The sequence below is a fragment of the Gossypium arboreum genome, chromosome 12, assembly GCF_025698485.1.
Source record: "Gossypium arboreum isolate Shixiya-1 chromosome 12, ASM2569848v2, whole genome shotgun sequence".
NCBI lineage: Eukaryota > Viridiplantae > Streptophyta > Magnoliopsida > Malvales > Malvaceae > Gossypium > Gossypium arboreum.
The window spans coordinates 3541036-3613124 of NC_069081.1; the positions used below are offsets into that span (position 1 = coordinate 3541036).

Here is a 72089-nt window from a genome sequence, read left to right on the forward strand (position 1 = left end):
GACTTTCAATATAAAAAAGTATACGAGTCACGCACACATAATTCGTCACTTTCTCAAGATTGAGGTAAGTCACACTATAAATGTCGCAAGCGAATAAATTTATAAATGAATCTAGGATTTATTCTATTTGGATTTTGTTCGATATATTGTCATTCTAAACAATCACATCTATGTTTTTATCTTCTGGAAGTCATCTGCTCTGATACTCAAAACAAGGTAGCTCCCACTTAGACTTGATAAACAACATAATAATTTTTAATTAATTTTCTCAATTTTGATTAGACTAAGGACCATTTAGATTAACTACTAATATAACTTATCTTCTCGCACTATGATCTGACCACAAAGGTAATTGTTTGTATTTAAAGACAAGTGGTATCACGTGACGGTAGCTTGAAGCTATGTGCGACTGGGGAATGGTGCTAGGCTAGGTCGGTGGTGCACAAGGGTGGTGTAAAATCACAAGCCTAAGGTCGCATGTTAGCAGAGTTAAAGCTTGGCATGGGACACTAGCTTGTGACTGAGTGTTTTGATTAGGTGTAGGGGCAATTGAGCTAGGCTAATGCGCTAAGGGTTGTGCAATAAGGGTGGTGGCATGCCACAAGGCTGGTACCAGGCTTGGTGGCCTAGGTTGTTGCTCGTTAGGCATCTAATGCAAGATTCAAGTTTATATTTGGGCCTCCAAGTCCATTTAAATAAGAATTAAATTAACCTGTGACTTAAAATGAATATTTAATCATACTTGAAATGATTTCAGAATAAACTAAATATCATACAAACTTGAACCAATTTTAGATGTATAAGATAAAAAAAAATGATCAAATATCAAAATCTTGAAAATTGTGGATTATAAGTATGGACAAAAGTAGGTTACTACAATAGAAATATATAAAACCTATGTAGTTTCAACTTGAGAAATAACTCTTGGTTTTTATTTTATTTTTGTTAAAGCAAGCATGGTTAAGGTAAGCCTAAATATAGTGATATGATCATTTGATTTTGAAGTGGGTGTGTGTATCTAATTAAAACCACTGACGATCTTAAAAGTATTGATCATCGTAAAACTAATCTAAAATCAACTCATCTTGAAGTAAGAAAAAAGAAACAGCAAAAAGAAGTGAGAAAGTTTAGTACTACACGTTCAAAAGCAAGATTTCCTGCAACTGAAAATTAGAATTGGTTCCAATTGAATCATCATCCAAAAGCAATATTCCTTGGGCATTGTAAGTTATGTTAAGCTCTAAGTTTTGGTTAGAACACGACGGAGCTCAATGAGAGCATTGATTCAACCGTTGTTTCTGTAACCAACAACCTTCATCTTACTTGGCTAGACAATGGTAACCTTCACGCCTCTTCTCTCTCTACTGACTTCCTAATAGCCAGAGAGATTAAGTGAGTAAACTAGTAACCATTATATTGTGAAAGGTAGTAAAGATGGTCGAATTCGACCTAGGCCAAATTATCTTTGATGAGATTGTGAAAAATGCTGAGAAGGTTCACCCTCGGTACCTACCGCCATTCTCTTCCCTTATATTTCAAGTGCTACACACTAAGAATCCCAGAATTGTTCGAGCAACAAAACAATTTGAGAAGCTTGTGCCAGAATTGAGGTTTTCCCACAAGTGGTTGAAGGGAAACACACTATGAATGATCCAACCAACGAAGCTTTAGATTCTGAGTCTGATGATGCAAAGGAGGAGGAAGATGCTTAATCTCAGGATGTTCCCACTACTGCAGGCACCACATCCATCCTCTCGGGCATTAAGCAAAGGATTATTGTTGAGTTGAACTCTAACATTGAGTTCAATCAGAGACATGTAGATAGGTTATGTGTAGAGGCCAAGGCTATAAAGAAGGTAATTGATAGACAAAAGGCCTTGCAATATGATCTTCTTGCCCTCCCTAATGATGAATACATTGACAAGTTTGTTGACCAAAAAGGTGGAACGATGATGTAGTGGGGAGCTAACATTGAGAGGGAGTGTTGCTACTACTGTTGCTGCAATTGAAGGGGAGATGTTTATTTATTTATTTTTTTGAATTTTTATTTTGGATTACTGTAATCCTTAATTTTGCCCACTCAATGATATACTAGTACTAAACTTTATTCATTTGTTAATGGATGGATAATTCTGTTGATGCATTATTTCCTTGTTTCTTTAACTTGGTTATAATTATGGTTAGTTGATTATTGGTGCAAAACTCAACTTAGCATTGGGTTTGCCTCATTGCTGCAAAGCCCTAACCAATGATCAATGATTCAAAATTTTGAAGTGATGGCATATTAGCATACGATTCATTTTTTTTCTTTTCTTTTTCTAGGAAGAAAAAATTGACATAACCCTGATTGGTTTACAATTTTTTGTTTGGTTTAATACCTCTTTTAGCTTCTATACTGTAATTAAATTTTTACTTTAGTATTTATATTATTTTTTATCAGTTGTGCCCTTGGACTTTTCTTTTTTTTATCAATCTAGTTCATGTACTTTCATTCTGTAATATTCATTACTCAAATCCAAACTTCTGTTTAGAAAATGTCCAAGCCAATCAATAGCACGCTGCCATATATCAAGAAAAGTTAAAAATAATTTAAAATTTTAGAAAATATAAAAAATTTAAAATTCATTAGAAACCCCAAAAATAAAAACCCGACTAAATATTAACACATAGAAAATTATAAAAAAATTCATAATCTATTTTTGAAAATTATAAACTTTAAAAGAATATTATAAGTATGTGAAACTTCAAATTTTTTAACAATTCATAGATCTTTTTTTTAATTGTTTGGAATTTTCGTTTTCTTTTGGAAATTTTAGAATTGTCTGAATCTTTTAAGAATTTTATGGTTTTTTAATAAATTTTTAAGTTTTTCTTTTGCATTTTCAAGTATATTTGAATTTTTATATGTGGCAACATTTGATTGGATTGGGAGGTTTTTTAACGAAAATTATAGATGGGATGACGGGGATATACATAATAAAAGTACAAGGGTCAAACTGATAAGAAAATAGCATATGTACTAAACTGATAATTTAGCTATATGACAGGGGCTATATGTATTCATCTTTTGATTCTTAAATGGTATAAGACATAAAACCGACACATCAACATCACATAAACTTTAATTTTATGTAATTTTATATACAGAAATTTGATTTGATTCATTTTTATAAATCGTCGATATTATTATCGATATAACCCAATTTTATATTTATATGTTACATACATAAATAATTATATTTATTTAATGTAAAAATAAGTTGAGATATTTATTTTTAAAAATATATATAATTAAATTAAAATTAAAATTTAAAACATACATTTGAATCACAATTAAAATTTCATGTATAATTATATCAAATCAAAGTTGATATTTTCTAGTAAAATTACCTTTGAATAAGATTATTATTGGAGATGCAAATTTTGATTTATATGATAAACTTTAAAAATAAAATTATTTTAGAAACATAACAATAAAAAAGAAAGAACTAAGAAGAGCAGGCATAATCAGATATCTTCGTTTATAAAATCAACCATTTTGTTCTTCAAGACCTCAGTGTTGTGATTGTCGATGACGACATGGAAGCAATGACCCTCTCCTTTCGTCTCGAAAAATTCCACCTTTCCTCGCCACCCACTCTTCGTCAATGTTTCATAGTAAGCCTCTCCTCTGTTTCTAAACCCATCTTCCTCTGCTACCAAAACAATCACCCTTTCACATGCCATTTCCTTCAATTTCGGATCCGCTACCGGGTTCACAATCGGGTCATTGTCGAATTCGGTACTCGTTGGACAAACGTACTTGTCCAACTCATTATTGTTTGGTTCTCTGGTTCCGAAATACGGATGTACTAGAAGCATCCCTCTGATTTTTAAACCCACCAATTTGGTTGCACCAGCTAGGACTGCCACGAAGTGGGCAATATTGGCTCCGGCGCTTTCACCTGCCAAGAAAACTCGGCTGGGATCCGCATTGTCATTGAGCCATGGTTCGGGCCCTTGTCCGTTTGCGTGAGAAGCGACCCATTGTAGCCCTACCCATGAATCATCGTGCGCAATCGGTAGAGGATGCTCGGGGGCTAGCCTGTAATCAATCGACACCACAACGATATTGGCTTGTTTTACAAGTGGGGCAACCACTTTATAGGTGACGGTGTCGAAGGCTGATCCAATGGAAAAGCCACCGCCATGGTAGTGAACAAGCAGGGGAAGCTTCTGACCTGGGGTTGTACTTTGTGGCATGAAAATCCTGGCCTTGACAGCCGGTGAAATCACCACATCTTTAGTCTGGACGCTGGCCGTCCGGTCCAGCCCCGCCGGAACCGGTTGTGTGACAAAGTATCTCTCAACTCGGCCATCTTTGTAGACTTTAAAGAACGGGGGACAATCACGGATTACGTCATTAGTGCTTGAACCCATTTGGCAGAAACCAATTTGATAAGTGGATTTTGATTCCAACCTTACAAGGGTAAGGATGTGTTTTAAAGACAGCCAAGCGTCATGCGGTTGGTGGAATTTATTTTTCATTTTATAACTCAACATTGGCTTCTGACATCTAATTTTGGTGCTTCTAGAAAGATTATTACGCTATATTTAAGTATTTTTATTTTAAATTATGCAACACAATTAATTTTTTTTAAATCATTTATTACATATTGCATGCAACATAATTAAATCACAGCTTATAGCGTAAATATTCTATGCAATTACTTTTTACTTTTTATTAAATTGGTGTCGTTCATCAATTCAGTTCTAATTCAGTTAGAAAATTATTAAAAATTTATTTTATTTGTTAATTAAGTTATATGATTATGTGAGTATTTTTATTTTTATATTTTATAAATTAATAAAATTTATCTATAATGAGATATGAACCTAGAACACAACGCATATATTTTTATTTACTATTTGAACTAAAATAATTTTTTGTTTTTACATGAAACTTTAATAAATATATTTGTTATATACATTTTTATATATGGTTCAAGTAGAGACATAGATAGCATACTGTCATAAAACTCGCAAAATTTGACATTTTAGACTCTTGAGTATCAAACTCAGGATACTAACAAGGAATATTCAGCACTGAAAGATTTTCAAGGATCGTGTGCCCTTTAGTATAGTAATTGGGAAATGTGGTAGGAATGTTCGCCATTGAAGGGGACTCTGGCATTATAGATCCCTAAGTAATGTAATCAAGAAATGGATATGAACCGTCTAACATTGATGGAATATATGGATGATATGTAGGCTTCAGGATAGTCTAAGCTTGCATAATTTGAAATCTTGTACCCAATATCGAGCATATCTTTACCTCCGCGGCAACATCTCGTTTCATGGTGCCTAAACACCATTGTCCCAACATCTTCAGAATTGTTGAGATCCATTGTGATGTATTTACACCTCCTATTGGACCTTCTAAATGTATATATTTCATTTTGGGTATTAACTTAGTACTTACAATGTAATACCCCTATATCTGTCTCGACTGTTGAGTAAAGATATGGGAATGCTACATTTGTTGCTAGAACAACCATGGCTATATTCTAATAAGCTGGGTTTCTTGTAGTAAATATTTTAGTATTTTCAACGTAATATTCCCATATGAAGTCGATATTAAATAAAATATTATAAAATTATTGGGTAAAATTTGTTTCATAATTTTTTTCCATACAAAGCAAGGCTCAAGTATCGATACTGAATATAAGGTATGGTACCCTAGCCAAGGTATTGATACCAATTTAAGCTTCGAAGTTTAAAAAATTAAAAAAAAAATCCAACATGTATCGATATCTATATCGAAGTATCGATACTTTTCCTATAGTATCAATACTTTGACTAAAGTATTGATACCTTCCTTAAGGTATCAGTATTTTACCCCTAGTATCGATGCTAAATTTTGATTTCACGTTTGGAAATAAGAGAAATTCATTAAGGAACAATTTACACTTTTATTCCTTAACTTCTCTAAGTCATTTCAAATTACTCAATATGTCCAAAATATGCGGTTTATCATCCAAGATCATTATCCAACAACCCATTTCTTAAAATATATATATATATATATATATGGTATTTTCTTAACTAATAAACTCTATGTGCATACCTTTTGTACCAAAATTTATAGAGTTAACACAATTATTGAAGTTTTACAAATAAGTCCTTTAATTAGAGGACTTGTACGGCAAAAATAGTTTAAATTTTCCACATACCATCACTATTGCCAAAATTTACTAGTCAATTCATCAATTAAGGCTTCCTTAGTTCATTTAAAAACATTCACTCACTTGATACTTCAACAGTAAACTTGAAGTTATTCTACGTGTTAGCAAATCTATCATTTACAATAATTTCTTAACATTATAACTCTCTTATTATTTTTCCTCCTCTTCATCTCTATTTTACATCGCTATGTACGTGTACTTATATAAAAATCTTTTACCTTTAGTATGACACACTTATATGTAACTTTAACTAAATTATTTATATCTTGACCTACCGAATTCAAAATTAGGATCCTCTTTTTTTTTTTTTGAAACTAGACTCAATGAAATTTTACCATAAAAATTTCAGAATTTCTATGTAAGCCAATTAATACATTTTTTTTCTTCAAATCTTCCCCTATTCTGCTGCTAGGTAGCTCTGACACTTTTTCACTAAAAATTAAATATCTTTCAGTACAAATCTCATCTTAAGTTACCATTTGTTTTCCTTGAAAATAGACTCATTATGAATTTATTCATATAAATTTTATCTCCTAAATATTTTTGTACAATTTATAATGAATTTTCAAAGTTAGAATAGGGGATCCCAAAATCATTTTGACCCTGTCTCACGAAAATTATTATATCTCATAATTTATAATTCCATTTCTTTCTTCGTTTCTTCTATACAAAACTAAACTCAATAAGTTATAATTACAGCTCGGCTAAGTGGTGTTGTTCTTGGGCTTTGAATTTTCCCAAGAGGAGTCTTTGGCTTTCAGCAAACTGTTCTCTTCCTCCACTTGCTCGCACTTAGTTTGTGTATCATTATACTTGGCCTTCTAAGCTAAGATATAGGAGTTGAGATTGTAACACCCTTTACCTGAGTCCGAGGCCGGGACTGAGCACGAGGCATTACCATACTTAACCACATGCATACATTCATTTCCGAGTCACCAAGGCTTGATTAAATTTAAAACTCTTTCGGACTCTGTGTAGACTCCTTAAAGTGGGCTTACGAGGTCACAAACTTTCCTTGGAGACCAACTCGGGTCCTTAAAAAACTAAATAAAAATGACTCTTGAAACAGACACACGCCGGTGTGGAAGGGCAACACGCCCATGTGGTCATTATAACATGACCATGCTGATGACCCATGTGACACACAGGGCCTAAGCATCTAGGGACACGCCCGCGTCCCATACCCGTGCGAATTAAATTTTAAATTTGAACCTACAGGAGTTTTCACACGGCCTGTCACACGCTTGTATCTATGGCCCGTATCCCTCACACGGCCATGACACGCCCTTGTCCTAGCCCGTGTTTAAAAATCCTTGACATTCTATTTCTGATGTCAGCATCCAATTTAGGGCACACGGCCAAGGCACACGCCCGTATACTAGCCCGTGTCCTTCACATGGCTGAGACATACGGCCGTGTCTCTACCCGTGTGTTTACTACCATGTATACTGACTTGCAAAATTTACGTGCAGGGGACACACGGCCGGACACCACTCCCATGGGGCTGGCCATGTGTCTACCTATGTGGACAATATTAGGATATTTACCAAGCCTTATGCCACCCTGAAACAAAATTGAATACCAACCAACATGTCAAAATCAACTTTAATATGAGTTCTCAACCAACAACCATAGCTAAGGCCTATAAACATTTCACATTCGTAAAAGACTATCTTGTATTCATATAACGACTTACAATATTAGCCATTTTCCCGGCCTTATACAAAATGAGTCAAATGCTAAAACAAGCCAACATCTTTGGCCCCAAAACAATGTGACACAAAAATAAAATCAAAGGTTCCTATACATGCCATAATCAAAAAGATAAAACTAGCTATACCAAGTACTTCAAGGATAGTGTGACTGGCTTCAACGACGCAGGCGACGATTCTCGAACTACTTTGGCGACACTATAAGAAAAGAGAAAGGAAATAGGGTAAGCATGAGAGCTTAGTAAGCATATATATGCAAATAAGTGTAATTAAAAACACATTCATCAAGCAATAGCTTATCACGCTTAAATGATATATCATTTTAACCTCACTATCTTGCTCTTCCTTCTTTTACGCATAGCTACTACATCTCATCACATACTAATTTTTTCATTCGAGATTTTAGTATACATACTTGTAATTACCCTTAAAATAACTCAAGTTCATTCTCTCTATTGACATACCTCATTGGAAGTATCGTCAATCTATTCATCGAGTTACCCCTTTGAACACTTGGAAATTCCAATGAATACATGGATATTTCACTCTTAAGTACTATACCAGTAGCCAAAGCTACCTCGTACTTTGTAATACTTGCATATTTGAGCTACTCACGGGCTTTTTCACCAAGTCAGTGCCCGGACCCCATAGCTCTATCATGTAATGCCTGCTCATTGAGCTACTCACGGGTCTGCACACAAAGTCAGTACCCAGACCCACGTTACATAATTCACTTATCTCATGAACTCAGACTCAACTCATGAGTTCAGACCACTCAGTTTCTCATGACTTATATGTAACACCCTAACTCGTATCCGACACTGGAATAGGGTTACGGAGCATTACCAAAAATTTCAGAACATTTTTAGATAATTCTTGATATTTACTGTTCATAGAGAAACTGTCTACTTGAGTCATAGTCACTAAATTATTTATATCTTGAGCTACAGAACTCTAAATTAAGTTCTGCTAATTTTCCCTGAAACTAGACTCACATATTTTCTTACCTTAAAATTTTCAGAATTTTTGGATTAGCCAATAAATACAGTTTATTCTTCAAAGTTACCCTCGTTCTGCTGTTTAATAGCTTTGACCTTTCTTTACTAAAAATTAATTATCTCCTTATACGGAATTCGGATGATGTTTCCATTTGTTTCTTTTGAAAATAGACTCATTAAGGATTTTAAGCATATAAATTTAAGCCCCTAATTATTTATTCAATTTATTGTGATTTTCCAAATTCAGAACAGGGGAACCCGAAATCATTCTGACCTTGTCTCACAAAAATTCAAATATCTCATAATATGAAATTCTTTTGATTACACCATTTCTTCTATGTAAAACTAGACTCAATAGGATTTAATTTAATATTTTATTCAATCTCTAAGTCGATTTTCACAATTTTTGATGATTTTTCAAATTTGGACTACTGCTGCTGTCCAAAACTGTTTTAGTGAAAAATGTTGATAACTAAGTTTATAACACATTCACTTCCTTTCAATTAAACCCTATACATGCCATATAAACCTTAAAATGCATAATAAAATTTACCGAAGTAATCTGAATAGTGTGCCCTGATGTGTTGATCCGATCCACCGATTTCACATCAATCTACAAAGAACATTTAACACACAAGAGTAAGCTTATGAAAGCTTAGTAAGTTCATGGGCATAGAAAATAATTCTTACCGAAAATCTTATAACAATTATACAATATCTAAATTCACTAACTCCTCCTGTCAATCACAAAATTAGTGATAAGTTCACTTGCTTGAATTCAATGTCACTTATTAACCAACTTTTAATCTCTTGGGCCCCTTTATCATTTACCTTTCTTAATCAAATTAGGGAACGATTACGGAATTAGGTACTTCGTTATCACAATACCATAGTAAAACTATGGTCTTGCACATAGTCACATATCACACACCGAAGCCATAGCCCAGCCATGGTCTTACACGGATCACAGATCACACTGATGCCATATCCCAGATATGGTCTTACACAGAAGCACATATCACACCGATGCCATATCCCAGATATGGTCTTATACGGAAGCTCATATCACACCGATGTCATATCCCAGATATGGTCTTATACGGAAGCTCATATCACACTGATGCCATAGCCCAACTATGGTCTTATACGGAAATCACATATCACATGTTGCCATAGTCCAACCATGGTCTTTTCCGTCAATTTGTCCTAGCCACTGAACGAAAGTACTCAAATGCATCGTTCTAACTAATTTGTACTTTTACATAATCATTATTTTACAATTATCAAAATTTTATAATGTTCATATACAATAATATACCATAATATTCATGAAATTTTCATAACAAAACATTGAATTTAGCCATATGAACTTACCTGGGCAAATTCGCAAAAGTCATACAAGTTCAGGGACTAATTGACTACTTCCTCTTTTCCACAATTCACTTCGGGTTCTTGATATATGTCAAAATATGAAAAGCCAGCAACTTCTAGACCTCCCATGGCGTTTTTGCTGAAGAAAAATGATGATATCTCTAGATTTTTCAATTTTGTCTTTATTTCATATGTTTAATTTACAAAATTTCCAATTTTGCCCTTATTTGTCCAGCCCATATAATTGGGGTCTAATTACCTTTTAAATCCCTCCTTATTAGTCACTTAAGCTATTTAATCACTTTACCAAAATTTGCACTATTTTCAATTTAGTCCTTTTTAATTAATTAACTAACCAAACGTTAAAATTTTCTAACGAAACTTTAATACTAACTTAATAACACTCCATAAATATTTATAAAAATATTTATGGCTCGGTTTATGAATTCGAGATCTCGATACCTCATTTTCAACCCGATTTTACCTAATTAATTCTTTTAAATCATAAAATTCACTAATTAAAAAAATACTTCTATAATCACACTTAAATCATAGGTATTAATTTATTAAATTTTCAACTCACTTGTCGGATTTAGTGATCCCCAAATCACTATTTTCGACACAACTGAAAATTGGGTTGTTACATTATATTTTATATCCAATACTATTTTCGAGGTTCGACGGGATCTCGAGTCTAACCTGATGTTGTCGCACTTGTTCATACTGTGGATTACTCTTATTTCGCACTATTTATACTTTCATGGTATCGAGTAAGATTATGATACATAAAAGAAATAAGACATTTAAAAGTAAGCTACAATAACACATTATTTACATATGTACTTACCTCGGCACTAAATGATGGGAACAAGCCTAATCCTCGTAAATTTTGTTCTTCCCTCGATCAAGACCCGAATCACGTTTCTCTTGATCTAAAATGTCACAAATTAGCTTATTTAATACAAAAATTCATTCAATTCAACTTAAGACTCATACTTTGGTAAAATGACCGTTTTGCCCTTGAACTTTGCAAAAAATACTATTTTACCCCTAAGCCCGAAAATTGATTTTTATCGAATTTTCTTATTAGCCAAGCCTAATCGAATTCATTTTATAGCTATAGCATCCCACAATTCTCATTATTTCACACATTTATCACCTATTTAATAGCTTATGCAAAAATGGTCCTTAGTTAGGGTTTCCATGAAATCTACTTTACAAAAGTTGTTTATTTCACAACCATAATTCATTTTCTTCCATAAAATTTCAAAAAAGAATATGAATACACTCATGGAAAAACCCTAGATTTCCAACCATTTTGCAAAATAGTCCCCTTGTTAGAAAGCTCATGCTATAAGGGGTTCAAAAGTACAAAAATCACTAAGAATAACCTTTTAAATGACTTACTTGCAAGAGGTACAAATGCCTAATATTTTGAGCTTTCTAAACCTCCCCTTCTGTTGCTGAAAAATTGGTAGAGAAGTTGACATTATAACTTCTCTTTCTTTTATTTTTATTTTAGTCAAATAAGTTACCAAAAGCTCACCTAACCTAGTCAACATGCCTCAATTTATCCCCAATGGTTGGCCAAGATTCTTTTAAGGGTAAAGACCCTCAATTATGGTTCTCTAGCTATTTGACACCCTTAGCTATCAAAATAGGACTTTTGCACTTTATGCGATTTAGTCCTTTTTTGCGATTAAGCTCACAAACGCTAAAATTAATTCACCAAAATTTTCATTCACCTTTATAAACATGCTGTCACACATAAATAATATTAAAATAATTTATCCAACTTCGAAATAGTGGTTTTGAAACCACTGTTCTGACTAGGCCCAAAATCGGGTTGTTACAGAGATCCTCGATCTGCCTTACATCTCCTTGATGAGTTTGGCGTAATTGAGCTAAATACTATTCAACAAATTTTACCGCTTCCTCCAAGCTCACCAATTTAGCATTTTTTTGTTGACAAGCTTCTTGAAAGGCCTAACTCATAAACCCGTATTCCACCTCTAAGGCTTGGAAAGACCTCGCTAGAATTGAAATAGGAGATAATTAAGAATTTGAATAAAGGAACGAGAAGATAGCCTCTTTCACCTACTAAGGCATAAGGTTGTTTTGCTGTTGGTAGATGGTGCCTAGCGAAAATGGAGATGACCCTGACCTCAACAAATTCCACCAAGGGAAAAGTTCATCTGCTTTGTTAGTGGAAGCATCGTGAGGTAGAGAACTGGAAAGAGCCACTGCCTGGGTTGTGCATATTGCCTCTATTGGAATCTCAACCAAATGAGGGTCAGTGGCGTGAACTTCAGAGTCTGCAGAATGGGCGGACCTTACTGGCGGGGTTGGTACAAGAGGAAGGGCAGAAACTGGAGAAGTTTTAACTCTCGAAGGAACAAGCCCTTTTCTGAGTCTACGTTGTGCCAACTTTGGGCAATCACTATCCTAATTATCTTGGGTGTTGCTCTCCACCCTTGGTCTCTTCTTAGTTTTCTTAACCATCGTTTTTCTCGGTGGAGCAGCAATAGCACATTCATTTACACGAGCCTCATCTAAAATGGCCAAGACATCCATATTATTTGTTGGAACGGGCGTAGTGGTATGAAAATTTGAAGACCCTGCATCATCAACATGAGAGTTAGCTCGATTAGGAGAAGAAGTAGAAGATGTACCATGACTTATAATATTCCAATGGCGTGGGCGAATCCCACAAGAGTCATAGAAAAAGAAAGGAGGTTTCCTTATCCTCCCCACTAGAATTCATGCCAGATCTTCATTAGAGTTATGGGGCCAAGCCTTTTTAGCAGTTAGGATGTTCCGAGAATCCGTCTATAATAGGAAATCATTAGTTTGATGACCATTGGGGCTTAATCCTTACAGACAATATTTGAAGACATGTCTGATAGTAACAACCTCCCCTAATTTTAGTACACACGATACCCTTAACCGTTTATTAGAACTAATATTTTCACATTACATTGTATGTGAATATGCACATTTAATTATTTTTATTTAAAAAACATTTTATATAATTTATGTATTAAAAGATAAGTAAAATCTTTTATCATATTTATTTGAAAAAAACATGAAAGTAAAAATTTGCATAAACAAATAAGTTAATTTTGTTATTATTATAAAATAACTTATAATCTTTTTAATATGTATATATCATTTATCTAAAGAAGTTTTATTTTTAAAATTTATTCAATTATATTCAATAAATTAATGTTTAATAATTTTTTTGTTACTATCTAATTAGTAATATATCAATAAATTATTATTTTAATATCAATTTAATAATATAATGAATAAAAAATATTCTCGTCGATTTAAAATTTTTTTAAACTTGTACCTTTATATATATTATAGATATAAATTATGGATTTTATAATTTGAGATTATACTTTTTTATATATATTTCTTAAATTAGTATAAATAAAATCAATTTGTTATTTGGGGGGTTTTGAGACAAAATAAAATATATACCATGTGAATTGACAACACATCTTCCTTACCAAATTCATTTTCCAATAGATTAATTTTGGAAATGTATTGAAGTTGAAACTCCACACCTACACGGCAATAGACCGCCATAAATATGATGGTATTTTACCCTTAAATATATATATATATATATATTTAGAATAAGATATATTAAGATCTTAAATATAAATATAATAATATATGTATTATACATATTATATTTATTGTATTTAAACATATTAGTCTTTTATTTAAATAATACGAGAAAATTATTTATGAAATTAGGTAAAAGAAATATAGTAAAAGACGGTGTCATCAATTTATTAGACAATATCACCTATAAAAATAATATTTTAATTTAAGGGTTGTCATTAAGTAGGGCGACACTTTTTTTTACTGTTCCTTTCTTTAATATATATTTTTAAACAATTTTTATATTTTTAATTTTATATTTATATTTTATAGTTTTATAATTTTATTCTATTTAACAAAAAATATTAAATTATTTTCATAAATTTTAATATTTAGAATAATGATCAAGTTGATAAATTTTTAGTAAATTTGACATTAAAAATATTAAAGTAAACTACCTAAATAATCACTTAAGTTTTTAGCAAAGTTTTATTTTAATCACCGATTTTTTTTGTTAATTTTGTCACTTCTATTAACAACCTAAAATATATACGGTTAGATCATTATTCTAAATATTAAAAAATTATAATTATAAAATATTAAAATGGAAATTATAAACTTATAAAAATAAAACAACACAACCATTTTAATGAAATAAAATTAAAAAAATTAAGAGTGGAGTTGAAAAAGGGTACCTAACATGTTGGTCACAACCCTTTTAAATTAAAATGTTGTTTTATTTATTTTTAAAAATATTATTTTTATAGGGAATGTTAAGCGAATTACTTTTTACAACTTATTTTCATAAATAATGTTTTTATTTTAATTTAAATATTTTTTGGGTATTATTTAAATAAAAACCCAAACTTCTCTTTCTTTTATGAAATAAACACATGTTATTTTTTTTGAGCAAATATTATTATAAATATAATACAATAATTAAGAAGGCGAGGATGTTGAGGATGAGGCAAATCATTGATTCGATTTGGACGTACAACTTGCAACCTTATGAAGTAATAATTGTGGTCCTACAATTTCAGATTACAGTTGTCCGTTTCAAACCATCTTATTCTTTTCACAAGGATAAACAAATTGAAATTTAATAAATTTTTGGATTAAAATAAAGTTTTTCTCCATTTAATTTTACCATTTATCTTAATATTTTATATTATATTTATATATTTAATAAATAAATTTAAATTAAAAATTGTTAAAAGCCTATTTTAGACCCTGTAATGAACTTATCACTTGAAATGAAATCTAGAGGTGTATTATAACAATTAAGTATAAAGTTATAACAATACAAGGTTGGTTATACCGTAAATCGTATGAATTTAGGGGTTGGTAGACTCAATCTCTCTAAAATAAATTTTTTAAAATTTTAAATTAATAAAGGTAAAATTATACTTTACCCTTTCTAAAATGATAAAATTTTAATTTAATTTTTTAAAAATTATATTTTTATTATAGTAAAAGTTACAATTTAATACCAGCTCAGCTAAAAAAAATTCTAGCTTTACTCTTACTACAAATTGTGCAAAAAGCCACCTGAATGGTGGTTTGGAGTTATTGATATCACATCTATTTATAGGAAGAATGTTTATATGGGAATTAGGGCTTGGAGTAGGTCTTTATGAATTAGATGAATAATCATATTAATCTTAGAACTTTAGTATTAATCTGATTATTAATTATACATAAAGAAAGACTAAAAATAATAGTTGATGGGAGTCTAAACAAAAAAAACTTGAATTCCTACTAAAAATATAAATTTTATATATAGTAGTGAATAGGGTTGTAAATTATCTTATTTCTTTAGTAAAAACAAGTAATATAAAATACAAGAGAAGGAGGGTTTGAAATTAAAACGAAAATTAAATCTAAAATTTAAAAAATCAATACGATGAAAATCTAGTTAAATGTAAAATCTCAATTTTGATTTATGAGTTTGATCATCGATGTAAAGATAAATTTCAATATTCTATGCTAAATTGATTATAGTTACTAATAAATGCCTAGTAATCAAGTTCTTCTTATCTAGAGGTGAACAAAACTTGATTTCCACGAATTAATAAAAACATAAACAATATTGTTGCTTTGAGTTTTTATGGTGCTTGATGTATAAACGACCAAGATAGTTAATATATTGTGGTGTTTTTGTAAAGAATTGTTGCTTCTTCTCCACATTACTGCCGCAATAAGTTCATGCAAAATTAAAATGTTCTGCATAATTGCTATAGGAAATGCATGCCATGGAATCATGCAACTTATCCCGGCGAAACACCGCTGTATGTTAAGTTTAAATGGACGTCCTGCAAATCAAAAATTACTATACGATGATATTTAAGTTTACAAATGTTGTTGAATATAAAAGATGGCTAGAAAATGCCACCAAACCACCAATTTGTTGTACTAGTAGAGAGAGAGAGAGTGAGAGAGAGAAGTTGTGCCTTCCCATATATATTGACATGTAGAAGGGGCTTTTTTTTTTTCAATTTGGCTGGAGAAGAAATGAAAACATTTATTTGTATTTTTAAAATATTATATATTTATTTGTATTATTTTATAATTAACTTATCATAAATTTAATACACATAAAAAATATTAAAGAATTATCATAAATTTACAACTTAAAACATAAAATAAAATTATTTATAATTAACTTTTATTCATTAATAAAACAAATTAATAAATTCCTTGGCGGGTATATATAAAAAGGCAAATAAGAATGTGTTTAAAATATACCCTCCATTTATTATCAACTGTGATAATGAAATTTACATCTCATCCTCAATATTGGATTAAGTTGTCTAGAGTTTCTATTAAATAGTATATTATATTTATATTTTATATTTTATATAATTTAAATCATATAAAGGATAAATTTATAATATTGAAATAATTTTAAATTATCCATAATTCAATAGTTTACAACTTTATTAAAAGAAAAATAAATTATTAAAGATTAAATAAAATAAAAATTATAAATGTGTAATTCTTTTTAATATTTACAATCTTTTTGTCGATACTCATATCCAACCGCAGTAACTAATCATTTCATCATAGGTGCTCTTCAAAGAAATAAACATCTGGTCATGAAATGTCCTCCATTCACAATATATATTTACGATTCTTTAAGTACGTGAAAACAATACAAATAGAAACATAATAGAAACAGATCGTGTTTTGGATTAACTAGTGAAATAAGCAGATTTTGCATAGGCTGATTAAATTTGGGATGTTGGATTGAGACATGGAAAAATCGAGATGAATCTAATTATTTATGTATTTCAATTATCTTGGGAAACTTGAGCATAACTTTTCAATAAAACTCTTTTAACAAGAAGTATTTTTTTAAAACTATTTGTGCAATCGTGTTTGACCTTTTCCAATATTTTCCAATATGTTTTATATTTGGTAGTAGAAGCTTCTTGTGAAATGAATCCCGAATATAATTTTTCAAAGAACACTCTAATAGGAAGCATTTTTAAAAAAAAATTGTATAATCATATCCGATCTTTTCCAACATTTCCAAGTTTCATATCCGATGGTAGAGGCTTCCTACAAAATGGAGATGATGTAGAGAGATTTTTTGGAGTTAAGATAGCCTTTGTGGAGAAAATTTGCATGTCGAGGAGAAGAGTGTAGATGTTAACAATATTAAGTTATTTTTCTTCATTTTTTTTGAATAAAGTTCGTAGTTGTTGCAATATAATTTGGATACTCACTGTAGTAGATTAATTTGTTTTAAGTATATAATTACATGTTGTTACTCTATTTATGATATTTTATTCAAAAATTTGAGCTAAATGACGACACAGATGTTAAGTTAATGATTAATGCACATTACTCAACTGGGAATGTTGTAGTAGAGTTACATACTTAGTTTGAGGATGTACACGCATTTGCTCTAAGTTCGTTAACATTTCCTATTAATATGTATTCCACTTTTAGTTAAGAAGAGGAAGCAAAAAGTACAACAATTCGATTGTGTGGTGGTTTTTTAGCGTTATTGGGAAGCTCATATCTGAAAATGTCATAATCATCAACACGAAAACATTCATCTATTGGATTTTTAGATTGCAACTTTGATATTTGACATTTTTAAAATCTGCAAAGTTTTTAAAATTAAATATAATAATATACAAACAATTTATTTAACAAAGCAATGAATTTATAATTTACAATATTATTAGAATATCAATATAGTTAACATAAAAATTACTTATCTTTCTAAAATATCAATAATATAATAATAGGTACAAGCAACTAAAACCTACTATTCAAAAATTTTAACACTTAAAACAAAAGGAATTACCTTATATTTCTTAAGGAATTTGAGACCATAAAAATCGATTAAAGGCACAAAATTACTAATTTTTGGTAATTAAGAGAAAAAAAAACATTTAGGGATTGAGATTGATAATCGAGGGCAAAAGGAATTTGAGAATGAAATTTAGAGAAATGGTTTGATTAAATTGATTGAGAATTGGATGAAAGTGGGTTAGGGGAGGAGCAAACAATAATATTATCGCTTATTTATTTTTACTTAAATTTTTTACCATTGATTTCAGCGTTAAAAAAAATGGATGGTCTTGATTTTTCTAACTGTTGAGACCCAAAAACTTTTGGACGGCAGATATTTGAGGACCATTAAACGATCGATATCATCACTAATTGTCTTGGCTAGGCAATCTGCCACTTTGTTATTGGTTTTCCAAATGTTCCTGAATTTTACTTTCTAATCTCTAGAATACAAGTTGTTAATCATCTGAATTTCAACAACATTGTTAATCTTTCCAAGTCCGGTTTGAAGAACCTCAATAAGTAAAGTATTGTCACTCTCCAATTCGACTTGTCTAAAACCTTTATCCCAAGCTAGTCTCAACCCTTCAAGAATTGCTCTGGCTTCAATTTGGGAAATATCTGTTATTTGCCATCTGGAAACCAAAAAACCAACCACGGCTTGGTCCCCTAGCCATATCGTCGATTGCTACTCCTAAACCGCTCCTTGATAACAACCCGTCAACATTAATTTTGATCCATCTGAAGGTCAAAATTTGCCAACTATTCATCGTAATTAGCATGCCCATCTTTCAATTACCCCTCCTACTTGCAATGATTTAGTCCATGTTGTTGACGAAATAATATATCTGTCGTTCTTGTTCGCCCGATTAAAGATGATATAATTTCTTCTTTTCCAAATGAACTAACAAACAATCCCCAAAAAAACCTCCCATTGACCAAATACACAATTACCTTTATTCTTTAAGTTCCACGCGTCCTATTTTTCAAAAGGGAAATTGAAAAAACATATCCAATATTTCATAGGGACAACTGCTTTCCAAACTGATTGTGCAAAAGAACAATCCCTAACAACATGCAATGTAGATTCCAAAATGGCACCACATTGCTCGCAAAATGGAACCTGAGTCATACCTCGTCTAGCACGCTCTTCGTTTGTCAGTAACCGATCACAAATAAGCAACCACTAAAACATCCTAACTCGTTCAAGGGCCGTAATCTTCCATATTAGCTTGTTACCCTTAAAATGTCCTAAATCATCTGTAAAAAAAAAGTTTGTAAGACTCAGCGATAGAGAACTTCCCCGTCGAGTCCATTTCCAGGAAACAAAGTCCGTATTGGCTCCACTAGTAGGCGCTTAATATGCAAGAATATGTGTTAAAATTCCTCTAGGTAGAACTGACAATAACCACGGTATATTCCAGATTCCATCCAAGAGAGCCACCTTACGTACTAAAATCGTGTCATTCAGCTCCCTGGGTCTAAGATAGAATTGTTGTAGAGGACAAATCTCTAGCACCCAATCATCGTTCCAGAAATTGACTAGGTGACCATCCCGAATAATCCAAATAATACCATTTTTGACTTCATCCCAAATGTGCATCATAGACCCCCATAAGTAATATGGGTTACTACACCAAATATAATCAGGTACCAAATTATGGATACTATATTTATTTCTTAAAATTCTAACCTAAAATGCATCAAGATTAGCAAGCAAATTGAAGCCAAGCTTCATAAGGAACAACTTGTTTTGAACTTGCAAACTTCAGATTCCCAAACCACTATTATCTTTAGACCGACAACAGATATTCTAGTTGACTAGAGATGGTTTCTGAATAGAAGTGGAAGACCCCCACAAAAAAAAAAAAAAAGCATGAGCCAATTTTTCAATTTCATTACAAATAGTGACAGGAATTCTTGTAGTTGACATGAAATAATTAGAAATCGACAGCAAAACAGACTTTACCAATGTTTGATGACCTGCTAATGATGGCTTGCACATATCCTACCCAAAAAGTCAAGCTATAACTTTGTCTAGTATGAATTGAAACGTATTAACCCCCACTCTATCGTGAAAGAAAGGCATTCTGAGGTATCTCCTCAAATCACTGACCATTGTAAAGCCAAGTTTAGGGCATACACTTTTAGCTTCCTCGTCCCTAACATTAGATAAGAAGAAACCTGAGTCTTTTGCTTGTTAACACGGTGACCAGTGAAATGACAAGAGGAGTCTAAGACATGCTTTAGACAAACGACTTCTGAATCATTAACTCTACAGAACAACACTAAATCATTTGCAAAAAAAAAGGTGTGACACACCTAGCCCTCAATGAGAAAGCATTATTGGTTCCCATAGCTTCTGATCAATTGTCGCTTCAATTAAATGGCCTAACAATTCCATATACAAAACAAAAAGATATGGCGACAGAGGATCACCTTGCCGAACACCATTTGTTGGAATGAACGAATCATAAATAGAACTATTCAAAAAAAGTTGCATTGAGGCAAACAAGACACATAGCATAATCGCCTGTCGTAAGCTTTTTCAAGATCAACCTTTACAACCATCTAACCCTTTTTACTCTTGCTTTGCTTCATCATATGGATTACCTCCTTAGCTATGATGATATTATTCGAAATGTTTTCTGAGGCAATAAAGCTCGACTAATTTTGTCGAACTAGATCTTATGCAATTCTTCAGAGATGGATTACAATTGTTTTTGTAATTATTTTGTAATTATTTCTTTTTTTTTCAAAACAATATTTTTGGCTAATTTTGCCACAAATAACTTGATTAATTTAATTATCAATATATATTTATGGCTAATTAACTCTTAATATCACTAGTCTAGTTGATTAGTGATGACACTCATCAATCGAGTTCTAACTCATGGGAAATTATAAAAAAAATATTCCTTTTATAAAATAAATTATATTGATTTTATAAATCTAATAAGATTTAAACCGAAAATATTATGCATATAAAATTTTTAACTTTACCATTATAATCAAAACATTATTACCAAAGCTCTATTTTGTTTTAATTTTATCATAAATCTAGTATTTTATTCTTTTAACCATTTGCTTAAAATGACATGATTAACTTAATAAATTTTAAATAACCCATTGCTTTGTTCAAGGATAATATTGTTTTTTATACAAATTTTCCCTTTTTCAATTCAAGTTTTTCATTCATGATTATATATTATTGACTCCCACCATAATTTAATAAATACGTCGCAGTTGTGTAAAAAATTAATATATTTAATAATTTTATTATAATTAATAAAAAGTAATGCATGAGAAATTGAGGATCTAAACCAAATACAAATCTGATCAAAATATTGTTAAAGAGAAAACAAAGGAATGGAAAGGTATGTGAGACTCTATAATTTATTACAAGGTTGGTAAAATGTTTTTTTTCTTTTTTTTCTTTTTAATAAAAAAGCTTGCTTTTGTAATGAAAAATAATTAAAGTAACATTTTTTAAACAAATAGTTCTTTTATAAAGTAAGATTAGCAAAAGCATAAGTCCGTTACCAAAAAGTCATCATCACATAATTAAAACGGAACCTGTCCACAAAACGCCATCGTTTTCTGCTTGCTCCGTACTCGCAGCTACGATTATTAAAAAAGGGTTATGTGACTGTAAATGATGTGCAGAAAGCAAAGCAGTGTGAGCGTTGCTTCAGAAACGGGCTTCAGGAACAAGCAAACAGCCTTTAATCATTTTGTTCTAATCTCCACCATAATTAATCTCATTCCTTTTATATTTTCATTTAAAAACAAAATAAAGAATTCCAATTTTGTTTGCAAGATAAGAAAGATCAAAGCTATTAGCTTCTTCCCTTTTTATCATTTGAGTGAATAACACAAACCCATTGATAAAGGAGTTGCCAATGCCATTTGATTGCTTTACTTTTTGAGCTCTCATAGTCATGGCCGACGATCTCTGTTTCTTCACCAAGGTCAGTTTTTTTTTTCCCTTTTGTAGGAGTGTGTTTTTTTGGGGGGTTTCATTGTCGTTATCTTGAGTGAGATTAAAGATTCTATTAATTATTTCATTTTTCATATTTTAGTGTCATGCGAATATACTGATCTATTTTTCCGTGCACACGCACAGAAAACTGATCTTTGTTTTGTAAACCCATATCTTGAGCGGGGCTTGTTTTCTATCGTTACTTCGCAATACCCAGATTTCATTTTCATGAAAGATGTGTTCTTTGATATTTATGTGCATGTTGGTTTATTTATTTACGTTAAACGTGATTAATCAATTAATTCTAATTGTATATTAAATTAAACCAAGTAATGTATTGCTCAACTCACAGCTGAGTCTTCTAGCAAAATCAGATCAGAGTTCAGTTCAGTGCTATAAGAATGCCCACATCATCTTTTTCACAAGCTGCATTTAATGGCTTATCGATAACAAAGTTCTGCTTTGTTTTATCTTTTTTTTTTTTTTGCTTTATTGGTATAATTTGTTATTAATAACTGGCAGATTCATTGAATTTCAGGATTCTTTCATCCTAAAGTCGCCAAAGAAGTCTCCATTGGTGTTGAGGACGGTTGTATTGTTGTTTGTAATGGTTTGTGGAGTGTATATCTGCACGATTTGTTTGAAGCAAATAAGCACTGGCAGCACCACTGAATTTTTGAATTTTAGAGTGGTCCAAAAGCCCTGTCCAGAACCTAATATTGAGCCATGGGAAATTCCTTACGTACACTATCCGAACCCCAAAACTTATAGCAGGTAAGAGAATGATTTTAGTCCTCCCAAGTTTGGTTTCAGTTTTCAGAAATAAATATGGGATTAATTTTTTGTGTGTGATTAGGGCTGAATGTGCGTGCAATCCAGTCCGGTATTTTGCCATTATGTCAATGCAGAGATCTGGGAGTGGATGGTTCGAGACATTATTGAACAATCATACTAACATAAGCTCAAACGGGGAGATATTTTCTGTCAAAGTTAGGAGGAGTAATGTGTCAACAATTTTTGAGACTTTGGACAGAATTTATAACCTAGACTGGATGAGTAGTGCCTCAAAAAATGAGTGCACAGCTGCAGTTGGCTTGAAGTGGATGCTTAATCAGGTGAGCACCTCATGGATGAAATGCGATTTCTAAAGTTTAACTCCTAATTGCAAATATTTCTATGGCAGAAATACACTGAAAATTACTTATGTTCTTCCCATATGAATCTGCAAAATGGAGTTGAGTACTAAATGGTTCATTCTATCTGCTATACAAAGCCTTAGTTATATCAGTTAGATTCATATTAGGAATGGCTAATTTACTGGGCTGAAGGGAACTCTACAACCAGGACACCAAAAATGAAGCAAAAGAAACCCAAAACATCCTTTATATTTATAAATACATTTGTGCTTTTAGGTTTTCTAATGGTCTTTCAGTGAATGCAAGTTTTGAGTTCCTTGGTTTCTGCAGCATGATCATGATAAACTCATGACAGCTAATATCATTCTGTGTTTGATTGCCTCTTTCTTTTTCTAAATTACCCACTATCTTTGTTTCCCAATCCAGTTTTATGTAATTCTATTACGAACCTGATGCTTTTGCCCTGTAATTAGAAACCAATCCCCTACTGCTCAAAAAGAATTAACTATCCTAGCATGCTTTTTCACACAAAACAAACCAACATCATGTTATTTTTGTTATTATTCCAATATACCACCAACCTCATATTCTTAACCCAGCCAATTGATTTCCGTATAACTGCTGCTAATTTGAGCTTTACTTGCATCTAGATGCTCCTTTTATTGCACCCCTCTTCTATTATCATGCTGCAAAAGCAACGTCATAGAAAGCTTGACATGATCCCCAGGGTGACCAAATATGTTAAGTGTATCTCCAGGGTCACCCTAGGGATCATGTCAAGCTTTATATGACGTTGCTTTTGCAGCATGATAATAGAAGAGGGTGCAACGAGAGTTAGATCAGTTGTGGCCTTCCTTTCATAAAATGGTTGGGTGTAAATATAAAGCTGTGTCTCTATATAGGCAGGAGAGATTGGAAGTCTAAAAAATGTTTACGGTTAATAAAAATTTAATTGTTAGATTTAGATATTTCAAGTTACATTGATCTTTTAATGAGAAGCACATTTATTGGTAAATATTTACCACTACATCGATCCAGATATCATTTTCCATGTTACCTTGAATTACTATATAGGACTCTTAATCAAAATTATGAAAAGGAAACAGGAGATAAGTTTCTGGTAACCAACAAACATGGAAAGAAGACATGACAACAGCTCATGCAATTCTGATGGATTAAGGTAATTGAAATCTGTGTTTGGAAGTGGAGAAAATGTGTATCAAACAGGAGATAATCCCCTTATTTGATGATTTGGAGACTCAACTGAACAATGAGGTCATATTTTGTTAGATCTTGCCTTCGAGATAAACATGTACTTCATGATTTCGGAACAATGTCTGCAGATCAATATTCATTAATGAACACGCTTTCCCTATGTTTGGAACTATTTTAAAGACAGTATTTTGTCTACACACATTGCTAGAATTTGTGATTATGCTTGTCTCTGTTGCATTCATGACCATAATCTTTTACTGCAGGGACTGATGCAACATCATAAAGAAATAGTAGAATACTTTAATACTCGGGGTGTTTCAACTATTTTCCTCTTTAGAAGGAATCTTCTGCGCAGGATGATTTCAATACTAGCAAATTCTTATGATCGGGATGCTAAACCACTAAATGGAACCCACAAGTCTCATGTTCATTCACCTCATGAGGTTTATGCCCCTCTCTCTCTCTCACACACACACATATATATCTAAAAGTTTCAACTCTTACGTAATGATTTCAGGCTGCAATACTTGCTAGTTACAAGCCTGTAATCAATGCCACAACGCTGATTCCAATCCTAAGGCAGGTCGAAGAGACAACTAAGAAAGGTTTGGAGTACTTCAAAAGCACACGGCACATCATTCTTTACTATGAGGATGTAGTAAAGAACCACACCGTAAGGAAAATGTTTCAAAAAGCTGATCTTTTACTCTGGTCATGAATCTTTTATCTAAGTGCGGGTTCTTAATAGACTCATTTCTGGTCATTGTGCAGAAGTTAGCCGAGGTCCAAGAATTCTTAAAGGTTCCAAAGAGGGAGTTGAAGAGTCGTCAAGTAAAGATACACAAGGGATCATTATCCAATCACATTCAGAATTGGGTTGATGTTGAAAAGGCACTCAATGGAACTAAGTATGAAAGTTATCTACATGGAGATTACAGGAAGTAAAGCAGTGGCATTGATGTACATTTCATTTTTGACCCATTGCCACTCATCCTTTGTTTCGGATCTCCAAGTGACAGGCACCAACAGTGAACCTACCAAGCTGAACTCTGTTCGGATTTTGGGTACACGGCATGCATCATTTTGCTTTTAAATTTTAACCTTACACTCACACCTTCGTATTCTTTTCATTCTTTTGTTTTTCCCTTGATATAGCTTTGACAGAAAACTGCTGTATTTATGCCCAATCAAAGGAGAAACTTGCATTTTTGCGTTGTATATGTTAATATGAATACGTTCAAGCTTTTAAAAGTTGAAGCAGGGAGACCGCCCACATTCAAAGTTCCTATTTCGGGTATCATGAGTGCAGGCCAGGGGCTTGACCGGCAGAAACTTGGACCCTTTTTGTTTATGAACCCACTCATCCCTCCACTTTTGAGCCTCCAACCAATTTCAAATATCTGAATTAAAACGTTTCTATTTCTTTTTTCTTACGACAGCAAGTGATTGTAGAATCTCAACCAATCCAGCAGGTTTAGGCATAACTTGTGGGGTTTTAAAGTTTCTTAATCTTTGAAGTCAAGTGGGGTTTTAAAAAAAAATTGGGGTTAGTTGGTTTGAGAGTCAAAAGACTCGAAATTTTGAACATCCTTTCGGGAGTTCTTTGAATCGTTTTTATTTTTATTTTTATTTTTGCGCTTTAATCTTCTGTTTCAACGTCTAATCTCAAGTTATATAAATCTATTGCTGTACTCTGATGCATAGTCCATGGTGGGGGTTAATGCACTATTTATCCGCCAAGTCACGCATCTAACATACCAACTTTTGGCCTACTAGCACAAATTTTCAATATACCAAAATACACAAGTCATTTATGTTATAAGTGAATGAATCTATAAATATATTTAAGATAAATTCAATTTGAGTCCAATATAATGTATTATCAATTCAAACAATCACATTTATGTCTCTATTTTTTAGAGCAAATCTATTACGATAAGCAAGACAAGTTAATACCCCAATTGGACTTATACAAGACATAATAGTCTTCTATTATTTTAATTATTTGCTTAATTTGATTTTACGGACTATGGGTAATTCAGACGACATATGAGTTGTCTTTTCACATTATAATCCATTCATATAATGCAACTTATTATTAATTAAACCTTAGGTGATCAAGGAGCTTATATTTACTTATATATTTTGTTATTAATGCTAAAATCATTGAAGACAAACATATAACGATCACTTAAATGAGCATGTGGTAATTTTATTATTTCAATCAATTTAAAAATTACTACACTAAGGGTAATATTTCTAACAGTATTTCTTATTTCTTATGATCGTATACATATGATTATTTGAAATTATTTAAAACAAAAAAAAATTGTAGGATATTATTGCAATGATGATGTGATATGTATGTAACTAACATAATATATGGAAAGAAGTATGTGCATTAAATCACATACAACAGTTATAACTCACATTTGTAATTTAAATTAATTACTATAATAGAAATAAAATAATCTATTAATTCAATTATTTGATCAACGTATCGAATTAAAAACCTTTTATAAATTGATGATGATGAACTTACCAAAGTTACACATAAAAAAAATAAATAATAAATTCATCAAATAAAAGATGTTAAAATAGAAATAAAAACATTAAAATGGGTTTGTCATATTGAAATTACAATGATTAAAAAAAAAAAAAGGTTGGAAAGTTCCTAAATTCTAATTCTACAAGTTGCAGCAAAGCAGCTAAATTAGTGATGCATTATCTGTAAATCTAAAACATGACCTACTAGGGGAATGGCGGTTGGATCTAGACCGTTGAGGCCAGGTCAGCATGGTAAGATATCCCCACACGACCATCAGGTGGGTCCCTGTCTAAAACTCACGGGCCGGCAACAAACAAAACACGTAAACAACCACCATCGCTGTACCCGAGGCCGAGGCCCTTCCTTCTCGCTATTTACCCCTTCAACTCAGATCCACCGCCACCCTTTATAACCTTACATTCCCTTCTACAGCACCCCCCCTCTCTCTCTGCTTTTCTTTCTCTCGTTTGGCCATTAAGGGGAGAGAAAGAGAGAGAGGAAGGAAAGAAGAACACCCAGAGCCTCAGATCAGCTTGTTTATCTACATTATCAAAGATGCAGTCAAGTTCAACCAACGCTCCTGATCTCAACTCAAAACAACAACAACAACCGCCACCGCAACAAACCAGACAACAACAACAACAACAACAACATCCACAATGGGTGCCTAACCAGTGGATGGGAGCCATGCAATACCCGGCGGCTGCTATGGTCATGATGCAGCAGCAGATGATGATGTACCCTCACCATCATTATATGGCTTACAATAATCATCATTACCATTATCAACAATACCAACAGCAGCAGCAGCATCAACAAAAACAGCAACAAGGGTGTAATTCGGATGAGGTTAGAACGATCTGGGTTGGTGACCTTGTTCATTGGATGGATGAAACTTATCTCCACGGTTGCTTCTCTCATACTGGCGAGGTAAAAGTAAATACAATAGTGTGGTTATAGCATGAAATTGATAGATGCATGTCTTGTCATGAATCTTATACTAGATCTTTTTTTGTTTTATGTTTTGAGGAATCTGTTGGTTTTAGTACTTTGCTGCCTTTTTTGGTTGTGGGGTTTAAGGAGAAGTTAAGGTTTGAGGTTTTTTGCTAATATAAGGAATGCTAAGTTTGTGGTTTCTGTTTTTAATGTAATTACAGTAATTTATTTAGAAAATAATCTGCGTTTATGGCCTAAAACTTTTTGCCCAGAACATTAAAGCTGATTAATTTAAAGACAAGGATTGCTTTTAATTGAAGCTGAACAGATGAATAGACTATAAAGTTGATTGCCATTATAAAATAAAACTGGATAATTGCCAAAAGACAATTTAAGCTGTGTTGTAGCTGCCTGCATGATTAGCTTTTGGTCAAAAGCAGTTTACATCTTGTTTCGTAAACATGGAAATTTAATTATAAGAAAAAAGTCCTCTTATTTTCACATCCAAAGCTTTGCTGCTGATGCTTTCAAGAAAAAGAACAAGCTTTGCAGCAGTAGCAATCTTAGGTTGTTATAAAACTAGACATGTAATGACTTTTTATATTGGGTATTAATTAGGGGAGATAGGCTGGATTACGAAATCAATTATGCTTAAAATTCATTTTCCCCTGCTACATGGACTCCTCCAAGCTTCTGAACATTCAGAATTATTGTTTAATATAAACTTTTTAATGTAGATAACTTGTTGAACACATAAAATAGGATCCTCTTGGTTAGGATCCAAAAGTTACTGAGATGCTTATGTGGAAGTGTGAAGTCTTGGACACCATTTTGAAGAAAGTGCCTGGCTCATATTGGCATTTATTTCTGGGAAGGTTCTAATGTATCCATGATCTTTCCGAAAGCTTCCTTCTTTCTTTGCTTGTATTATTTGAAAAATGGGGGCCTAAAATGACTTTGTATCTTTTACCATTCTTTGGAACCTTGAAATCTTCTAGAGAATTTTATTAGCTTCAGTTTTATTTTTAGTTTCTTGGAAAGTTAGCTGCTCAGATCCATCATACAGTTGATGTCTAATACCAATACCATTTTGAGCATTTTACTTGATTATCCAGAAGCAGGCTATTGTACTGAAAAGGCTATTGCTTATCATCATCATTATACCCTTGCTTACTGAAATTTGGCATTTCAAAAATCCAGGTTTCTTCAGTAAAGATTATTCGCAATAAGCAAACTGGTCAGTCTGAAGGATATGGGTTTGTGGAATTTTACTCAAGGGCAACAGCTGAAAAGGTTTTGCAAAGTTATAATGGTTCTCTAATGCCAAATACAGAGCAGCCTTTTCGTCTGAATTGGGCTTCCTTCAGTGTGAATGAAAGGCGGCCCGATGCTGGTTCTGACCTATCTATATTTGTAGGAGATTTGGCCACTGATGTAACTGATTCGATATTGCATGAAACCTTTTCTAGTAGATTTCAATCAGTAAAGGGAGCAAAAGTTGTTTTTGATTCAAATACTGGTCGTTCAAAAGGCTACGGTTTTGTTAGGTTTGGTGATGAAAATGAAAGGTCAAGGGCCATGACTGAAATGAATGGTGTGTATTGCTCCAATAGACCTATGAGAATTGGGGTTGCAACTCCCAAGAAAGCATCTGGTCATCAACAACAGTATTCTTCACAAGGTAACTTAATATGGTGAACTGTGCTATTTCCAATGGTTCATCTTTTTATCTTTTTCTGGTTGGAGCATGGAGCTCTCAGAATTTCTCTTATTTCTTGGATTATCCTGTTTTCGTCATCATGTTGTCGTGTGACTTGAATAAATTACTACAGAGCTAGTTATTTCTAAAAAAGTAAATTTGTCTTTCAAATGTACTATATTTCTTATCTTGTATCTTGATGTGAGATTTAATTGAATCATTAAATCAATATTCCACTTTTTATTAGCTTTGGTGCTGGCTGGTGGACATGCATCAAATGGTGCTTTGGCACAAGGTTCTCAATCTGATAATGACTCAAATAACACTACTGTGAGTCCTCCTCCGTCCTTTGTGCATTCTTCACCTGTATATCTGCCATTGATCAATAATTTATGTTTCTTAACAGATATTTGTTGGAGGACTTGACTCAGATGTTAGTGATGATGATCTTAGGCAACCTTTTTCCCAGTTTGGTGAGGTCATCTCCATAAAAATACCACCCGGGAAAGGATGTGGGTTTGTGCAATTTGCAAACAGGTGCCTCCCTATATTTACTTCATCTAATTTTTTTTTGGGGATTGTAATGTACTTTGCCTTGTCACACTCTATGTTATGCTGAAGTATGGTTTTAATTATTAAGGAATTCTTAGTTACAGCTCCATCAATGTTAATACTTTCACAATGTTGATGAATGTTGTTGAATTAAGTGATGCAGAGTGATAGGTTCTGACAGTTGGTATCTTGATTATATTATTATTTTTATTATGATGTCAGTAGTAATATAATGTGCTTTCTTTTCAGAAAGAATGCTGAGGAAGCAATCCAGAGTTTGAACGGGACGACCATAGGCAAGCAGACTGTTCGTCTTTCTTGGGGTCGTAGTATAGGAAACAAGCAGGTAAATTTGTGCTCAAGTTCCTATTCTTAGTAACTGTCTTAAGGCCTATTGCTGCCTTGATATTTGGAAAATGCTTGGAGGGTTTGCGATTCCTAGGTCTAAGTCCAGACATTTAAGGCATCTGACATAGGTGAAAAGGGATGGAAGGGAGTTTCTTTTCATTTTTTGATGAAATTACAGCACATGGGAGTTATAATAGTATTTAAGTATTACTTATAAGAATTGTATAATTTTACAGTATGGCATGAGTGATGCTACAGTCTATTTGTTACTTGGGCACTTCTGTCCCATGCATATTTGGACATGGGTATGGGGGCATGATCCTCCAAATATTTTGAAAAATTGAATGTACCCCTGTCAGATATATAGTCGCATCTGACACTCACTCGAGTCCAAGCAAACATAGTTTATTTCCCCTCCCTTCTGCTACTTTTCTTCCTCTTACAATGCTTCCATTAATAAAGCATTGTAGCTTACTTCTTGAAACTGGTTTTAGCAGTGGAATGGAGGACATTATTGAGAGCAAGGCAATGGTGGTTATGGCTAGGGCTATGCTGCAGCACCAATCAGGATCCAAACACGTATAGTGTGGCTGCTGTTACTAGTTCTTCTTAAGAGGGGTGCATGGCAATTATGAACGGCTTGTAATCAGATTCATTAATTAAGTAAGATGGGTTTGGTTTGCTTGCTGCTTTAGCTGATTCTTCAGGTTACAGAATTTTGTAGCTGGATTTTAATCTTTAAACCTTGAAGCTGTTTTATAACTGTATTAATATGTCATTTAAAATTTAAATTTTTTGGCTTGAGAGTTTTTTTTTTTAATTGTTTATTTGTTAAGAACTGAATTTATATAGAAAGAAAAAGAATGGGCTTTAATCACCCTTTTCTTCATGTTGGAGCAAAGAAAAGTTCATATTCTCCCTCTGCTTGCAAGTTACATTGTTCCTTTTCAACTTTGGCTAATATACTAAAAATACCTTTAAACTATTGTATCTTAGTTAAATAATCTCCTAACTTATAATTTTTAAATTTTATTATTAAAATAAAAATATTTTGAATTTTTAACTAATTTCATTTATGCTTAGAATAATTTATTAAATAAAAATATTAACAAAATAATATTTTAAATTTTTGAAAGTATTATATACATAGCTTCTTTTGAAAATTTTGATTTTGTTATGTTAAAAGTGTATAAAACTTCTATTCTATTACCAAGAAATTAAGATAAGAGTTTAAAATTTAAGATAATTTTATTTTAATAATAAAAGATAAAATATAATTTAAGTGCTTGTTTTAACCTAGAGTAATAATTTGTCCTTTTAATATATTTAAGTTTTTATCTCTCAGTTTTTCTAGGTCTTTGGTCAACTCTTACACCATGTTTGGTTGAGGGGAATGGAATAATATCCCGCTTTATTCATTGAATGGTAAATTATTCTTTTGTTTAGTTAAATGTAATACACATTCAATGGAATGGCTATTACTTTCCTTTTACTAGCCCTCCCATAATAGCTATTTTTTGGTATCACCAAAGGATGACTATTTCATGCAACCTTGAATAACAAAATAAGATTAATTTCCAAATTAGTCCTTTAAAACTTAGACTCGAGAAAATATAAAAATAATATATTTGAAATAATTTAATAAAAATATTTTATTTCAAAATATAATTTAAAATAAAATATTTTAATTATATTAAAAATATATTAAGAATGTTATTAAATTATATATTTTTATTTTTATTAAATTATATTTGATAATAATTATATTAAAATATGATTAAAATATTTATTATTGAATTATATTTAATAATAACCTTATTAAAATTTTAATAATAATAACAATAATCATCCATCCAAAAAAGCTTTGCAAAGGGTAGAGGTGTTCAATCGGTTAACCGACCGGTTAACTGATTCGAACTACCATTAACTGAATTAACCGACCCTTTTAAACCCTTAACCGTTAACTGAACCGAAATTTTTTCAAAAAAAATTAACCGAACCGAAATTTTTTGGTTAATTCAGTCGGTTAACCGAATTAACCGAAATTTATATATATTTTTTAGTTTTGTTAAAACAAGTATAAAACATATAAAAAATTAACCAACTTAACTGACTAATTAATTTATATTTCCAAAAAATTAACCGAACCGACCGAATACTTATATATTATAATATTATTTATTAAATTTGATTAATTCGATTATTAACCGACTGATTTCAAACCGAATTAACTGTTAACTGAACTTTCAAAAAATTATTAATCGACCTCCAACCAAATTAATTCTGTTTTCCCCGAAATTTGCACACCCCTAGCGAAGGGTACTTGGATGGTTTAGTTTTTTTTCTTGTGCTATTTACAACGTTTATTCTATTAAACCAAACATAAGAATGCTATTACAATTTTATTCTATTCTATTCAACTAAACAATTGAACTACGGATTATAACCCTATTCAATTTCAATGAATCAAACGAGCCATTATTCTCTTTATTTTTTTAGAGATTTGAATCCACGACTTCCTAAGAAGAAAGAAAAATACATAATTTCTAATCAAATGTAGGTTTAGAGATTGGTTGATGAAGATCTCCAAGCAATCTCTATGGCTGGTAAAGACAAAGCAAATGGAATATAAAAAATTGTTCAAGTAATATGGAATGAATACTTGTATTATTAATAGTTATGATTTTCAAATAGACATCTATTGAAAAGTAATGTTTTTATGAAAAGACACTATAACTATTATAAATAATAGAGAAATTTCATTTTACATGGCATATTAAACAATACATATCATATTAAAATATTGAGATATAAGAGTGTCTCTATTCTCCTTCATCTTCTAATATTCAAAGATTGTTCTATAAAAGAATGGGTGCAAAAGTTTTTTTTTTTTATAGAATTTGATACTCTTATTATACGTAAGCAATGTCTAATGAACTAATTTTATTAGTACAAAATGTAAAAAATTATTAGACTTTATTGTATTTTCAAAATTCATTTATCAGTAACTCTCTTGCAAACGAAAATATAAACGGGTGAAAAGAAAACATTATTTCCAAGTTTGAAAATTTCAACTAATTTCTAGTAAATTTATTTTTATTCCCACCCGCACACTAAGATCTCTTGCTGCATGGAAATTAACACGCATTCAGGTACAATTTCGTTCCAGGACAAAGCAGGCAATCAGAGTGGAGAAGGATATACATATGTAAACAAAGTCTGCATAGATTCAGCCATCTTATTTGATATTTTCCTCATTTTCTTCTAGATTAGTCAGCTGCAAAATATAAAAACTCCACAGCCACTCAATAAGGGCTAGCCACAACTTGAAATTCCATTTTTTGGGGGTCTTCACAATGCATCTGAAAATAATAAAACACACATCGCCTTATTTAATAGAATTTAAAATTCAAAACTTAATTGCATTGATTTTTATAATCACCTCTTAAAAAGTAAAAAGCATTAACAATTTTATAATTTGAATATTAATATTTGTAATTTGTTCCCTAGTTTTTTTTTTTTTGGCATTAGGAGCACAATCGCTGGGCACTGTTAAGGCAGTAGAAGCAATAGCAATACAATCTTTAATTGTCAGTGATGAGGTGATTGAGTGTGTTGATGTGGTCGGCAAAAGGTAAAACATGATGTTGAATCTTGTAGGAAAGTGAAGAGGGATGGTTTGTAAATGGCTTAACTCCATTATCCAACAATAAAACCAGATCACAAAGTCAAAATATCTTGTCATAAACCGGATATGCTGGAAGAAAAAGACTCTGGTCTTGATAAGCTTTGTGCATTGAAGGCCAAATTGCGATTTTAACGAGGATGAAGTACATTAAACAAACATAAAACAGGTTGCCCAACACATTTATATTGCTGCAAATATGCCATGAAAGCTCCTTATGGACGAGTTCTCGTTCTCCAATTCCACCTCGAAATCTTTCCGACGCTTAACCACCTCACTGCAGAACTTAAGTCTCATTTCGACAACCTATTAACTAAAACTAATACATAAAAATGAGAAACTCAAATAATTAAATATATAGTGGGAAATTATATGGCACATTTTCAGTAGAGTTTTCATACTAAAACAGAGTTAGGAGTATACATGTCAATTTTTTAAGATTACTTGTTGAATTAAAAAAATACATTGCTAGTGTACTAAATAATCATATATATATATTTAACTAAATATCACAATTTTGCTGATTAAGCATTTAGATGGTGCAAAAGTCACGGGATTAGAACTTTAGTTGGACAAACCGCGCGACCTTAGACGATTTCTTTGGTTAAAATCCGCCTAAATCAGCATAATTCTCGAAGAATGAGAATTGTTGCAGAAATTCTCTAAGACACCGAAGCAACGCGGGCGAATAGAAAAGCCACAGAAAAATAGTGCACACCAAGTGTTTGAGTAAATGCTCTCAAAGTATTCTCTATTACTTTGAAAGATTACAACTGAATGATTATAAATTAGGGGGAGGGCCTCTATATATAGTTGAGCTCCCCCAAATACATTGGTACAGATTGAGTTACATCAATAGTTAAAATTTGTGTTTATCTACAAGATGAGAGTCTTAAGAGATTTAAACTCTATACATTTTTATCCCTTAGGATTTACATTAATTAGCCTGGTAACTCTAGTCTTACGAGAATATTTCACTAGGCCACCAAGGCTTCAAGTATATGAGTTTCTTCATATGTTCCACAAATCAGGTCAATTTAAGTGGGTCAAATAAGCCCCATTTAATAAGTTGACCTTTATGGGACTGTAACATCCCGCCCGGTGAAGTCATAGTATTCGAGTACTATTATTAGAAGTAAGACTTATAGAATAGGTTCTGAGTGAATATGGTACTAGATATGACTAAGTGACCGAAGACTATATAGAAAGCGTCTTTGGACGAAGTCTTTATTAAGGTGAGCTTGGTGGTCTGGCAGACTCCTTTACAGGGTATATGCCACCCCAACTGATAAACGTTAATGTTATTCCTTAACTGTTAAGCCCTTAGTTTAAAAGAATGGTCGACTTTATTATTATTTTATTTGGAACCATTTAGTTGGCCTAAGGAGTACTAGTTAGAATGAAACAAGGTTTCTGAAATTGAAAAGAACATGCATTTAAGATAAGAAAAAATATTATTAGTCACAGGAACCGAAGGAAGCGTAGTGGGAGGATAAACCTGCCCATTAAGTTTTCCTTTCATGTGTACCAATATAAAGCTAGCATTGGCTTTCTGACTAAATTTTGTGCTTTATTTGGCAAACTTAAATTTTCTTTTCAACAACTTTCTCTGCAATTTCCCAGAAAACTTGAGAATTAAGACTTGCCTGAAGGATCGAGTTCGCTGTATCCAACAAACTCCACCAACGTTGGTACATGGTAAATATTGATGAAACTCAAGTTATTTTCATGGTTATTTACGGGACCTTAGGGTTTTATGCTTTAGGGTTGATTTAAGGGAAACAAGGAGGAAACGTTTAGTTTTTGGGTTTCCTATTAACACTCTTGTTAGACATGTTTAGTTTATTGTAAAATGATCTGATAAGATAACTCTTCATGTTATAACTCAAGAAACTCCTAAAAGTTCTTGAGATAAGGGCAAGGGTCCTGCCGTCTGAGCTTTTCTGCAACTTGTTTGGTAAGTTCCTTCATACTCCATGAGTGTGTTATGTTTTTGTTCATGTCTAGTATAAGGTGAGTCTACTTGTTCTGTGAAGGTAAAGTATTTGCAGCAAAGTAACAAATGATTAGTGTGAAAAGTTTAATATGCCATATATACATAAACGAATGCTTATTTTCACTTTTCCTTTCCCTCTTGATAGTTTGGTGTTGTCATTAGCTATGAATAATCACAAAACATATCATACAATCAATTTTCAGCAAATTCAGAATCAAATACCAAAGTACATGGATTTTTTCAATTTATTCAATTTAGTCCCTAAAATTGGGATAAACATAACTTTCAATTTAGGGCCTCTGATTATAATCCGATTTCTTCATGACTCATTAGGGACATTCGATTTTCTATCCCTACTAACATTTCACAATATTTTGTATTTAATTTGATTTGGTCCCTAATGTATGAACTAACAATTAAGCTTTACAATTTAATCCTTTTCATAATCTAAGCTTAATTTCTAACAATTTCATACCAATTTCATTCAATCTCAACAATGGAATTTTTAAAAAATTTAATAGTTTTACAACTTAGTACATTGGCTAGCTAAATCAAGCTCCCATAGCCTTGAATCTATAAAAATTAATAATAAATGGCTAGGGACTTACCTAAAAATGGTGGTTGAATGTGTAAAATTTTCAAAAGCTTTCTTCTATGGCTTTTTAGGGTGGATGGTGGTGTATAGATCAAGAAGATGATATTTAATCTTTTTTCACTATCTTTAATATATATAATTTGTTTAGTCTTAATTAATTAACTTAATCATAACTAATTAATCACTAATCATTTAGTCTAATGGTAATTATCATCACATCACACTATCGTCCATTTAAAATTGGCCTACTAGCCATTTTAGTCCTTTGAATAATTTCTATTTCTTTCCCCAAGCTTTAATCTAATTAAAAATCTATTACGATTAAACTTTTATGATTTAGTCTTTGAGCCATAACTACTCACAATTTCGTCTAAATCGCTTAACTAAAATTTTCGTAAATACCCTTATTTAGTATTTAGAAACTCAGTTTACGGAAACAAGGTCCTGAAATTGCATTTCTCGACACCATTAGAAATTGGATTGTTACACCTCTATTCTACTAGGGGACTATTTGGATAGCAAAGAGTAATTAAATGGAAATATAATTACTAGGGTAGTAATTACACTCTCTTGTAATTACAAAAACTTGTAATTCCCTAGACTTGTTTGGCTGACAAAGTGTAACGACATCATAATTTCCTATGTCATGTTCGGTAGTATAAATTGTAATTACATAGTTAAATAATTTATATTTTTAAAAATATTAATTACTATAATAATATTAGTATGATAAAAATAATTTCTATGAAAGTACCAAAATTAAAATCAAATCATGACATGTATCATATTAGTCTAAACAAGTAGTTGATAATACAATTACTAATAAAAATATCCAAAAAATAAACATCATATGCATTTTTATATAATTGTTCTAGTGCATACTTGTTGGGTTTATTCCCTCTTTAATATTTAACATATGCTCATTATCATCATCTGTTGGATCTTGATTAAGTTCATTATCATTTGAATTTGAATTTGCATCATTAAGATTATCACTGTCTCCTTCTTCCTTGTATTATATGAAGTATGGATCATCTTAATTCCACTTATGATTTAAGTTATGAATATGAAACCTACTAGTGTCACGGGGCTAGAACTTTAGTCTTGCAATCTATGCAGCCTTAGGTGATTTCTTTGCTTCAAATGCGCCTGAAGTCAACCTAGCTCTCAAAAAGTGAGAATTCACAATGAGAATTCTCCAAGGCACTAATAATAAAGCAGAAGCAACTCAAAAACAAAGAAGCAACAAAATAACAGAAAAAGTCACAAGAAAGCAATGTTCACAAAGTTTTGAGTAAATGCTCTCAATACTATTCAATAACTATGAATGAGGTACAAATGAAGGGGAATGCCTCTATTTATAGTTGAGCTCCCCAAGATCTACTGGTACAATTTAATTTTCATCGACAATCAAGATTAAAGTTAATCAACAATTAAGATGTTTAAAAATTTACATGATCCCTTAAGATTACAAAATCAAATATTCTAAGATTAGTTTCCATAATTACCATGGAAACTCTAGTTTTTTGTAAATGTTTTACTGGGCCACTAATGCTTCAAGTAGATGGGCTTCTTCACGTGTTCCCCAAATTGTACTAGTTTAAGTGGGTCAAATGAGCCCCATTTAATCAATTGACCTCTATGGACGTTCTATGCGCATCCGTCACAGGGTTTAATCCGTGGCCTGTAACATTAGTACAAACAACTTTGTTTTTTTATGTTATATTAAGATGGTGTTGTTAATATGGAAAATATTCTTTTTGAACAATAATTTTCTTCTTAACCACATTTTGAAGTATTGAATGTCTCAAATTAAAGAGTTTGCAAATTGTCTGTGGTTCTTGTGTTTGACACCATTCTCTCAAATGATATCATATCCCACGATATGGCACAATGAATTTTTTTATTTACATAATTAGCATCGACTTTATAGTATTTGGGCTCACAGTCTAAATAGTTTGCAGCTTTAATTATAAAAACTCCTATAAACTAATTTGGAGAAATACTTATGCTAGATTATTTCCCATTTTTATAATACGTAAATAAAGTAAAAATAATATTAAAAATAAAGTAAAAATAATATAAAATTTATAATATATAACTTTTATAAAAAAAAGTTTTATAAATTGTCCAAAACTTTCATACCACTTCGATAAATAATATAATTTTTTCCATAACTTTAGAAAGTTATTTTATATAAATAATTTATGATAAAAACCTATAACATTTTTATGAATAAATATATTATTTTATAATATATATACATGGACACATAAAATAAGTTATGTATATACTTGACCATAACTTTTTAATAAATAAATATATTATAATACTTTTATAACATGTAAATTATTTTTCATAATAAAATTTTTAGCTATAACTTTAGAATTTTTAAGGAATTGAATAATTATATGTTTTTTTATAACTTTATAAAATACACAAAATATTTTTATAATATTTTTAAAGATATATAATATAAGAAATTTATTGTCATAGTCATCCCAAGCACTCATACGTGCTAATACTTATAATATATTATTTATAAATTGTATACAAATAATTTTTAAAATTGAATTTGGATGTAATTACTCGTAATTACTCCAATTCTTACCCTCTCCTTAAGAATTGGAAAGTGTACTTAAGGTGTGTAACAGCCTAATTTTCAGTGGTGTTGGGAATAGAGATTTGAGATCATTAAATCCAACAAGTGAGTCGAAAATTTAATAAATTAATACCTATGAGTCAAATGTGAATATAGAAATATTTTTGAATTAGTGAATTTGGTGATTTAAAAGAATTAATTAGGTAAATTGGGTTGAGAATGAGGTATCCAGACCTCGACTTCATAAATCAAGCCATAAATGTTTTTAAAAATATTTATGGAGTGTTAGTGAGGTAGTATTAAAATTTCGTCAAAAAATTTTGGCGTTTGGGTGGTTAATTAAATAAAAAGGACTAAATTGAAAAAAGTGTAAAAGTTGCTAAAAGGATTAAATAGCTCAATTGTCAAATGAAGAAGGACCTAAAGTGAAAATAACCCAAAGGAGATATTTTGGGCGGCAATAGCTGAGAAAAATCAGGAAAAGAGTGAAAGAAGGGTAAAATTGAAAAATTGCCAAAATTAGCTAAATAAAAATGCGACCAAATTGGAATATCTAGAATTCTCTTCAATTTTCTTTATTTTCATCAGCTGAAAAACATCCATGGAAGAGAGTTCAAGCTAGTTTTCATACTCTAGCTTCATGTAAGTTTAATTCTTGCTTTCTCCTTGAAATTTCTAAGATTTTGGACTTTTACAATTGGGTCCAACTTACTATGTCATTAGTTTTTGAGTCCATGGCTAATTTTTAATGTTTTTATGGGTGATTTTTGGAATAATATGACGAATAAACATAGAATTGAAGCTTTAATTTTGATATATGATGATTTTATCAAGTAAAATTGATGAAAATTAGTTTTAGGACCTAATTGTGAAAGAGTTTGGAATTAAGGTCTAATGCTAAATTTTTTATTTTCAAGAGTTATGAAGTAGTTTAAAATGATATAACAAATTATTAAATGATAAAAATTAGCTTAATTGAGGGGTTAATTGAGCAAGGATTGAATTGTATGAACTATGAAATTTGGGGCAAAATGGAAATAAACATTTTGCACTAAAACTGTTTTGGTCAGCAGCAGTAGTCTAACTTTGAAAAATCACCAAAAATTTTAGAAATCGAATTAGAGGATGAATAAAATATGAAATTAAATATTATTGAGTCTATTTTCTTATAGAAGAAATGATGTAAGAAATGGAATTGTAAATCATGAGATATAATAAATTTTGTGATACAAGGTCAGAATGATTTCAGGTTCCTCTGTTCTAACTTTGGAAAATCATAAAAAGTTTGAGAAAAATAATTATGGGCTTAAATTTATATTTTTAGAATCTTGAATGAGTTTATTTTCAATAGAAACAAATAGAAACATCATTCGAGTCCTATACGAGGAGATAATTAATTTTTAGTGAAGAAGGGTCGGAACTGTCAGACAGCAGAATAGGGGTGAATTTAAAGAATAAACTATACTTATTGGTTAAACCAAAAATTATGAAAATTTTATGGTAAGAAGGTGCATGAGTCTAGTTTCAGAAAAAATTAGTAGATCTTAATTTGGAGTTCTGTAGCTCAAGATAAAAATAATTTAGGGACTATGACACGGATGGATAACTTGAATATTCACATAAGTAAATATTGAAAGTTATGTATAATGTTACTTACAAGTGTGTTATTTATACTAAGGATGTGGATGGAGAGGAGGAGGAGGAGGAAAAAAAAATGTATATATATGAATAACTTGTGCATAAATTGATCACATGCCCGATTATAATCGATCAATGTTGAATTAGAAATGATATAATGTTTTATTTGAAATATTTATTATGAAATTATGATTATCGTTATAATACAAAAATCGAACTTGTGAGTTTATATAACTAAATTTTAGTGACCATTTGTTAATTTTATGAATTTCATGATGTGTTATTTCATATGTATTGATGATAAAATCGTGAATAATGTAAAAGCATTAAAATTGAATAAATGATCAAATTGAGCACTTTAGTTCAGTGACAAGATGAATTGACAGAAAAGACCATGGTTAGTCCATGGCAAAGTGTGAAACGTAGGTATAGTATTAACCATACTGAGTTGTGAAACGTAGGCATGGAATCATCCATACTGAGTTGTGAAACGTAGGCATGGTATCATCCATACCGAGTTGTGAAATGTAGGTATGGTATCATCCATACCGAGTTGTGAAACGTAGGTATGATATCATCCATACCGAGTTGTGAAACGTAGGTATGGTATTAACTGTACCGAGATGTGAAACGTAGGTATGGTATTAACCGTACTGAGTTGTGAAACGTAGGTATGGTATTATCCATACTGAGTTAAGAAATGTAGGTATGACATTTCCCATACCGAGTTGTGAAATGTAGGTATGGTATTTCAATGAGGAAAACCATACTGAGTTGTGAATCGTGGCACTGAGCAACGACGTACTCAATTTCGTAAGATGTTTCCTAATTTGATAATAAGTAATTTGATCAGTGAGAAGTGGTACCTCTGGCTACTTGATCAGTGAGAAGTGGTAGCTCTGGCTACCTGATCAGTGAGTAGTGGTAGCTTCGGCTACAAGTGACAAGTGAGTTCTGTGTAAGACCATAGCTGGGCTACGACATTTTAGTAAAAAGTAATGAATTGACGGATAAGTCCATAGTTTCACCATGGCATAATGATAGTGAAGATGTAAGACCATAGCTGAGCTATGACATTTTAGTGAAAAAACCATAGTTATATTACGGCATCAGTGATTATCAGTGAAATTCAGTGCATACCGGTGTAGACCAATAAACGTAAGACTTTCTCCAATTTGGCAAATTTTTGGTAATTATTATTTGAATTTATATGACAAATTTTAGTGAACATTGAAATTGAGCTCAACTATGTAATTTCATCATTCAGAGATTGTGTTTGACAGGTTATGTTAGTAAATTATGAGTATGTGAATCAAAGTGACAAAATTTAAACAGCTAATGAAGTTAAGCTCATTCACATGAATTTGTCATTTGAAATTGTGATTGACAAGAAGAAACAGTGAATCGCATGCGTATGAATGGTTACACATATTTATCTGAAAAACAAGAAAAATGACAGTTATTGATATAAGGAGACATAAGACATTGATATATGAATATGAAACATATTTGATAAATGTGCTCATTCATAATTATGGAATTATGTACCTCATGTGTGCTATTCGCATAAAGATGATATTTCAAATACTTTGGTGAGTAAAGCTTAAATATGAAATAGTATGAAATCGAGACAAGTTGTTATAAAAATATATTTAAATTATCTGTAAGTGTTTCGTACTCCTCGATAATGCCTCGTACTCTATTCCGGCAACGGATACGGGTAGGGGGTGTTGCAGGGTGCTTCAATTACATCTAATTCAGTGGAACCCACCAATTGCAATAGTTACCCAAACATGCCACTATTATGTAATTACAAACAATTAAATCTAAATCCAATTATTAAATTAGTTTTTTTTTTATAAAAACCAACTAGACTTTATTAATCAAATAAAAAAGATAGAACAAAAATAAGAAAACAACCCAAAGTAAAACACGGGCCAAAACAACCCACTAGAGTAAAAATAATAATAATATGCCAAGTCAACCACATAGCTAGCAGCCACTCCCCTAAAAAAACAAATAACCCTAAATGTTGTCGATACCAGTTAACAAAATCAATAGCTTTCCAAAAAAAACTATCTGTTTGTTGCCATTTCCACCCCTCGAAACCTCTCCCTTCAACTCTTATTAATCAGTTTCTCTTTGTCTCATTCTTCCCCTCCTACATCGACGTCCACTGGCACACCTCCTTCCAGGTAAAGTTCTCTTTCCCTTTTTAAACATTCGGTAGCTAGGTTGTGAGCAAGGGTATTAGCAAATCTAGGGACATGTTTAAACCGCAAACACTAAAAGAACTTTTTTTGTTGTTGAATGTCTCGAATAATAGCTCCTATCTCCGATTTATCTTCAGTAACAAATTGACATTTTTTAATTATTGATCTTGCATCTCCTTCTATAATCGTCTACGAGAGACCCAGATTGTAACACCCCTAACCCATATCTGTCGTTGGAACAGGGTTACGGAGCATTACTGAAATTTACACAACAATTATGGACATTTCATACCATTTCTTATTCAAATCAGAAATCATTTGTAATCAATCATATTGTCCCTTATATGAGCCCTCGAGGCCCAAAATACGCATTAGAATCAAATCGGGACTAAATCAGGTATATAGAGAATTTTTTCGCAAAATTTCAAAATTTTCCCTAGGTGCAGAGGACACACGCCCGTGTGGCCAGGCTGTGTGTGCATTTGAAGTAGGGCACACGACTATGTTCCAGCCCGTGTCCGTGGCAGTGTAACTATCTGACTTGGGTCACACAACCAAGCCACACGCCCGAGTGCTAGGCCGTGTGAGCAATTTAATTTGTATTATTTAGGTGCAGGGGTCACACGACCAAGTCACATGCCCGTGTGCTAGGCCGTGTAGCTAATTTTGAGTATTCTGTTTCTCAATTTTTAAGATGCAGGGGATATACAGCCAAACCACACGCCCATGTGCTAGGTCGTGTGTGACACATGGCTTAGACACACACCCGTGTCTCTGCCCGTGTGGACAAAAATAGGCCATTTTCAAAGCCACTTTTCTCACCTAACAAGTCTTCCATCTACATTTATTCCTTAACACATTCATAAGCCAATATAATACATTCAAATCAAGCTAAAGCTAAGTCTTATACATGACATATAAACTCATATGTTCAATCATCCAATCTTACCAAAACAACCATACATACATAGAGGCATATTTTACCAAATTTATACTATCTCAAATTAATCCTCAACATGCCTATATAATTTCCACCATTTATCCATTTTAAACACACACCAACATATTAAGGCCACTTTTTACATATCAAAACATATCAATTACAAGTCATACCAATGGCTAATTTCAACCACTCATGCATCCCATACATGACCACTTTTAGCCTATACATGCCATTATAACCTAAAATTTAATTTACTATTTATACCGAAATGAGATGATTGATAGTGTGAGATATCTCCGCCAAGCTTCCAACTCAACGAGCTTCCGAATTACTATAAAACAGAGGAAATAAAAAAGAGTAAGCATTTAATGCTTAGTAAGTTCGTATAACTGGAAATTAATTTACCATTTAATTCATATTTAAGGTAAGCAAATAAAAATGCTCAAACTAAATTGGCCAAATGCCTACACACATATCCTCATCAAGCATGTTAGTCATGTAATTCACATAAATATCAAGAAACATGTATGAGCTCATCAATATTCAATTTCCACATACATGTATTTATCACATCAAGTGTCCATGAACATATATGTATCATATCTTGTATTTCAAATATATATATTCGTAACGATTCGTCTCATTTCAAAATTTCATGTCAGAACTTTTCCCGTTGAATCATTTATAATATCGATGGACACATGGATAGTACATACTAAGTGTACAAATCTGTAATCTGTCATAAATAGAAAGCTCTTTCGAGCCATATAATAGGAAGTTCTAGAGAGCCATTAACGGGAAGCTTATACGAGCTAATATCGGGAAGTTCAAGTGAGCTAATAACGGGAAGCTCATAAAATATCTTTTAATCAGGACGCTCATAAGAGCTACGATGTGTCCACAACACATGCAGTTTCACAACCGATCGGGATGCTCCGAAGAGCTAATAATAGGAAGCTCGTAAGAACAATATAACGGGATACTCATAAGAGCTAATAACGAGATGCTCTTTCAAGCTATGGCGTGTCCGCAACACATGCAGGACCACAACTAATTCGGGAACCCTGTATCCATCGAATTTCATTTATCCAAATATGACTTAATACTTGTCGGTTATTGTCGGATATGTGATTTATACTTATACATGGCATTTATACATTTCACAAACAACAACATTCAATATAAAACATTTAAATACACAATTTAATTACACGAACTTACCTCGACAATGTTCCTGTATGGAAAACCTACTAATCCGACACTTTTTCTTTTCCTCGATCTAACTCCGTATTTGGTCTATCTGGATCTATATGAATGAATTTAACATCAATTTAATACAAATCATAGTCAATTCAATCCAATTCATATCCTAGACAAAATAACCATTTTTCCCCTATACTTGTATCTAATTCTGATTTCATCCCTAAGCTCAGAAAATAAAATTTATGCAATTTAATCATTATTCTGAGCTTAATCGATTTTCACATATAACAATAATAGTCCATGCATTTCATAAAAATTAAAAAATTTTCCTTGAATTTTACATCTTTTCAATTTAGTCCCTAAATCACAATTTTATCAAAATTCCCTTTACAAAAGTTGTTTATCTATCAACAACATTTCATTTTCTACCATAAAATTTCATAATTCAACTATATTCATCCATGAAAAAATCCTATCACTTTGATAACTTTACAAATTAATCCCTAAGATAGCTAGATTAAGTTATTACGATCTCGAAAATATGAAAATTATTAAAAATAAGACAAGAAAACATACCTAATTGAGCCAAATAAGTTTGCTCAAAACCCAAATTCTATGGCTAGGGTTTCCATCTTTTTATTTAGGAAAGATGATGAAATATGATGATATTTTAGTATTTAATTAATTTATCATCTTAATTTTGTCATCTTTCCAATTTAATCCTTTTTTTTTCTTAAATTTCCATGGATGAATCATCATACTTATCTACTAACTCATACAAATGGTCTATTTGCCATATAAGGACCTCAAATTTTGAATTCCATAGCTATTCGATACCTATAGCTACTAGAACTCAACTTTTGCATTTTATGCAATTTGGTCCTCTTCACCTAATTAGAAATGTAACCAATAAAACAAAATTTTCATAAGATATTCTATCATAATGTAGACCATGAAATAATTTTAAAATAAATTTTCTTTCGAACTCGGATTTATGGTCTCGAAACCATTATTCCAATTTTATAGAAAACGGGTTGTTACACAGATGAATCCATAAGAGCACTGCTTGAAGGCATGCATATCCCTCCGCTGTCAACAGGGATGCAACCTTTCTGTGAATAATCATTTTTGAAGCTAAAATCTCCCCCATAGAGTTCCTTACAACAATCCTAAAACCTGATCTAGACAATCCACGATTAAATAATTCGTCAAAATTAATCTTAACTTCTGAATCTAATGGGGAGCTTCATTCCCTGATTTCACCAGATCTGGAAAGCAACCTTTCTTCCAATCCACCAATCTCACTAATATACCTAACTATCCAATCCACAATTTAATTCCCTATGGACTATCTTCCCTCATGTAAAAACTGATTTTTGTAGGTCCAAATTCCCCAGAATGCACAACAGAATAACCGACACTGATTATTGGAGCTGGTTATGAATATCTAGGTAAACCATTCCTCGTTATTCAACTCCGTATTTAATAATACCCAGCTGAAATGTAAATTGTCCCAAATCTCCACTGATGTAGGATATTATCTGAAAACATGAAACAGGGTCTCCGTTATTTCACCACATCTGGGACAAAGGCCATCTCCTCTTATCCTTTCAAAATATAGATTAGCGAGCGTAGGAAGGAAATTCCAAGAAGCTTTCCACATATTAATTTTAATTTTTGAGGGGATCTGTAGCTTCCAAAGCCTTTTGTAAAATTCACTAGAATTAATATGAATGTAATTTAAATTAGAGGATAAGAACCTAAATGTAATAGTTTATAGGAACTCCTAACAGAGAATTCCCTAGAATGGTCCTCTCTCCAAACTCGCATATCGACGTGCGCTTCCTTAGCTAAAGGAATTTGCAGAATTCTTGACGTGATATCCTAAAGGAAAGTACTCTTAAAAAGATCAACTTTCCATTCTCTATTATGTGCATCGATAAAGTCAGAAACCAAATTCAACCCACTTGCATTAATTTGTGCATCAATTCTGTAACTCATAGATCCTGGTAGCCAGGTATCATCCTTAACCGATATGCACTCTCTAGAGCCCACTCTCCAACAAAAACCACTCTCCAAAATGCTTCTACCTATCTACACATTCTGCCAGGTATATGAAGGTAAATTCCCTATCCTAGCGTTTAAGAATCAGAATTTGGAAAATACTTAGCCTTTAAAACACAAGCTAACAAAAAAAGAGGATAATTAACAATGCGCCAACCTTGCTTAGCTAAGAAAGCGATGTTAAATTTGGCCAAGCTACGGAAACCCAATCCCCCATTATCGTTTAGCTCACTCAACTGATCTTAAGTGCACCAGTGAATACCTTTCTTGCCAAAACCTTTTTGCCACAAAAAAATTGACATAATACTTTTCAACTCCCCTCAAAGAGACTTTGGAAGTAAAAACCACGCCATCGAAAAAAAGGGAATAGCTTGTAAAATTGACTTCATAAAAACCTCCTTTCGCCCTAGAGAGAAAAACCTAACACTCCAACTTTTATATTTTTGCTTGAATCGGTCTTTTAGGATATTAGGCAAACCAAGATACCTTTCCGAGTCATTTAAGTGATACCCCTAAGATTCCAGATATGAGTTGCCTATCCCTTTCGGAAGTATTAATGCTAAAAAAGATAATGGTTTTTTCAAAATTAATACATGGCCTAGAACATCTCTCATACTCTCTCAAAACTCCTTTTAACATTTTTGCTCCCTTCACATTAGCTTCTCCAAAAAGAATACAATTATCAATAAAAAGCAAGTGCAAAAATTTGAGGGCCACTCATACTCGCTTTTGCCCCTTTTAACAAACCATCTCCATGGCTAATTGCATAAGAAAGGATAAATCCTCACTACAAATCAAGAACAAAAAAGGACTCAAACGATCACCTTGATGAAGTCTTTTACTAGGGCTAAACCACTTCCGTATCTTTTCGTTCACAATCAACGAATATGAGATAGGAGAGATACATTTCATTATAGTCTCAATCCACCGAATATCAAATCCCATTCGTGTCAACATCACCTGAATAAACCGCCACTCAACTCTATCATAAGCCTATTTTCCCCCATTCGTTTCTAATGAAATGTATGCATGATCTCATATGCTACTAACACATTATCATAAATCAATCTCCCAAGTACAAAAACACTTTGTGCTTTGTCAATGCAGACATCTAATACATCTTTAAAACGGCTATCAATTTGTATAGAATATTACACAAACTAATTGGCCTAAAACTCGCCAAATTTGTAGGATGAGGAATTTTTAGAATCAACACAATATTGGTAATATTCAAAAAGTCAAAGTCCATACCTTCATTCATGACTTTCATATAGAAATCAGTAATGTCCTTCCCAGCAATGTGCCAACAACTTTGGTAAAACAAAGTTGGAAACCTATCCTCTCCAGAAGACTTTATTGGACCAAATTCCTTCAAAGTTGCAATAACTTCCTCCTCCGTATAGTTTGACGTGAGCTTTAAATTCTTATTATTAAAAATACAATTGCCTATACCCGAAAGAATATGACTCGAGTCTCCAACTCTACTTAAAGTAAAAGGTTTTTAAAAATAACATCGAGCTATTTCTTCCATTTCACCTTCTTTACTAGTTTCAATCCCATCCTCTTACAAACTCTGAATGGAATTCTTAGGATGCCTATGTGATGCATGATTGTGGAAAAATACCATATTTTTAATCCTCCGCCTTCAACCAATTAGTCGGGCTCTTTGCTCCCAATACCTCCCATCTTTTTTTTTTATCTCAAGATTTAAATGAACCTTTGTATCAATGATTTTCACAAGGCTTTCATCACCAACCTCCCTTGCGATTAATTTCTTCCAACTTCCTCGTTAACTTCGTCTTGAGACCTTTTCTTTTTGAAATAATTGAACCTGCCATTTCGTCAAACTCTTTTTTAAAGCCTCCAATTTAAACAGTAAATCGCCATGAGTTGTCTCCCAAATAGTTTTCACCACGTTCTCAAAAGATCCTTCCACAACCTACCAAGCCTCGAAACGGAACCTCCTACTTGCCAATTTATTAGTACCCAATTCAGTACGAGTAAGAAAGGGATAATGATCCGAAAGAGAATAAGGGATGTGTTGAATCATTGTAATAGAAAACATACTCATCCACTCAACATTAGCCACTCCCCTATCCAATCTCTCTCTAACATTAGTATCTAGTAAATTCCCCATTTCCTATGTGAACCAAACCCTAGAGTAACCAACATCCATCAATTGATACTCCTCTAGCATCCCTCTAAAGGCTTCCATCCTTCTTTCATCCCTTAAAACTCCCCCCACTTCTTCAAAAGCATACATGATCTTATTAAAATCTCTACAAACCAACCAAGGAAGCCCATGTGTATGCCTAACTCTTCGCAATAAATTCTATGAGTCATCTTTATTCTGGGCATAAGGTGAATCATAAAAACCAGTAAACCTCCACCGCTTCATTTCATCGCTATTTTTCACATGAACATTAATATGATTGTTAGAAAAGCTTTTCAGAGTGACCAAAATATTGTCCCTCCATGCTAAACAAAGAGCTCCTATAGTTCCCTTAGTCGAAACATCGATACCATTTAGAAAATTACACATTCGTCGAACTTTTTCCATTTTCATCTTATTTATTTTAGTCTTCAAAAATAAGTGCACTTGGGGGATTAAACAACTTCAATATATGCCGAAGTCTTCTAATGCCCCTAGGGCTCCTAAACCTTGAACATTCCAACTTATTATTTTCATTGTGACCAGTCGGTATGCCTCTTGGTAGCCGCCGATAAAAAGATATTTTGATCCAACCGCCTACCATCAACAGTCACCAGAGATCCCAACTCCACCCCATTTTCGCGTTCACCTATATCCCTTCTCAACCTTTTCTTTCCATTACGTCCTTCTAAGATATGTTCTTTCGAATCATTATCCATATCCATCTTACCCTACGCTTTAGAAGAATCCCTCATCCGTTGAGGTAATAAAGATAGATTAGCGAGAGTAGGAAGGAAATTCCAAGAAGCTTTCCACATATTAATTTTAATTTTTGAGGGGATCTGTAGCTTCCAAAGCCTTTTGTAAAATTCACTAGAATCAATATGAATGTAATTTAAATTAGAGGATAATAACCTAAATGTAATAGTTTATAGGAACTCTTAACAAAGAATTCCCTAGAATAGTCCTCTCTCCAAACTCGCATATCGACGTGTGCTTCCTTAGCTAAAGGAATTTGCAGAATTCTTGACGTGATATCCTAAAGAAAGGTACTCTTAATATGATTAACTTTCCATTCTCTATTATGTGCATCGATAAAGTCAGGAACCAAATTCAACCCACTCGTATTAATTTGTGTATCAATTCTGTAACTCATAGATCCTGGTAGCCAGGTATCATCCTTAACCGATATGCACTCTCTAGAGCCCACTCTCCAATTAAAATCACTCTCTAAAATGCTTCTACCTGCCTACACACTCTGCCAGGTATATAAAGGTAAATTCCCTAGCCTAGCGTTTAAGAAATCAAAATTTGGAAAATACTTAGCGTTTAAAACACAAGCTAACAAAAAACGAGGATAATTAACAATGCGCCTACCTTGCTTAGCTAACAAAGTGATGTTAAATTTGGCCAAGCTACGAAAACCCAATCCCCCATTATTGTTTAGCTTACTCAACTGATCCTAAGTGCACCAGTGAATACCTTTCTTGCCAAAACCTTTTTGCCACAAAAAAATTACCATAATACTTTTCAACTCCCCACAAAGAGACTTTGGAAGTAAAAACCACGCCATCGAAAAAAAGGGAATAGCTTGTAAAATTGACTTCATAAAAACCTCCTTTTGCCCTAGAGAGAAAAACCTAACACTCCAACTTTTATTTTTTTGCTTGAATCGGTCTTTTAGGATATTAGGCAAACCAAGATACCTTTCCGAGTCATTTAAGTGCCACCCTTAAGATTCCAGATATGAGTTGCCTATCCCCTTCGGAATTATTGATGCTAAAAAAGATAATGGTTTTTTCAAAATTAATATATTGCCTAGAACATCTCTCATACTATCTCAAAACTCCTTTTAATATTTTTGCTCCTTTCACATTAGTTTCTCCAAAAAGAATATAATTATCACTAAAAAGCAAGTGCAAAAATTTGAGGGCCACTCCTACTCGCTTTTGCCCCTTTTAACAAACCATCTCCATGGCTAATTGCATAAGAAAGTATAAATCCTCACTACAAATCAAGAACAAAAAAGGACTCAAACGATCACCTTGATGAAGTCCTCTACTAGGGCTAAATCGCTTCCCTATCTTTTTGTTCACAATCAACGGATATGAGATAGGAGAGATACATTTCATTATAGTCTCAATCCACCGAATATCAAATCCCATTCGTGTCAACATCTCCTGAATAAACCGCCACTCAACTCTATCATAAGCCTCTTTTCCTCCACTCGTTTCTGATTAAAAGTATACATAATCTCATATGCTACTAACACATTATCATGAATCAATCTCAAATGCTTTGGGCTTTGTTAATGTAGACATCTAATACATCTTTAAAACGACTATCAATTTGTATAGAATATTACACAAACTAATTGGCCTAAAACTCGCCAAATTTGTAAGATGAGAAATTTTTGGAATCAACACAATATTGGTAATATTCAAAAAGTCAAAGTCCATACTTTCATTCAATACTTTCATACAGAGATCAGTAACGTCCTTCACAACAATGTGCCGACACCTTTGGTAAAACAAAGTTGGAAACCTATCCTCTCTGGAAGACTTTATTGGGCCAAATTCTTTCAAAGCTGCAATAACTTCCTCCTACGTATAGTTTGACGTGAGCTTTAAATTCTTTTTATCAAAAATGCAATTGCTTATACCCGAAAGAATATGACTCGAGTCTCCAACTCTACTTAAAGTAAAAGGTTTTTGAAAGTAATCTTGAGCTATTTCTTCCATTTCACCTTCTTTACTAGTTTCACTCCCATCCTCTTACAAACTCTGAATGGAATTCTTACGATGCCTATGTGACGCATGATTGTAGAAAAATACCGTATTTTTTATTCCCTGCCTTCAACCAATTAGCTCGGTCTCTTTTCTCCAAATACCTCTTATCTTTTCTGATCTCAAGATTTAAATGAACCTTTGTATCAATGATTTTCGCAAGGCTTTCATCACCAACCTCCTTTGCCATTAATTCTTCCAACTTCCTCGTTAACTCATTCTTGAGACCCTTTCTTTTTGAAATAATCGAACCTGCTCATTTCCTCAAACTTTTTTTTAAAGCCTCCAATCTAAACAATAAATTGCCATGAGTTGTCTCCCAAATTTTTTTCACCACGTCCTCAAAAGATCCTTCCACAACCTACCAAGTCTCGAAACGGAACCTCCTACTTGTCAATTCATTAGTACCCAATTCAGTACGAATAAGAAGGGGATAATGATCCGAAAAAAGAATAAGGGATGTGTTGAATCACTGTAATAGGAAACATACTCATCCACTCAACATTAGCTACTCCCTTATCCAATCTCTCTCTAATATTAGTATCTGGTAAATTCCCCCTTTCCTATGTGAACCAAACCCTAGAGTAACCAACATCCATCAATTGATACTCCTCTAGCACCCCTCTAAAGGCTTCTATCCTCCTTTCATCCCTTAAGACTCCCTCCACTTCTTCAAAAGCATACATGATCTCATTAAAATCTCTACAAACCAACCAAGGAAGCCCATGTGTATGCCTAAATCTTCGCAATAAATTCCATGAGTCATTTTTATTCTAGTATAAGGTGAACCATAAAAACCAGTAAACCTCCACCGCTTCAGTTCATCCCTATTCTTCACATGAACATTAATATGATTTCTAGAAAAGCTTTTTAGAGTGACCAAAATATCGTCCCTCCATGCTAAACAAAGACTTCATATAGTTTCCTTAGTCGAAACATCGATACCATTTAGAAAATTACACATTCTTCAAACTTTTTCCATTTTCATCTTATTTATTTTAGTCTCCATAAAGAAGAGCACTTAGGGGATTAAACAACTTCAATATATGCTGAAGTCTTCTAATGCTCCTAGGGCTCCGAAACCTCGGACATTCCAACTTATTATTTACATTGCGATGGGTCGGTATGCCCTTTGGCAGCCACCGATAAAAAGATATTTTGATCCAACCTCCTTCTATCAACAGTCACCAGAGATCCCAACTCTACCCCATTTTCGTGTTCACCTATATCCCTTATCGACCTTTTCTTTCTATTACATCCTTCTAAAATATGTTCTTTCGAATCATTATCCATATCCATTTTACCCTACGCTTTAGAAGAATCCCTTATCCGTTAAGGCAATAAAGATAGATCCCCTTCAAGATTCAAACCCAGCATTGGATCGATTTGAATCCCACTATCTCATGTTTGTTTCACCCCCCGAATTTAGCCCACCTAAATTCCACCTACCATAATTATCGCCCCTTTTCACCCCTTCGCCCCCTTCCCTTAGCCACACACTATTCATGGCCATAGCTCGCCTAAACTAAGCTTTTAATGTCAAATCCCAACCCATCTCTACTACCTCAACTCCTAGAGCCATTCTTCCTTGACAAAACGAGTCGCTATGCCTTAACTTTCCACAAAAGAAGCAAAACAACGTCAAACGCTCATATTTAAAATTAACATAACCACAGATCCCTAAGGAAAACATGACCCTCTTCTTCCTCTTTAAAGGACGTTTAACATCCAAGCAAACCCTCATTAGCAAGCAATTTTGCATCCCCTTCTCTAAACAAACACTATCATACTCCAAAAATTTCCTGATAAAATCTCCTAACTGTCTAGCTAATGGCTCAGAGAAGAAACCCGATAGAACATCATGTATTTGAACCCAAAATTTTGCTAGAATTAAATGCACCTTCATCGAATTGTCCCCCTCCTCAATACGATAAATCATCAACAAATGATTATTGAAAGTCCAATGGGCCCCACTAATTACTCGATCCATATCCATCTTGTGAAAGAAATGAAATAAGAACCTTTTCTCTCCTAGATCTGAGATATGGACTTTATTAACAAAATGCCATAAATTTGCCATCATGCTTCTCATCGCTTGGAAGTGTAACACTTGCCGTTAGAAAATAACCAACTATGCAAGACTCATTTTCTGTAACTGCAGAATCAACTTTTCTTTAGACCTCCAGAATCTCGTCCTCATCATCATCTAGAGACAGCCCCGCCAGATCCCTTTCCATCATGAAATCTCAATACCAAGAAAACAGAACTTGAAACACAACAGAGTAGATGCTAAACCCAAGTAAACAAAAACCACAACAACAAAGAAAATTCAAAGCGAATATAAAACATAACAAACGCTGACACAAAGCCACAACCCACCAAAACATTAAAACCTAATAACATGCTAGAAATAACATATCAGAAACATGCTAGAAAGCAGATCAGAAACCAATTTTTTTTTAAATTTCTCAAACTTTATTATTAAGTAGTTTTAAACCCTATTTAAATGAAATTTGAGTTTATTAGCTTAAATTTTTTTCTACTTTTTCACTTTTATATATAAAAAATCATCCTATTATATCAAATAAATATTTAAAATTGATCACTTAAGGACTTCTGGGCTTGGCTAGGCAAGCTGCATTTTAAAGGTCGCTATCAGATTAATCATCATAATTTATCCTTGTCAATTAACCCATAAACAAAGATTTAAATAAAATATATTCTGCAGTCATTTTGATAGATTTAAAAGAAAAAGAAAAGAATCAAGATGACAGCACAATATTTGATATTTCAATTTGGGCACGGCTCCTTTGATTACATATTTTATTAAAATTTTAGTTTAATATTTAAATATTTTATTAAATTAATATTACGAATTAACTGGATCCTAATTTAATTAAAAAATATTAAAAAGCTATCATATTTTATAAAGTAAATTTTATTATTATGATGATATTTTAATAAATCAATAAAAAGTATATATAATAAAATTTAAACCTAAAAGATAATAAAATTCAACATTTTATTCTACCTTATAAAAACTTTCTTCACATCTACTAACAATTATCCCATTATGATGCTGAAAATTCATAAGTAAAAAACTAGTCAGATTATTTGGGCAAAAAGAAAAATAGTCATATTATACATGTGAGTGATATCTAATATTTTCTTTCACAATGAGATGAAAGCCAAAAAGCAACTACAATATATCAATTTTAAAAATCAAAGAGTGTTCATTTTATATTAGTAATCAATAAAAAAAAAGAAAAAGAAAATTTAAATCAATTAGAATATTTGTTAATTTTTCAAATTTAATTAATAAAAAATAAAAATATTTTATGTCCATAAGCTGCAATTTAAATCCATGCTTGAAATCAACGAATTCATTAATTGGAAGTGTTGATTGTAAAGGCGGCTTCAGTAGACTTGGTCAATTTACTCTCCTTCGTCTCTCCTTCCCTTTTTCATTTTCCTCTCTATAAAATCCTCTGATTTTTATGTTTATGGTGGTTGAATTTTGAGAACCCGAGATGGAAATGGTAGCGCCAGTCCCCGCAGTGGATTTCAACTTCGATAGCGCCTGTTCATCTCCATACATGACTGCTCCTTCAAGTCCTCAACGCTTCGGCAATTTCCTCTTCAGTGCTCCATCCAGTCCCACTCATGTTTCTTCTTTGTATCCTTTTCAATGGGAGGAAAAGCGTAAGAGCAACCATGATGATGATGATGGCGGCCATGGGTGTGATGAGGATTTCGAGTTCAACTTCAGTGGGCATTTAGAAATACCTTCTTTGTCTGCAGCCGATGAGCTCTTCGATGGCGGAAAGATTCGACCTTTGAAACCCCCGCCTGGTTATGATGAACCTTTCTCAAGTGCCGTTTCTTCTCCTAAATCAAAGCGACAACATGGTCAAAACGACATACAGTTTGGATCACAACAACGCGGGAGAGAAAGAACCTCTGCTGCTGCATCTTCTTCATCTTCAACGTCTTCAGCCTGCAACTATGTTCATAAGAAAAGCAGATCATTGTCTCCGTTAAGGGTATCTGACATCATGTTCGAGCAAGAAGAGACATCATCAAATTCCCAGAAAAACAATGAATCTTCCGCGGCAAACAATCCAAAATCTTCTTATGTTTCTTCCCTCCTGTCATCCATTTCGTTCTCAAAAGTCAACAAAAAATGGAAGTTGAAAGACCTATTACTGTTCCGGAGTGCATCAGAAGGGAGGGCAACGAGTAAAGATCCCCTTAGGAAATATGCTCTTTTGACAAGGAAAGAGGCGGAGGAAGAGGTTAAAAACGCCAGCTTCCGCTCCACTGATAGCATGGGTTCGGTGTCGAGTTCGAGGCGGAGAGGACGGGTTTCGGCTCACGAATTGCATTACACGGCGAACCGGGCCGTGTCGGAGGAGATGAAGAGGAAGACCTTTTTACCTTACAAGCAAGGCCTCCTTGGATGCTTGGGTTTCAATCCAGGAATGCATGAGATTTCCAGGGGCATTGGGTCATTGACACGTGGATCATCTTGATTTACTCATCTAATGCCTCTTTTCTTGAAAATACACTTTCCCCAAATTTCATTCTTTTTATGTTTACATATTTTCATGTATCGCTTTGTTTATATAAAAGAAATGGAGTAAGAAATTCATAACGGAGAGCTATAGATTAGAGGTTTCAAACTTATTTACTCAAATTAAATGTATATTATTGTTATGCTACTTTAAAAGGTTTGTGAATTATGGTATCCGCAAGGATGGAGAAAAATAAAGAAATGGAGTATGGTACTTCAAACTTGTTTTTGTTTGTTGGGTTGATTTGGGAAATTAAATTAGTTGCGAAGCTAAAAAAAAAAAAAAAAAACATTGTTTATCAAGTAGTTAGAGAGCCTGCCAATAAACATTTAATTTCTCTCAACGTCAACTAAGCAGCTCACAGTATTTCCAGATAGGGCCAAAAATATTGCAATTTTTCTGACATTTTCAATGGCTGGAAAACATTTTAGTCAAGAGCGCCCGCTGCTTCTTCCTCAACTTCAATTAATCCATCTACTACTTAAAATCCGATTATGTAGAGATTTATTTATTATATCAAATAAATTGAAATTTTTAGATTTTTGAATATTAACACTTAAAATATTTTTCCTTAAGAGAAAAGACTCGAATTTCTGAAAATTATATGAGCTTAAAAGTATCCAAACAATTTTTTCTACCAATTATGTGCTAACATAAAATCATAGGGACTTTGGTAGTGCGCATATACGGCATGATTTCTTTTCATTAATTCTAATAACTTTAGGACACAATTCCTACTAGGACACAAGGGTAATTTATTTTGGGAAGATGTTAGAACTCAATCCAATTTTATGAAATTGTACGGGGGATTTTTTATTTGGTGTCAATGCAAGATTGGGTGGCAAACTTAATAAAATTTTGGCAGTAAAAGTTTTTTTTTTGATAAGTTAATTTTTGTTAGATTAAATATTTGATGCATTAACAGTGCATAAGTTATGTGCGTCATCAATTAATTATAAATTATCACTTTATTCAAGAGCAAAATAAATAATGTTGAAGGACTTTTTAATAAATACTTGAAAAATTAATTAAACATAATTAAAATGGTACAATGATTTCAACATCATGATACCTTTACAAGACGCCGCCTTCAACATCTAAACTAATCCCATATGTAACAGTCCGTTTTTCAGTGGTGTTGGAAACAGTGATTTCAGGATCATAATTTTGAAGAGTGAATCCGTATATATTAGTAATTAATATTTAAGAGTTAAATATAGTATAATGGTGAATTTTGATTAGATGGATTTTATTAATTTGTTAGATAGTCAAGGTACAAGTGGTGCGTACTGAAAGTCAGTTGTTTTGAAAAATGAGGTATCGGGATCTTATTTTCATAAAAAGAGCTCGTAAATATTTTTATTAAATATTTACGGAATTTTTGTATAAATGGATTGAAGTTTGGTTTGATAATTTTAATGATTTGATAGTTACTTAAGTAAAAAGGATTAAATCGTAAAAATAAAAAAGTTAATTATTAAAGGACTTCAATGGTAAATTAAATGAGGTTTAAAAGGAAATTAGACCGTAGTACATATGGGTGGACGGTTTGGTTATAATTTTGCATTGTTTTATTGAAATTTTTTTAATTAAAAATAATGGTTAGATAAATATAATAAAACATAATGAAAAGCAAACATCTTTTTACTTTCTTCTTCCACCGAAAATGAAACTTCAAAACTCCTTTGTTGAACATGTTCAGCCAACTTAGGGTCATTGCATAGTAATGTTTTCTAAGTATGTTTTTCGTAATTTATATGTTTTTGATGTCATTGCAATTAGGTCTATTTAATTCGCATATCTATTTTCAAAATTATTAAAGATTTATAAAATTTTCATTCATGTTAATTGAACTTTTTGAATGCTTATGGTAAATTTTGAAGCATAGAAATGAAATAAGATTAGTTTGTCTAGTAAATTTTGTGAATATTTTGAAATTTTGTATGATTTTTTTGTAAATTTTGATAATAGGAGGTTGTATAAGAACATAAATGAAGTGGGTTTAAAATTTGAAGTTCAAATTCGGAAGATATGATAAGTTCGATTTTAGGGACTAAATTGAATAAAATATAAAATTTTTGGGGAAACCGAATAATGAAATTGAGTTGATACATATTTATAATTGGATGAAATAAGGGAGTTGAAATTTATAAATTGAATTGAATAATTGTATAGATCAGGAATTGGACCAAATCAAAATTAATCTGGGAAAAAGACATTTGTTGATTAGTTCTTAGAGAATTGATTATTTGTTGTTTTTTCAGGTAAGTCCGCATAGTATGATTGTATTTAAATTATTTTACATTTGATTGTAAATTTGTATTTGTTTGATTTTAATTTGAATGGTTCACAATTTGGTACAAAAGGTGAGTTCTGGATTGATTTGCAAATGAAGGATAAATTGACAGATAAAACAAATTTAATATGTTGAATTGAATTATGAGATATAAAATGAATTTATAGTTGGCTATAATGATTTGAATCATACTAGCATGAAATTGATTGACTACCGAGATAGAAGATAAAATTTATTATAGTATGACTAGGTGAAATTATAAAATTAACTTGGAATCAAGATGAATTATATTGTCACTTATTTGAATTGATGATTGATTGATGAAATTATGATATGAAATTGAGAAATTGACTTATAAATGAAATTGAGAAATTGTATCATATTAAATGTTCGGTAGAATCAGATATAGTTGGCATGCCATAGGATAGGAAGAGTTAAGGGTTATACGACTACGTGTCGAGGAGTGCTGGGCACACCCATTTGTCAGTTATACCGACTATTGCTAAGCACATCTATTTTTTTGGTTATACTGACTAGTGCTGGGCACATCTTACCATTTTCGGATTTATCCGATAGGCACTAGGTGTCAAATTGGTGTGATTGGTTGGATCTGTATATCCGTTCGAGTCCGAGTCAGGTTAATAAGAGTATAAAATGTGATATTTTATTTGTGTGATATAATTGGATTGATAATTGTGAAATGGTAATAAAAAGTTGAATAAAATATATATATGAATATCGATAGTATTGAATGCTCATATGTATTGGATATACAAGCCGGAGGGCCAATATGGAAATGTGATAAATCTATGAATTAGATGCAGAATTCAAACAATAAAATGGAATGATGACTACCATTATATTGAAATTGGATGTATTGTTGACAACAAAATGAAATGATACGTATAATCTTTAGATTGATTAATTGAAGCTTGTATACATTAATGCATGTGTATCATTGAGACTTTTAGTTGTATTTGTAAATTGAAATGTTGATTAGAATGTTGTGAATGGTATTGAGTTGTTAGTTCCATGCGATTAGTATTAAAATTAATTGAAATGCTACATGTTCAAATTATTATATGAATTGGTTATGGGATGAACTCACCTTGTTGATAAAAGAGTTGTCGGGTTTAGGAAAAATCGTCAAGTTGAATAACTTCTTGTATAAATTCATAAAATGAGGTAAGTTGTTGTTGTGAAAAATAAAATAGAATAAAATAAATAAAAATAAAGAACACATAAATTTTACGTGGAAACCCTTTCGGAAAAAAACCACGAGGCGAGAGGAGAAGAAAATTCACTATGTCGAAAATTTTTACTCTAATACAAGAGGAATAGACTATGTCTATTTATAGGCTTGCAAAGCCATATTCTAGTAGGATTGAAACACCTTATCCTAATCAATATAAAATAGATGGAGTTTAATAAGGTTTAAAAACCTTATTCTAAAATAAAATAAAAGAAGTCTAGTTCTATATGGATTTTACTTTTATTTTATTTTCCATCGTATTTTATTTAAATAAGAATTTGGGTCACTTAATTCTAACAATCTCCACCTTGACACAAATTCTCAATGAACAAGTTCTTCATCGCGAACTTTCAATAAACAAGTTCTTCACCTCTTCCAAAAACCCTTAAGGGTTTAACTTCAACAATGAACACCAACCAAGTCTAAGCAATGCTCAAACTTGGTTATAGGAAGTGACTTAGTCATCATATCTGCAGGATTTTCATGAGTGCTAATTTTGCTCACAACAATATCACCACGAGCAATAATATCACGAACAAAATGATACCGAATATCAATGTGTTTTGTTCTCTCATGAAACATTTGATCTTTTGTAAGAAAGATGGCACTGATATCACAAAATCATGTCTGATTTGAAGGTCTTCATTGAGTTCACTAAATAGTCCCTTCAACCAAATAGCTTCTTTACAAGCCTCGATGAATCGCCATGTACTCAACTTCAATGGTAGACAAAGCGATCATGTAGTTTGCAAAGTGGCTTTCCAACTAATTGCACAACCTCCGATTGTAAAGACGTAACTTTGTGAGAGATCTTCTTCTATCAAGGTCTCCAGCAAAATCAGCATCAACATACCCTATAACTCCATCTTTAGTTCTTCCAAACTGTAAGCAAACATTAGTAGTGCCTCGTAAGTATCTTAAAATCCACCGAATCGCTTTCCGGTGTTCTTTACCGAGATTCGCCATGTATCTCGCTAAGCTGACCGATGTTGCATATGATAAATCGGGCGTGAACAAACCATAGCATACATGAGAGATCCTCTTGCACTAGAGTATGGAACATGTGACACGTACTCAATCTCATTATCGATTGAGGAGATAAGGCCGATGAAAGTCCGAAATGGTCGCTAAAGGAGTACTAACAGCTTAGCACTCTGCATATTGAACACGCAAAGAACTTTCTCAATGTACCCTTCCGACTTAGGTACAATTTACTTGCTTTTCTATCTCGAGAATCTCCATACCAAGTATCTTCTTTGCTGGTCCTAAATCTTTCATCTCAAATTCTTCACTTAGTTGGGCTTTAACCTTTCTTATCTCTCTTTTATCTTTTCTTTGCTATCAACATGTCATCAACATAAAGAAGTAGATACACAAAAGAACCATCATTTTTTTCTTAAAGTAGACACAACTGTCAAAACTACTTCTTTTGAAATCATGAGAAGTCATAAAGGAATCAAACCTCTTGTACCACTGTCTTGGTGATCTGTTTCAAACCGTAAAGGGACTTTTTTCAAGCAAACATAGTCCTCTTTTTCGAGACTATAAAACCCTCTCGTTGTTGCATGTAAATATCTTCCTCAAGTTTTCCATTCAAAATGCAGTTTTACATCTAACCGCTCAAGCTCCAAATCATGCATGGCCACAATACCAAGCAAAGCTCGAATCGAACTATGCTTAACAACCGAGAGAACACATCTGTGAAGTCCACTCGGAATTTGATCAGAACCCTTTGCAACAAGCCTTGCTTTATATCCGGTTCTTCAACTCCTGAGTCCCTTCTTTCTTTTAAACACCCATTTACAACGAACACCTTTTTACCTTTAGGAAGTTTTACAAGATCCCATGTTCTGTTTTTGTGGAGTGATTCCATCTCCTCTTGCATAGCAAACATCCACTTTTCTCGAGTCTTCACACTAATCGCCTCGAAATAATTAAATGGCTCTTGATTCGCATCTATATCTTCACCACATTTAAAGCATAAGCAACTAGATCAACCTCGGCATACTTCTTTGGAGGTTTAATTTCTCTTCTTGTCCTGTTTTTGGCGATAGAGTATTGCGGTGAAGAAGCAACTCTATTCTCAATTTTGTCTTGGCTTGAGGAGTTGATTACAGTATTAATCGATGCTCCACCGCTTTTGGTTTTCTTTATTGGAAGAGTCTTTAAGAGATAAGTTAGGTAGCATAGCGGTTTCATCAAAAACAACATCTCTGCTAATCACAACTTTTCTATTTTCAGGACACCATAACTTATAGCCTTTTACACCAGCTTTATAACCAAGAAAACGCATTTAATGGATCTCGGTTCCAATTTTCCATTATCAACATGAGCATCGCAGACACCCAAAAATTTTTAAATCGAATAATTAGCGGGATTACCGACCATACCTCTTGTGGAGTCTTTTTCTCAATGGCAACGGATGGAGATCGGTTGATCAAAAACATGCAGAGAGGTCGCTCGCCCAAAATGACTTGTAAGTTGGCATTTGACAACATACATCGAACCTTCTCCATGATCGTTCGTTCATTCGCTTCAACGCCGCTTTTCTTTGTGGAGTATGACGAATCGTCAAGTGTCTCATGATCCTTCCGACTTGCACAATCTATTAAACTCATCGAAACGTAACTCTAAGCCATTGTGCATGCGGAGGTATTTTATCTGCTTTTCCGTCTATTTTTCAATCATAATTTTCCAAGACTTAAATGTGGAAAACACATCGCTTTTACGCTTGGGAAGAACGCCCAAACTTTTCTCGAAAAATCATCAATAAAGGTTAGCATATAATTAGCTCCACCTCTCGAAGGCACTCGGACGGCCCCACAGATCGTAATGGATATACTCCAACGTTTCCTTCGTGTTATGGATTCCTCTAGTGAATCGAACTCTCTTTTGCTTCCCAAAACACACGGTGCTCACGAAATTCAGGTTTGCAAATTCCTTGCCCATTAAGAAGTCCTCTTTTGCTTAATTCGCCATGCCATTCTCACTCATATGCCCTAGGCGATATGCCAAAGTTTAGTAATATCATCATCGACAAGGAAGAGGAAGCGGCAATTGCATCACCAATAATAATAGAACCTCAGAAACATATAACTTGGCAATCTTTCTTTGCCCTTTCATCACAACAAGGGACCCTTTGGAAATCTTTAAACGCCACTTTCAAATGTGTATCTGCCCTTTTGAATCAAGAGTACTCAACGAAATTAAATTTCTTTTCAATTCGGAACATGCCGCACGTCACTAAGTGTTCGACAACTCCATCAAACATCTTAACTTTAATTGTTCCAACACTGCGATTTTACATGAAGCATTATTTCCCATCAAAACAACACCTTGAGACTTCGTTTCATAAGTTGTAAACCAATCCCGATTGGGACTCATGTGGAAGGTGCAGCTGAATCAAGTATCCACTCTCGCTTACTTTAGAATCATTGATGAAGCAACTAGAAGTTCACCATCGCTGTAGTCTTCTACAACATCGCCTTCACCGAATTTTCGGCTGTTTTCCTTTTGATTCGCACCTCCTTTTAATCTTATTTTGTAGCTTATAGCACTCAAATTTAATGTGCCCTTTCTTCTTGCGAAGTTGCAAGTTTTACCTCTGTTTGAAGATTTCGATCTACCCTTAGATTTACCACGAGGATTTCGTTCCTGTGTTCTACCACGATCATCATCAACATTCCGGTCTTGTCTCCCACGAACAATGAGACCCTCTCCCTGAGAGTTGGGTTTAACCACAAGATGCTTCATCTTATCATACGAGGTTAAAGAATCATAAACCTCATCAACTGTGAGAGACTCGCGGCTATATAAAATCGTGTCTCTAAAGGTTGAATAAGATGGGGGCAACGAACAAAGTAGAATCAACCCTAGATCTTCCTTATCATACTGAACCTCCATGGCCTCCAAGTTTGAGAGAATTTCTTTAAACACCATTAAGTGTTCGTGTCTGACGCACCTTCCTCCAAACGATGAGCATAAAGACGCCGCTTCATATGCAACTTGCTTGTTAGAGTTTTCGACATACATATTTGTTCTAGCCTCTTCCATAATGCAATGGCGAGTTTTCTCTTTCATCACATCCCGCAAAATTTCGTTGGACAAATGCGAGATGTAATTGTGTTAATGCCTTTCGATCCTTACGTTTCTTCTCTTCATCTGTTAATGTCGAAGGCATCTTATCTATCCTAGCGGGGCATCCTCTAGATCCATCTGCAAGAACGCTTGCATCTTAATTTGCCACAACGCAAATCTGTGTTGCGATCCAACGGTGAATTTCGTACTTCAAAGACGCCATTACAAAGATTGAGATGAATAACCCTAAGCTCGGATACCAATTTGTGAAAAATAAAATAGAATAAAATAAATAAAATAAAGAACACATAAATTTTACGTGGAAACCCTTTCGGAAAAAAACCACAGGCGAGAGGAGAAGAAAATTCACTATGTCGAAAAATTTTACTCTAATACAAGAGGAATAGACTATGTCTATTTATAGGCTTGCAAAGCCATATTCTAGTAGGATTGAAACACCTTATCCTAATCAATATAAAATAGATGGAGTTTAATAAGGTTTAAAAACCTTATTCTAAAATAAAATAAAAGAAGTCTAGTTCTATATGGATTTTACTTTTATTTTATTTTCCATCATATTTTATTTAAATAAGAATTTGGGTCACTTAATTCTAACAGTTGTTTTAATAACTGTGAACTTACTAAGCATTTGTAATGCTTACCCCACGTTTTCCTTTTTACTGTATATTGCTAACTTGTAAAACGTGTCAAGTGGATCGTTGAGAAGCTCACACTATCATGTTGTTGTTTCGGTAAACTTTTAATCATTTAAAGCCCGATTTTGTGGCATGTATATAGGTGATTTGTTTTTGGTCAATCTTGCGTGTTGATGCTTTAGTTCTTGAATGTGGTTTGTGTTTTGATTGGTTATATGTTATGTGCATAGGTTGATATGTGTAAGTGTTTTACATGATTGCTAATGGTATTGAAGGCTTGCATGTTATGTTTACATGTCTTGTATCTCAATATATATATGTGTATGAATGATGAAAGTTAATGGTTAGTTTATTCTTGAGAATGACTTGATGCATAATTGCTTAGTATAAAAATAAATAGATAATGATTGTGTGCATGATTTCAAGATGCAAAAAGATAAAAATGGAGATGTTATTTGTGCACTAAATGAGGTATATTTGGAAATTGATTTGTATGATCTAAAGTGTTCTTGTTGAGGGGGTACTTGGTGCCAATATGACATGATAATTGGTGTTGGTTGTGGATGATAAATTAATGTTCTGCATATATGAGAAGGTTGACTAATGTGAAATGAATGGCATAAATGGTATTAATTGAGTTGAATGAATTGTAATTTTTTGAAATCCTCGATTTGTGATGGTGTCATTGAAGTATATTGGTTAGTGAATTAGGGATTGATATATGTATGTTTTGGCTTGATTTTAAAATGTTTTGAATTGCCAAAATTTGTTTTAAAGTTACTTTTAAAATTTATTTTAAAGTAAATACTTTATGATCTATTTGGTACCACACGAGCAGCCACACAGTTGTGTGAGATACATGAGTTAGAGGCACAATCGTGTGTAGCTTGTAAAATATTAATATTTTGGTCCACATGATCCCCGTTTGTTACATGGTTTGACCACACGGTCGTGTGACTATTAGAGGGCATGGCCATATTTTTGCCACACAGTCACAAAGAGTTACATGGCTTGGGCACGTGGCCATGTGACCTCTGGTTTTCACACTTGTCTTTAACTTTTGAAAATGTTTCAATTTAATCCTTATTTGTGCTCGGGTCAACTTAAGAGCTTTCGTAAGCTCGAATATGACTCGAATTAATTATATATCATAATACTTGAGTGTTTATGACATGAATGATTATTTGAAGGATTTATTTATGATATAATTGATTTGTAATTTTGGAAATGTTGCAAATTAGACCTAATTGAATTTTGGGTGATACTAGAGCATATGTAAGCTCATATAAGGCATTGGAAATATTGTATTTGGTGTTTATGAATTGAATTGGATTTGATTGTATGATTTCTATTTAATTTGAGTATTAATTTTATATTTATGAAGTATTCCTTGTTTATTTGAAATAATCATTGTGAATTGGAGGCGTTCGGTTCCGGTTATGATTGTACCATTCCATAGATCGAGTCTGGCGATCGGACTAGGTAATGGCTGTTACACCACGCCCATACTGGCCACAACCACCACAGAATACTTTACTTATGCATAGATAAATTAATTATACAGTACAGTGCATAAAAAAGATGATTTACCTCTTGATCGATAATGATCTTAAAACTGAACCAACAAAAGAGTTAACCAAATTGAAGTTAAGTGAAAAAATAGAGTTTTAGAAAATTTGAAAGGAATAAAAATTTGGGGGACAATCAATCTTCTTCGTGAAGATTCCCCTCCTTTAAACTGTTAGATGGACAGAAACGTATCCCGTAAGTTAAAACTGCCGTCTAGACCCACCATCACGCTTTCAACACATGTAAGTGTCTTAAAAGGGTCACTTTATAACCCTTCTTTGACCAGCCGGGGGGACAAATTGTTACAATCACACATCTCATGACCCGATTTAGATGGTGACCCGACTAGAGAAACCCAAGAATGGCAACCCAACTCAGGAACCCTAATAGCTCGCCATCCCCCTGTCCGTCTAACATCTATAGCTAGCCATCTTTCGTGTCCATGGTTCGCCATCCCCCTGTCTACCTAACGTCCACAGCTCACTTCTCCTTATTTGTACACCTATAAGGATTTCTTTTCAAGGAACTATGTCAGATCTAGGAGGGATAACATGTCCTCATGTATGACACATAGTTATCCCCTAGTATATCCTATCAAAGAACCATGCCTTATAGATACGAGGAGTAATCTCAAAAGGAAAAAGGGGGATAATAAAAAAACCATCAACATATATAAATCAAAAAGGAAAAAAAAGTGAAAAAAAAAAATAATAAAGTCTTAGAACTCTGACTAATTGAGTAATCAGGGTGCGGTGCTCGGGTTATCATCTATCTTTGTTTCAAAAGATCAAGTGATATTCTAAGCGGTTCACTTACTCTCCTGGTCATAATAATTATGAGTATAGCTAGTAACCAACTAGAGTTGTGATTGATTGAGCAGCTAAAGTGAGGTATTAATATTGTCATCTCTCTTCGTGCTAAAAGATTTAATGACACTCTAGACAAGTCAATAAGATGCGTGACTTGAAAAAAGAAAAATAAAAAATAGGAATAAAATATTATTTATGGTTGTGAACTCTGTTTGATTAAGATGTCTTAACAAGTTTGGTACAAAGTCAACTTTATGGAGCATAATTCAATTTTATTGTGATAAATTGGGTCCTTAACTAGACTTGCAAGTCATTGGGTTTGTTGTTAAGAAAAAGATTGTGGAATTACTATTTTAATTGTATCTATTTATTTAAATTGATTGAACATTGTCGAAGATGACCTAAGTTAAACGATTTTGTCATGTTTATGGTGATTGATACAGCCACCAATTCCAAAAGGAATCAAGATATCAATCTTCCGAATGGTTTAACCACTAGAAGTAAAGCACATCAAAGAAAGATTAAGTTGAGTTCATTTGTCCAGGAATTCATTTTTTTTTTTCCATTTTGAAGAAACCCAAGACCAAGAATTCCTTAACCATGGTAATTGCTAAAAATAACATAATAACCTGTAACAAGCACTTAAGAATAAATGATTAAAATGAAACAAAAATGACAACACAAATTTAATGTGGTTCAACCCCTTTAGCCTGCATCCAATATATATATATAATTACTTTTTATTTATAAACTTGGTCAATAAGGATTCTAATTTCTTAAGACTTATCATATAATATAAATACTAATTAAGTAAATTTAGTGACTAAGTAATCTCGAACCAGTAGAATTATATTCCAATCCTATTTTAACACCAATTAGAATTTAGATCAATATCTAACAATAATCTTGACTGACATGATGCCTTAAAATGCTTCTTGGATGACCTTTTTCACTATAATCAAACATATTAATTTTGATCTTTCCCAACATTTCATCTCTCTTTTCATGAGAGGTACTCTCATCTGTATATGGTGGAAGAGAATCTATTAGGAATCGACCTGTATAAACAATGAGCAAGAAAAGGTAGAGAAGATCGAACACAAATACTTACGTTGAAAGCTCCTCTGAAGAGGATAAAAATCATAGGAAAAAGAGTTATAACCTTTTCAATAAATGAGTAAACAAACTAGAGTACAATATGGAGAAAATAAACCTAAACATACTAAATGCACATTACCCAAAACCCTTAATACAAAGCTCAAAAACCTAAAGAGCAAAATGGTAAACAAAACCCTAATTCTTAGAAGGCACTCACAAAAGGGCTATAAAATACTCTCCACAATCATCATGAAAACTATCACCAAAACTAGTTTACAACTACATCTTGTTTCCCCAAAAGAAAAGCCCTTGCTGATTGGCGTCTCAAAACATGGATACAAGGTTCCTTTAAATAGGCGAAGGTTAGAGTTCTAATCATACTAAAATATCCCTTGAATAATCAGAGTCCAGTTGGGAGAAGAATTCCTGCTGAAAGTCTAAAATGCGGCTTCCAAATAGGAGAACATGTCATGACATCGCAACATTCCATTTGCCTTGTCATGACTTCGTCTATCACGTTGTCCTGACGAGCCGACGCTTCTTGTCCCAACGTCGGGACTGTTTTGGCCCTTCTTTAGTTGCTCTTTGATTTTCATCTAAGGTGCTTGTAATGTGTCCGATAAATGCGAGGCACGCCCTACAAATTTCCACATTGACTCGTATTTATCACGCCTCCTTTTCTATGCTCCGTCACGGATCAAACTTGAATTTTGCTGAATGCCAACCAAGTCTAAATCATGATCGAACTTGGAAACTAAAGGACACTTAGTCTTCAAATCAAAGTTGTATAATGCAACAAGGGCTAATAATACCTGAATACAAGAGACTCTCTCCACCTGATTGTAACCCTTTACGACAAACCTTTCCTTAAACACTCTACGAACCACTTCAGTCTTAAAGACCAAAAAAGAGATATGATTATTCTCTAAATCAGACATATGCTTGACATCTGGCATGACTCCACCTTCAGCTAGATTATATGGAGAGCAACAAATCATTACCTTTGTCCTCGACCATATCAGCTACCTTTTTGAAATAAACATATTCAAATATTCATTCAATCTATATATGTTAGAATTAAGTGACCCAAATTCTTATTTAAATAAAATACGATGGAAAATAAAATAAAAGTAAAATCCATATAGAACTAGACTTCTTTTATTTTATTTTAGAATAAGGTTTTAAACCTTATTAAACTCCATCTATTTTATATTGATTAGGATAAGGTGTTTCAATCCTACTAGAATATGGCTTTGCAAGCCTATAAATAGACATAGTCTATTCCTCTTGTATTAGAGTAAAAATTTTTCGACATAGTGAATTTTCTTCTCCTCTGCTGTGGTTTTTTTCCAAAAGGGTTTCCACGTAAAATTTATGTGTTCTTTATTTTTATTTATTTTATTCTATTTTATTTTTCACAAATTGGTATCGAGCTTCCGGGTTATTCATCTCGATCACGGTAATGGCGTCTTTGAAGTATGAAATTCATTGTTGGATCGCAACACCGATTTGCGTTGTGGCAAATTAAGATGCAAGCGCTTCTTGCAGATGGATCTAGAGGATGCCCGCTAGGATAGATAAGATGCCTTCGACATTAACAGATGAAGAGAAGAAGCGTAAGGATCGAAAGGCATTAACACAATTACATCTGCATTTGTCCAACGAAATTTTGCAGGATGTGATGAAAGAAAACTGCCGCTGCATTATGGAAGAGGCTAGAACAAATATGTATGTCGAAAACTCTAACAAGCAAGTTGCATATGAAGCAGCGTCTTTATGCTCATCGTTTGGAGGAAGGTGCGTCTGTACACGAACACTTAACAGTGTTTAAAGAAATTCTCTCAAACTTGGAGGCCATGGAGGTTCAGTATGATAAGGAAGATCTAGGGTTGATTCTACTTTGTTCGTTGCCCCCGTCTTATTCAACCTTTAGAGACACGATTTTATATAGCCATGAGTCTCTCACAGTTGATGAGGTTTATGATTTTTAACCTCGTATGATAAGATGAAGCATCTTGTGGTTAAACCCAACTCTCAGGGAGAGGGTCTCATTGTTCGTGGGAGACAAAACCGGAATGTTGATGATGATCGTGGTAGAACACAGGAACGGAATCCTCGTGGTAAATCTAAGGGTAGATCGAAATCTTCAAACAGAGGTAAAACTTGCAACTTCGCAAGAAAAAGGGCACATTAAATCTGAGTGCTATAAGCTACAAAATAAGATTAAAAGGAGGTGCGAATCAAAAGGAAAACAAACGAAAATTCCGGTGAAGCTGATGTTGTAGAAGTCTACAGCGATGGTGAACTTCTAGTTGCTTCTGTCAATGATTCTAAAGTAAGCGAGGAGTGGATACTTGATTCAGGCTGCACCTTCCACATGAGTCCCAATCGGGATTGGTTTACAACTTATAAAACAGTGTCTGAAGGTGTTGTTTTGATGGGAAATAATGCTTCATGTAAAATCGCAGTGTTGGAACAATTAAAGTTAAGATGTTTGATGGAGTTGTCGAACACTTAGTGACGTGCGGCATGTTCCGAAATTGAAAAGAAATTTAATTTCGTTCGGTACTCTTGATTCAAAAGAATGCAGATACACAAACTGAAAGTGGGGTTTTAAAGATTTCAAAGGGTCCTTGTTGTGATGAAAGGGCAAAGAAAGATTGCGGTTATATGTTTCTGAGGTTCTCTTATTCTTGGTGATGCAATTGTCGCTTCCTCTTCCTTGTCGATGATGATATTACTAAACTTTGGCATATCGCCTAGGGCATATGAGTGAGAATGGCATGGCGAAATTAAGCAAAGAGGACTTCTTAATGGGCAAGGAATTTGCAAACCGAATTTCGTGAGCACTTGTGTTTTGGGAAGCAAAAGAGAGTTCGATTCACTAGAGGAATCCATAACACGAAGGAAGCGTTGGAGTATATCCATTACGATCGTGGGGGCCGTCGAGTGCCTTCGAGAGGTGGAGCTAATTATATGCTAACCTTTATTGATGATTTTTCCGAAAAGTTTGGGCGTTCTTCCGAAGCGAAAGCGATGTGTTTTCCACATTTAAGTCTTGGAAAATTATGATTGAAAAGCAGACGGAAAAGCAGATAAAATACCTCCGTGCAGACAATGGCTTAGAGTTACGTTCGATGAGTTTAATAGATTGTGCAAGTCGGAAGGATCATGAGACACTTGACGATTCGTCATACTCCACAAAAAAGCGGCGTTGCGAACGAATGAACGAACGATCAT

At 32.9% G+C, this 72089-nt stretch overlaps 4 protein-coding genes across 5 annotated transcripts; 3 read left to right on the forward strand and 1 right to left on the reverse strand.

The window, feature by feature from the left end:
• Positions 1-3402: 3402 nt before the first annotated feature.
• Positions 3403-4519, reverse strand: LOC108477046 (probable carboxylesterase 4, mitochondrial). The gene has a single exon (XM_017779471.2). The coding sequence runs from the start codon at positions 4417-4419 to the stop codon at positions 3508-3510; it is 912 nt and encodes a 303-aa protein (XP_017634960.1). The 5' UTR covers positions 4420-4519; the 3' UTR covers positions 3403-3507.
• Positions 4520-21777: 17258 nt separating this feature from the next.
• LOC108477275 (uncharacterized) lies at positions 21778-25809 on the forward strand. The gene is made up of 6 exons (XM_017779782.2): positions 21778-22196; positions 22746-22981; positions 23064-23322; positions 24822-25001; positions 25076-25231; positions 25330-25809. Exons 1-6 carry the CDS (start codon positions 22167-22169, stop codon positions 25501-25503), a joined length of 1035 nt encoding a protein of 344 aa, XP_017635271.1. The 5' UTR covers positions 21778-22166; the 3' UTR covers positions 25504-25809.
• A 1502-nt stretch (positions 25810-27311) lies between these two features.
• On the forward strand, positions 27312-31432 carry LOC108479754 (polyadenylate-binding protein RBP47B-like). Of its 2 annotated transcripts, none has more exons than XM_017782526.2 (6): positions 27312-28036; positions 29243-29723; positions 29989-30071; positions 30148-30278; positions 30543-30639; positions 31136-31432. In XM_017782526.2, exons 1-6 carry the CDS (start codon positions 27662-27664, stop codon positions 31157-31159), a joined length of 1191 nt encoding a protein of 396 aa, XP_017638015.1. In that variant the 5' UTR covers positions 27312-27661; the 3' UTR covers positions 31160-31432. The 2 variants fall into 2 exon arrangements, with proteins under 2 accessions (XP_017638015.1, XP_017638017.1); XM_017782528.2 differs by having other exon boundaries at positions 27318-28036; positions 31139-31432.
• Positions 31433-55891: 24459 nt separating this feature from the next.
• On the forward strand, positions 55892-57312 carry LOC108478597 (uncharacterized). The gene has a single exon (XM_017781062.2). The coding sequence runs from the start codon at positions 56049-56051 to the stop codon at positions 57048-57050; it is 1002 nt and encodes a 333-aa protein (XP_017636551.1). The 5' UTR covers positions 55892-56048; the 3' UTR covers positions 57051-57312.
• The last annotated feature ends 14777 nt before the right edge of the window (positions 57313-72089 follow it).

Bases quoted from the DNA above. Each gene is read 5' to 3' on its own strand.
- LOC108478597 (XM_017781062.2), top strand. From the start codon at position 56,049: ATGGAAATGGTAGCGCCAGTCCCCGCAGTGGATTTCAACTTCGATAGC.
- LOC108479754 (XM_017782526.2), top strand. From the start codon at position 27,662: ATGCAGTCAAGTTCAACCAACGCTCCTGATCTCAACTCAAAACAACAA. The intron at 28,037-29,242 runs GTAAAAGTAAAT...TCAAAAATCCAG, and splicing joins GCTTCTCTCATACTGGCGAG to GTTTCTTCAGTAAAGATTAT. The intron at 29,724-29,988 runs GTAACTTAATAT...ACTTTTTATTAG, and splicing joins ACAACAGTATTCTTCACAAG to CTTTGGTGCTGGCTGGTGGA.
- LOC108477046 (XM_017779471.2), bottom strand. From the start codon at position 4,419: ATGGGTTCAAGCACTAATGACGTAATCCGTGATTGTCCCCCGTTCTTT.
- LOC108477275 (XM_017779782.2), top strand. From the start codon at position 22,167: ATGGCCGACGATCTCTGTTTCTTCACCAAG. The intron at 25,002-25,075 runs GTTTATGCCCCT...TAATGATTTCAG, and splicing joins ATGTTCATTCACCTCATGAG to GCTGCAATACTTGCTAGTTA. The intron at 25,232-25,329 runs GTAAGGAAAATG...GTCATTGTGCAG, and splicing joins ATGTAGTAAAGAACCACACC to AAGTTAGCCGAGGTCCAAGA.